The sequence below is a fragment of the Myxine glutinosa genome, chromosome 1, assembly GCF_964187855.1.
Source record: "Myxine glutinosa chromosome 1, kmMyxGlut1.1, whole genome shotgun sequence".
In the NCBI taxonomy this organism is placed as follows: Eukaryota; Metazoa; Chordata; class Myxini; order Myxiniformes; family Myxinidae; genus Myxine; species Myxine glutinosa.
In genome coordinates this window covers 38857745-38929833 of record NC_136261.1, presented here as the reverse complement: position 1 = coordinate 38929833, position 72089 = coordinate 38857745, and positions in this window count along the sequence as shown.

Below are 72089 nucleotides of genomic sequence, written 5' to 3'. Positions count from 1 at the left end.
TTAACAACATTTCACAATGGAGTCCCCACTTTTGACAACATTTCACAATGGAGTGGCCACTTTTGACAAGATTCACAATGGAGTCACCACTTTTGACAACATTTCACAATGGAGTGGCCACTTTTGACAACATTTCACAATGGAGTCACCACTTTTGACAAGATTTCACAATGGAGTCACCACTTTTGACAAGATTTCACAATGGAGTCACCACTTTTGACAACATTTCACAATGGAGTCGCCACTTTTGACAACATTTCACAATGGAGTCGCCACTTTTGACAAGATTTCACAATGGAGTCGCCACTTTTGACAAGATTTCACAATGGAGTCACCACTTTTGACAAGATTTCACAATGGAGTCCCCACTTTTGACAAGATTTCACAATGGAGTGGCCACTTTTGACAAGATTTCACAATGGAGTCACCACTTTTGACAAGATTTCACAATGGAGTGGCCACTTTTGACAAGATTTCACAATGGAGTCACCACTTTTGACAAGATTTCACAATGGAGTCACCACTTTTGACAACATTTCACAATGGAGTGGCCACTTTTGACAACATTTCACAATGGAGTCACCACTTTTGACAAGATTTCACAATGGAGTCACCACTTTTGACAAGATTTCACAATGGAGTCACCACTTTTGACAACATTTCACAATGGAGTCCCCACTTTTGACAAGATTTCACAATGGAGTCACCACTTTTGACAAGATTTCACAATGGAGTCACCACTTTTGACAACATTTCACAATGGAGTGGCCACTTTTGACAAGATTTCACAATGGAGTCACCACTTTTGACAAGATTCCACAATGGAGTCACCACTTTTGACAACATTTCACAATGGAGTCGCCACTTTTGACAACATTTCACAATGGAGTCCCCACTTTTGACATCATTTCACAATGGAGTCGCCACTTTTCACAACATTTCACAATGGAGTGGCCACTTTTGACAAGATTTCACAATGGAGTGGCCACTTTTGACAACATTTCACAATGGAGTCGCCACTTTTGACAAGATTTCACAATGGAGTGGCCACTTTTGACAAGATTTCACAATGTAGTGGCCACTTTTCACAAGATTTCACAATGGAGTCACCACTTTTGACAAGATTTCACAATGGAGTCACCACTTTTGACAAGATTTCACAATGGAGTCACCACTTTTGACAAGATTTCACAATGGAGTCACCACTTTTGACAACATTTCACAATGGAGTGGCCACTTTTGACAACATTTCACAATGGAGTCACCACTTTTGACTACATTTCACAATGGAGTCGCCACTTTTGACAAGATTTCACAATGGAGTCGCCACTTTTGACAAGATTTCACAATGGAGTCACCACTTTTGACAAGATTTCACAATGGAGTCCCCACTTTTGACAAGATTTCACAATGGAGTCACCACTTTTGACAAGATTTCACAATGGAGTCACCACTTTTGACAAGATTTCACAATGGAGTCACCACTTTTGACAAGATTTCACAATGGAGTCACCACTTTTGACAACATTTCACAATGGAGTCGCCACTTTTGACAAGATTTCACAATGGAGTCACCACTTTTGACAAGATTTCACAATGGAGTCCCCACTTTTGACAAGATTTCACAATGGAGTGGCCACTTTTGACAAGATTTCACAATGGAGTCACCACTTTTGACAAGATTTCACAATGGAGTGGCCACTTTTGACAAGATTTCACAATGGAGTCACCACTTTTGACAAGATTTCACAATGGAGTCACCACTTTTGACAACATTTCACAATGGAGTGGCCACTTTTGACAACATTTCACAATGGAGTCACCACTTTTGACAAGATTTCACAATGGAGTCACCACTTTTGACAAGATTTCACAATGGCGTCACCACTTTTGACAACATTTCACAATGGAGTCCCCACTTTTGACAAGATTTCACAATGGAGTCACCACTTTTGACAAGATTTCACAATGGAGTCACCACTTTTGACAACATTTCACAATGGAGTGGCCACTTTTGACAAGATTTCACAATGGAGTCACCACTTTTGACAAGATTCCACAATGGAGTCACCACTTTTAACAACATTTCACAATGGAGTCGCCACTTTTGACAACATTTCACAATGGAGTCCCCACTTTTGACATCATTTCACAATGGAGTCGCCACTTTTGACAACATTTCACAATGGAGTGGCCACTTTTGACAAGATTTCACAATGGAGTGGCCACTTTTGACAACATTTCACAATGGAGTCGCCACTTTTGACAAGATTTCACAATGGAGTGGCCACTTTTGACAAGATTTCACAATGGAGTGGCCACTTTTGACAAGATTTCACAATGGAGTCACCACTTTTGACAAGATTTCACAATGGAGTCACCACTTTTGACAAGATTTCACAATGGAGTCACCACTTTTGACAAGATTTCACAATGGAGTCACCACTTTTGACAACATTTCACAATGGAGTGGCCACTTTTGACAACATTTCACAATGGAGTCACCACTTTTAACTACATTTCACAATGGAGTCGCCACTTTTGACAAGATTTCACAATGGAGTCGCCACTTTTGACAAGATTTCACAATGGAGTCACCACTTTTGACAAGATTTCACAATGGAGTCCCCACTTTTGACAAGATTTCACAATGGAGTGGCCACTTTTGACAAGATTTCACAATGGAGTCACCACTTTTGACAAGATTTCACAATGGAGTCACCACTTTTGACAAGATTTCACAATGGAGTCACCACTTTTGACAAGATTTCACAATGGAGTCACCACTTTTGACAACATTTCACAATGGAGTGGCCACTTTTGACAACATTTCACAATGGAGTCACCACTTTTGACAAGATTTCACAATGGAGTCACCACTTTTGACAAGATTTCACAATGGAGTCACCACTTTTGACAAGATTTCACAATGGAGTCACCACTTTTGACAAGATTTCACAATGGAGTCACCACTTTTGACAAGATTTCACAATGGAGTCGCCACTTTTGACAAGATTTCACAATGGAGTCACCACTTTTGACAAGATTTCACAATGGAGTCACCACTTTTGACAAGATTTCACAATGGAGTCACCACTTTTGACAAGATTTCACAATGGAGTCGCCACTTTTGACAACATTTCACAATGGAGTGGCCACTTTTGACAACATTTCACAATGGAGTCGCCACTTTTGACAAGATTTCACAATGGAGTGGCCACTTTTGACAAGATTTCACAATGGAGTCACCACTTTTGACAACATTTCACAATGGAGTGGCCACTTTTGACAAGATTTCACAATGGAGTCACCACTTTTGACAAGATTTCACAATGGAGTCACCACTTTTGACAAGATTTCACAATGGAGTCACCACTTTTGACAAGATTTCACAATGGAGTCACCACTTTTGACAACATTTCACAATGGAGTCACCACTTTTGACAACATTTCACAATGGAGTGGCCACTTTTGACAACATTTCACAATGGAGTGGCCACTTTTGACAAGATTTCACAATGGAGTTACCACTTTTGACAAGATTTCACAATGGAGTCACCACTTTTGACAACATTTCACAATGGAGTCACCACTTTTGACAAGATTTCACAATGGAGTCACCACTTTTGACAAGATTTCACAATGGAGTGGCCACTTTTGACAACATTTCACAATGGAGTCCCCACTTTTGACAAGATTTCACAATGGAGTCACCACTTTTGACAACATTTCACAATGGAATCACCACTTTTGACAATATTTCACAATGGAGTCACCACTTTTGACAAGATTTCACAATGGAGTCGCCACTTTTGACAACATTTCACAATGGAGTCACCACTTTTGACAAGATTTCACAATGGAGTCACCACTTTTGACAAGATTTCACAATGGAGTCACCACTTTTGACAAGATTTCACAATGGAGTCACCACTTTTGACAACATTTCACAATGGAGTCCCCACTTTTGACAAGATTTCACAATGGAGTCACCACTTTTGACAAGATTTCACAATGGAGTCACCACTTTTGACAACATTTCACAATGGAGTGGCCACTTTTGACAAGATTTCACAATGGAGTCACCACTTTTGACAACATTTCACAATGGAGTGGCCACTTTTGACAACATTTCACAATGCAGTGGCCACTTTTGACAACATTTCACAATGGAGTCACCACTTTTGACAAGATTTCACAATGGAGTGGCCACTTTTGACAACATTTCACAATGGAGTGGCCACTTTTGACAACATTTCACAATGGAGTGGCCACTTTTGACAAGATTTCACAATGGAGTCACCACTTTTGACAACATTTCACAATGGAGTCACCACTTTTGACAACATTTCACAATGGAGTGGCCACTTTTGACAACATTTCACAATGGAGTGGCCACTTTTGACAACATTTCACAATGGAGTGGCCACTTTTGACAACATTTCACAATGGAGTGGCCACTTTTGACAAGATTTCACAATGGAGTCACCACTTTTGACAACATTTCACAATGGAGTCACCACTTTTGACAACATTTCACAATGGAGTCACCACTTTTGACAAGATTTCACAATGGAGTGGCCACTTTTGACAACATTTCACAATGGAGTGGCCACTTTTGACAACATTTCACAATGGAGTGGCCACTTTTGACAAGATTTCACAATGGAGTCACCACTTTTGACAACATTTCACAATGGAGTCACCACTTTTGACAACATTTCACAATGGAGTGGCCACTTTTGACAACATTTCACAATGGAGTCGCCACTTTTGACAAGATTTCACAATGGAGTCACCACTTTTGACAACATTTCACAATGGAGTGGCCACTTTTGACAACATTTCACAATGGAGTCACCACTTTTGACAAGATTTCACAATGGAGTCACCACTTTTGACAAGATTTCACAATGGAGTCGCCACTTTTGACAAGATTTCACAATGGAGTCACCACTTTTGACAAGATTTCACAATGGAGTCACCACTTTTGACAAGATTTCACAATGGAGTCACCACTTTTGACAAGATTTCACAATGGAGTCGCCACTTTTGACAACATTTCACAATGGAGTGGCCACTTTTGACAACATTTCACAATGGAGTCGCCACTTTTGACAAGATTTCACAATGGAGTGGCCACTTTTGACAAGATTTCACAATGGAGTCCCCACTTTTGACAAGATTTCACAATGGAGTCACCACTTTTGACAAGATTTCACAATAGAGTCACCACTTTTGACAACATTTCACAATGGAGTGGCCACTTTTGACAAGATTTCACAATGGAGTCACCACTTTTGACAAGATTTCACAATGGAGTCACCACTTTTGACAACATTTCACAATGGAGTCGCCACTTTTGACAACATTTCACAATGGAGTCCCCACTTTTGACAACATTTCACAATGGAGTGGCCACTTTTGACAAGATTTCACAATGGAGTCACCACTTTTGACAACATTTCACAATGGAGTGGCCACTTTTGACAACATTTCACAATGGAGTCACCACTTTTGACAAGATTTCACAATGGAGTCACCACTTTTGACAACATTTCACAATGGAGTCACCACTTTTGACAAGATTTCACAATGGAGTCACCACTTTTGACAAGATTTCACAATGGAGTGGCCACTTTTGACAACATTTCACAATGGAGTCCCCACTTTTGACAAGATTTCACAATGGAGTCACCACTTTTGACAACATTTCACAATGGAATCACCACTTTTGACAATATTTCACAATGGAGTCACCACTTTTGACAAGATTTCACAATGGAGTCGCCACTTTTGACAACATTTCACAATGGAGTCACCACTTTTGACAAGATTTCACAATGGAGTCACCACTTTTGACAAGATTTCACAATGGAGTCACCACTTTTGACAAGATTTCACAATGGAGTCACCACTTTTGACAACATTTCACAATGGAGTCCCCACTTTTGACAAGATTTCACAATGGAGTCACCACTTTTGACAAGATTTCACAATGGAGTCACCACTTTTGACAACATTTCACAATGGAGTGGCCACTTTTGACAAGATTTCACAATGGAGTCACCACTTTTGACAACATTTCACAATGGAGTGGCCACTTTTGACAACATTTCACAATGCAGTGGCCACTTTTGACAACATTTCACAATGGAGTCACCACTTTTGACAAGATTTCACAATGGAGTGGCCACTTTTGACAACATTTCACAATGGAGTGGCCACTTTTGACAACATTTCACAATGGAGTGGCCACTTTTGACAAGATTTCACAATGGAGTCACCACTTTTGACAACATTTCACAATGGAGTCACCACTTTTGACAACATTTCACAATGGAGTGGCCACTTTTGACAACATTTCACAATGGAGTGGCCACTTTTGACAACATTTCACAATGGAGTGGCCACTTTTGACAACATTTCACAATGGAGTGGCCACTTTTGACAAGATTTCACAATGGAGTCACCACTTTTGACAACATTTCACAATGGAGTCACCACTTTTGACAACATTTCACAATGGAGTCACCACTTTTGACAAGATTTCACAATGGAGTGGCCACTTTTGACAACATTTCACAATGGAGTGGCCACTTTTGACAACATTTCACAATGGAGTGGCCACTTTTGACAAGATTTCACAATGGAGTCACCACTTTTGACAACATTTCACAATGGAGTCACCACTTTTGACAACATTTCACAATGGAGTGGCCACTTTTGACAACATTTCACAATGGAGTCGCCACTTTTGACAAGATTTCACAATGGAGTCACCACTTTTGACAACATTTCACAATGGAGTGGCCACTTTTGACAACATTTCACAATGGAGTCACCACTTTTGACAAGATTTCACAATGGAGTCACCACTTTTGACAAGATTTCACAATGGAGTCGCCACTTTTGACAAGATTTCACAATGGAGTCACCACTTTTGACAAGATTTCACAATGGAGTCACCACTTTTGACAAGATTTCACAATGGAGTCACCACTTTTGACAAGATTTCACAATGGAGTCGCCACTTTTGACAACATTTCACAATGGAGTGGCCACTTTTGACAACATTTCACAATGGAGTCGCCACTTTTGACAAGATTTCACAATGGAGTGGCCACTTTTGACAAGATTTCACAATGGAGTCCCCACTTTTGACAAGATTTCACAATGGAGTCACCACTTTTGACAAGATTTCACAATGGAGTCACCACTTTTGACAACATTTCACAATGGAGTGGCCACTTTTGACAAGATTTCACAATGGAGTCACCACTTTTGACAAGATTTCACAATGGAGTCACCACTTTTGACAACATTTCACAATGGAGTCGCCACTTTTGACAACATTTCACAATGGAGTCCCCACTTTTGACAACATTTCACAATGGAGTGGCCACTTTTGACAAGATTTCACAATGGAGTCACCACTTTTGACAACATTTCACAATGGAGTGGCCACTTTTGACAACATTTCACAATGGAGTCACCACTTTTGACAAGATTTCACAATGGAGTCACCACTTTTGACAAGATTTCACAATGGAGTCACCACTTTTGACAAGATTTCACAATGGAGTCGCCACTTTTGACAACATTTCACAATGGAGTCGCCACTTTTGACAAGATTTCACAATGGAGTCGCCACTTTTGACAAGATTTCACAATGGAGTCACCACTTTTGACAAGATTTCACAATGGAGTCCCCACTTTTGACAAGATTTCACAATGCAGTGGCCACTTTTGACAACATTTCACAATGGAGTCGCCACTTTTGACAAGATTTCACAATGGACTCACCACTTTTGACAACATTTCACAATGGAGTGGCCACTTTTGACAAGATTTCACAATGGAGTCACCACTTTTGACAACATTTCACATTGGAGTGGCCACTTTTGACAACATTTCACAATGGAGTCACCACTTTTGACAAGATTTCACAATGGAGTCACCACTTTTGACAAGATTTCACAATGGAGTCACCACTTTTGACAAGATTTCACAATGGAGTCACCACTTTTGACAAGATTTCACAATGGAGTCGCCACTTTTGACAAGATTTCACAATGGAGTCACCACTTTTGACAAGATTTCACAATGGAGTCACCACTTTTGACAAGATTTCACAATGGAGTCACCACTTTTGACAAGATTTCACAATGGAGTCGCCACTTTTGACAACATTTCACAATGGAGTGGCCACTTTTGACAACATTTCACAATGGAGTCGCCACTTTTGACAAGATTTCACAATGGAGTGGCCACTTTTGACAAGATTTCACAATGGAGTCACCACTTTTGACAACATTTCACAATGGAGTGGCCACTTTTGACAAGATTTCACAATGGAGTCACCACTTTTGACAAGATTTCACAATGGAGTCACCACTTTTGACAAGATTTCACAATGGAGTCACCACTTTTGACAAGATTTCACAATGGAGTCACCACTTTTGACAACATTTCACAATGGAGTCACCACTTTTGACAACATTTCACAATGGAGTGGCCACTTTTGACAACATTTCACAATGGAGTGGCCACTTTTGACAAGATTTCACAATGGAGTTACCACTTTTGACAAGATTTCACAATGGAGTCACCACTTTTGACAACATTTCACAATGGAGTCACCACTTTTGACAACATTTCACAATGGAGTCGCCACTTTTGACAAGATTTCACAATGGAGTCACCACTTTTGACAACATTTCACAATGGAGTGGCCACTTTTGACAACATTTCACAATGGAGTCACCACTTTTGACAAGATTTCACAATGGAGTCACCACTTTTGACAAGATTTCACAATGGAGTCGCCACTTTTGACAAGATTTCACAATGGAGTCACCACTTTTGACAAGATTTCACAATGGAGTCACCACTTTTGACAACATTTCACAATGGAGTGGCCACTTTTGACAAGATTTCACAATGGAGTCACCACTTTTGACAACATTTCACAATGGAGTGGCCACTTTTGACAACATTTCACAATGCAGTGGCCACTTTTGACAACATTTCACAATGGAGTCACCACTTTTGACAAGATTTCACAATGGAGTGGCCACTTTTGACAACATTTCACAATGGAGTGGCCACTTTTGACAACATTTCACAATGGAGTGGCCACTTTTGACAAGATTTCACAATGGAGTCACCACTTTTGACAACATTTCACAATGGAGTCACCACTTTTGACAACATTTCACAATGGAGTGGCCACTTTTGACAACATTTCACAATGGAGTGGCCACTTTTGACAACATTTCACAATGGAGTGGCCACTTTTGACAACATTTCACAATGGAGTGGCCACTTTTGACAAGATTTCACAATGGAGTCACCACTTTTGACAACATTTCACAATGGAGTCACCACTTTTGACAACATTTCACAATGGAGTCACCACTTTTGACAAGATTTCACAATGGAGTGGCCACTTTTGACAACATTTCACAATGGAGTGGCCACTTTTGACAACATTTCACAATGGAGTGGCCACTTTTGACAAGATTTCACAATGGAGTCACCACTTTTGACAACATTTCACAATGGAGTCACCACTTTTGACAACATTTCACAATGGAGTGGCCACTTTTGACAACATTTCACAATGGAGTCGCCACTTTTGACAAGATTTCACAATGGAGTCACCACTTTTGACAACATTTCACAATGGAGTGGCCACTTTTGACAACATTTCACAATGGAGTGGCCACTTTTGACAACATTTCACAATGGAGTCGCCACTTTTGACAAGATTTCACAATGGAGTCACCACTTTTGACAACATTTCACAATGGAGTGGCCACTTTTGACAACATTTCACAATGGAGTCACCACTTTTGACAAGATTTCACAATGGAGTCACCACTTTTGACAAGATTTCACAATGGAGTCGCCACTTTTGACAAGATTTCACAATGGAGTCACCACTTTTGACAAGATTTCACAATGGAGTCACCACTTTTGACAAGATTTCACAATGGAGTCACCACTTTTGACAAGATTTCACAATGGAGTCGCCACTTTTGACAACATTTCACAATGGAGTGGCCACTTTTGACAACATTTCACAATGGAGTCGCCACTTTTGACAAGATTTCACAATGGAGTGGCCACTTTTGACAAGATTTCACAATGGAGTCCCCACTTTTGACAAGATTTCACAATGGAGTCACCACTTTTGACAAGATTTCACAATGGAGTCACCACTTTTGACAACATTTCACAATGGAGTGGCCACTTTTGACAAGATTTCACAATGGAGTCACCACTTTTGACAAGATTTCACAATGGAGTCACCACTTTTGACAACATTTCACAATGGAGTCGCCACTTTTGACAACATTTCACAATGGAGTCCCCACTTTTGACAACATTTCACAATGGAGTGGCCACTTTTGACAAGATTTCACAATGGAGTCACCACTTTTGACAACATTTCACAATGGAGTGGCCACTTTTGACAACATTTCACAATGGAGTCGCCACTTTTGACAAGATTTCACAATGGAGTCACCACTTTTGACAACATTTCACAATGGAGTGGCCACTTTTGACAACATTTCACAATGGAGTCACCACTTTTGACAAGATTTCACAATGGAGTCACCACTTTTGACAAGATTTCACAATGGAGTCGCCACTTTTGACAAGATTTCACAATGGAGTCACCACTTTTGACAAGATTTCACAATGGAGTCACCACTTTTGACAAGATTTCACAATGGAGTCGCCACTTTTGACAACATTTCACAATGGAGTGGCCACTTTTGACAACATTTCACAATGGAGTCGCCACTTTTGACAAGATTTCACAATGGAGTGGCCACTTTTGACAAGATTTCACAATGGAGTCCCCACTTTTGACAAGATTTCACAATGGAGTCACCACTTTTGACAAGATTTCACAATGGAGTCACCACTTTTGACAACATTTCACAATGGAGTGGCCACTTTTGACAAGATTTCACAATGGAGTCACCACTTTTGACAAGATTTCACAATGGAGTCACCACTTTTGACAACATTTCACAATGGAGTCGCCACTTTTGACAACATTTCACAATGGAGTCCCCACTTTTGACAACATTTCACAATGGAGTGGCCACTTTTGACAAGATTTCACAATGGAGTCACCACTTTTGACAACATTTCACAATGGAGTGGCCACTTTTGACAACATTTCACAATGGAGTCACCACTTTTGACAAGATTTCACAATGGAGTCACCACTTTTGACAAGATTTCACAATGGAGTCACCACTTTTGACAAGATTTCACAATGGAGTCGCCACTTTTGACAACATTTCACAATGGAGTCGCCACTTTTGACAAGATTTCACAATGGAGTCGCCACTTTTGACAAGATTTCACAATGGAGTCACCACTTTTGACAAGATTTCACAATGGAGTCCCCACTTTTGACAAGATTTCACAATGCAGTGGCCACTTTTGACAACATTTCACAATGGAGTCGCCACTTTTGACAAGATTTCACAATGGACTCACCACTTTTGACAACATTTCACAATGGAGTGGCCACTTTTGACAAGATTTCACAATGGAGTCACCACTTTTGACAACATTTCACATTGGAGTGGCCACTTTTGACAACATTTCACAATGGAGTCACCACTTTTGACAAGATTTCACAATGGAGTCACCACTTTTGACAAGATTTCACAATGGAGTCACCACTTTTGACAAGATTTCACAATGGAGTCACCACTTTTGACAAGATTTCACAATGGAGTCGCCACTTTTGACAAGATTTCACAATGGAGTCACCACTTTTGACAAGATTTCACAATGGAGTCACCACTTTTGACAAGATTTCACAATGGAGTCACCACTTTTGACAAGATTTCACAATGGAGTCGCCACTTTTGACAACATTTCACAATGGAGTGGCCACTTTTGACAACATTTCACAATGGAGTCGCCACTTTTGACAAGATTTCACAATGGAGTGGCCACTTTTGACAAGATTTCACAATGGAGTCACCACTTTTGACAACATTTCACAATGGAGTGGCCACTTTTGACAAGATTTCACAATGGAGTCACCACTTTTGACAAGATTTCACAATGGAGTCACCACTTTTGACAAGATTTCACAATGGAGTCACCACTTTTGACAAGATTTCACAATGGAGTCACCACTTTTGACAACATTTCACAATGGAGTCACCACTTTTGACAACATTTCACAATGGAGTGGCCACTTTTGACAACATTTCACAATGGAGTGGCCACTTTTGACAAGATTTCACAATGGAGTTACCACTTTTGACAAGATTTCACAATGGAGTCACCACTTTTGACAACATTTCACAATGGAGTCACCACTTTTGACAAGATTTCACAATGGAGTCACCACTTTTGACAAGATTTCACAATGGAGTGGCCACTTTTGACAACATTTCACAATGGAGTCCCCACTTTTGACAAGATTTCACAATGGAGTCACCACTTTTGACAACATTTCACAATGGAATCACCACTTTTGACAATATTTCACAATGGAGTCACCACTTTTGACAAGATTTCACAATGGAGTCGCCACTTTTGACAACATTTCACAATGGAGTCACCACTTTTGACAAGATTTCACAATGGAGTCACCACTTTTGACAAGATTTCACAATGGAGTCACCACTTTTGACAAGATTTCACAATGGAGTCACCACTTTTGACAACATTTCACAATGGAGTCCCCACTTTTGACAAGATTTCACAATGGGGTCACCACTTTTGACAAGATTTCACAATGGAGTCACCACTTTTGACAACATTTCACAATGGAGTGGCCACTTTTGACAAGATTTCACAATGGAGTCACCACTTTTGACAACATTTCACAATGGAGTGGCCACTTTTGACAACATTTCACAATGCAGTGGCCACTTTTGACAACATTTCACAATGGAGTCACCACTTTTGACAAGATTTCACAATGGAGTGGCCACTTTTGACAACATTTCACAATGGAGTGGCCACTTTTGACAACATTTCACAATGGAGTGGCCACTTTTGACAAGATTTCACAATGGAGTCACCACTTTTGACAACATTTCACAATGGAGTCACCACTTTTGACAACATTTCACAATGGAGTGGCCACTTTTGACAACATTTCACAATGGAGTGGCCACTTTTGACAACATTTCACAATGGAGTGGCCACTTTTGACAACATTTCACAATGGAGTGGCCACTTTTGACAAGATTTCACAATGGAGTCACCACTTTTGACAACATTTCACAATGGAGTCACCACTTTTGACAACATTTCACAATGGAGTCACCACTTTTGACAAGATTTCACAATGGAGTGGCCACTTTTGACAACATTTCACAATGGAGTGGCCACTTTTAACAACATTTCACAATGGAGTGGCCACTTTTGACAAGATTTCACAATGGAGTCACCACTTTTGACAACATTTCACAATGGAGTCACCACTTTTGACAACATTTCACAATGGAGTGGCCACTTTTGACAACATTTCACAATGGAGTCGCCACTTTTGACAAGATTTCACAATGGAGTCACCACTTTTGACAACATTTCACAATGGAGTGGCCACTTTTGACAACATTTCACAATGGAGTCACCACTTTTGACAAGATTTCACAATGGAGTCACCACTTTTGACAAGATTTCACAATGGAGTCGCCACTTTTGACAAGATTTCACAATGGAGTCACCACTTTTGACAAGATTTCACAATGGAGTCACCACTTTTGACAAGATTTCACAATGGAGTCACCACTTTTGACAAGATTTCACAATGGAGTCGCCACTTTTGACAACATTTCACAATGGAGTGGCCACTTTTGACAACATTTCACAATGGAGTCGCCACTTTTGACAAGATTTCACAATGGAGTGGCCACTTTTGACAAGATTTCACAATGGAGTCCCCACTTTTGACAAGATTTCACAATGGAGTCACCACTTTTGACAAGATTTCACAATGGAGTCACCACTTTTGACAACATTTCACAATGGAGTGGCCACTTTTGACAAGATTTCACAATGGAGTCACCACTTTTGACAAGATTTCACAATGGAGTCACCACTTTTGACAACATTTCACAATGGAGTCGCCACTTTTGACAACATTTCACAATGGAGTCCCCACTTTTGACAACATTTCACAATGGAGTGGCCACTTTTGACAAGATTTCACAATGGAGTCACCACTTTTGACAACATTTCACAATGGAGTGGCCACTTTTGACAACATTTCACAATGGAGTCACCACTTTTGACAAGATTTCACAATGGAGTCACCACTTTTGACAACATTTCACAATGGAGTCACCACTTTTGACAAGATTTCACAATGGAGTCACCACTTTTGACAAGATTTCACAATGGAGTGGCCACTTTTGACAATTTTTCACAATGGAGTCCCCACTTTTGACAAGATTTCACAATGGAGTCACCACTTTTGACAACATTTCACAATGGAATCACCACTTTTGACAATATTTCACAATGGAGTCACCACTTTTGACAAGATTTCACAATGGAGTCGCCACTTTTGACAACATTTCACAATGGAGTCACCACTTTTGACAAGATTTCACAATGGAGTCACCACTTTTGACAAGATTTCACAATGGAGTCACCACTTTTGACAAGATTTCACAATGGAGTCACCACTTTTGACAACATTTCACAATGGAGTCCCCACTTTTGACAAGATTTCACAATGGAGTCACCACTTTTGACAAGATTTCACAATGGAGTCACCACTTTTGACAACATTTCACAATGGAGTGGCCACTTTTGACAAGATTTCACAATGGAGTCACCACTTTTGACAACATTTCACAATGGAGTGGCCACTTTTGACAACATTTCACAATGCAGTGGCCACTTTTGACAACATTTCACAATGGAGTCACCACTTTTGACAAGATTTCACAATGGAGTGGCCACTTTTGACAACATTTCACAATGGAGTGGCCACTTTTGACAACATTTCACAATGGAGTGGCCACTTTTGACAAGATTTCACAATGGAGTCACCACTTTTGACAACATTTCACAATGGAGTCACCACTTTTGACAACATTTCACAATGGAGTGGCCACTTTTGACAACATTTCACAATGGAGTGGCCACTTTTGACAACATTTCACAATGGAGTGGCCACTTTTGACAACATTTCACAATGGAGTGGCCACTTTTGACAAGATTTCACAATGGAGTCACCACTTTTGACAACATTTCACAATGGAGTCACCACTTTTGACAACATTTCACAATGGAGTCACCACTTTTGACAAGATTTCACAATGGAGTGGCCACTTTTGACAACATTTCACAATGGAGTGGCCACTTTTGACAACATTTCACAATGGAGTGGCCACTTTTGACAAGATTTCACAATGGAGTCACCACTTTTGACAACATTTCACAATGGAGTCACCACTTTTGACAACATTTCACAATGGAGTGGCCACTTTTGACAACATTTCACAATGGAGTCGCCACTTTTGACAAGATTTCACAATGGAGTCACCACTTTTGACAACATTTCACAATGGAGTGGCCACTTTTGACAACATTTCACAATGGAGTCACCACTTTTGACAAGATTTCACAATGGAGTCACCACTTTTGACAAGATTTCACAATGGAGTCGCCACTTTTGACAAGATTTCACAATGGAGTCACCACTTTTGACAAGATTTCACAATGGAGTCACCACTTTTGACAAGATTTCACAATGGAGTCACCACTTTTGACAAGATTTCACAATGGAGTCGCCACTTTTGACAACATTTCACAATGGAGTGGCCACTTTTGACAACATTTCACAATGGAGTCGCCACTTTTGACAAGATTTCACAATGGAGTGGCCACTTTTGACAAGATTTCACAATGGAGTCCCCACTTTTGACAAGATTTCACAATGGAGTCACCACTTTTGACAAGATTTCACAATGGAGTCACCACTTTTGACAACATTTCACAATGGAGTGGCCACTTTTGACAAGATTTCACAATGGAGTCACCACTTTTGACAAGATTTCACAATGGAGTCACCACTTTTGACAACATTTCACAATGGAGTCGCCACTTTTGACAACATTTCACAATGGAGTCCCCACTTTTGACAACATTTCACAATGGAGTGGCCACTTTTGACAAGATTTCACAATGGAGTCACCACTTTTGACAACATTTCACAATGGAGTGGCCACTTTTGACAACATTTCACAATGGAGTCACCACTTTTGACAAGATTTCACAATGGAGTCACCACTTTTGACAAGATTTCACAATGGAGTCACCACTTTTGACAAGATTTCACAATGGAGTCGCCACTTTTGACAACATTTCACAATGGAGTCGCCACTTTTGACAAGATTTCACAATGGAGTCGCCACTTTTGACAAGATTTCACAATGGAGTCACCACTTTTGACAAGATTTCACAATGGAGTCCCCACTTTTGACAAGATTTCACAATGCAGTGGCCACTTTTGACAACATTTCACAATGGAGTCGCCACTTTTGACAAGATTTCACAATGGACTCACCACTTTTGACAACATTTCACAATGGAGTGGCCACTTTTGACAAGATTTCACAATGGAGTCACCACTTTTGACAACATTTCACATTGGAGTGGCCACTTTTGACAACATTTCACAATGGAGTCACCACTTTTGACAAGATTTCACAATGGAGTCACCACTTTTGACAAGATTTCACAATGGAGTCACCACTTTTGACAACATTTCACAATGGAGTGGCCACTTTTGACAACATTTCACAATGGAGTCGCCACTTTTGACAAGATTTCATAATGGAGTCACCACTTTTGACAAGATTTCACAATGGAGTCACCACTTTTGACAAGATTTCACAATGCAGTGGCCACTTTTGACAAGATTTCACAATGGAGTCACCACTTTTGACAACATTTCACAATGGAGTGGCCACTTTTGACAACATTTCACAATGGAGTCGCTACTTTTGACAAGATTTCACAATGGAGTCACCACTTTTGACAACATTTCACAATGGAGTGGCCACTTTTGACAACATTTCACAATGGAGTCACCACTTTTGACAAGATTTCACAATGGAGTCACCACTTTTGACAAGATTTCACAATGGAGTCGCCACTTTTGACAAGATTTCACAATGGAGTCACCACTTTTGACAAGATTTCACAATGGAGTCACCACTTTTGACAAGATTTCACAATGGAGTCACCACTTTTGACAACATTTCACAATGGAGTGGCCACTTTTGACAACATTTCACAATGGAGTCACCACTTTTGACAAGATTTCACAATGGAGTCACCACTTTTGACAAGATTTCACAATGGAGTCACCACTTTTGACAAGATTTCACAATGGAGTCACCACTTTTGACAAGATTTCACAATGGAGTCATCACTTTTGACAAGATTTCACAATGGAGTCGCCACTTTTGACAAGATTTCACAATGGAGTCACCACTTTTGACAAGATTTCACAATGGAGTCACCACTTTTGACAAGATTTCACAATGGAGTCACCACTTTTGACAAGATTTCACAATGGAGTCGCCACTTTTGACAACATTTCACAATGGAGTGGCCACTTTTGACAACATTTCACAACGGAGTCGCCACTTTTGACAAGATTTCACAATGGAGTGGCCACTTTTGACAAGATTTCACAATGGAGTCACCACTTTTGACAACATTTCACAATGGAGTGGCCACTTTTGACAAGATTTCACAATGGAGTCACCACTTTTGACAAGATTTCACAATGGAGTCACCACTTTTGACAAGATTTCACAATGGAGTCACCACTTTTGACAAGATTTCACAATGGAGTCACCACTTTTGACAACATTTCACAATGGAGTCACCACTTTTGACAACATTTCACAATGGAGTGGCCACTTTTGACAACATTTCACAATGGAGTGGCCACTTTTGACAAGATTTCACAATGGAGTTACCACTTTTGACAAGATTTCACAATGGAGTCACCACTTTTGACAACATTTCACAATGGAGTCACCACTTTTGACAAGATTTCACAATGGAGTCACCACTTTTGACAAGATTTCACAATGGAGTGGCCACTTTTGACAACATTTCACAATGGAGTCCCCACTTTTGACAAGATTTCACAATGGAGTCACCACTTTTGACAACATTTCACAATGGAATCACCACTTTTGACAATATTTCACAATGGAGTCACCACTTTTGACAAGATTTCACAATGGAGTCGCCACTTTTGACAACATTTCACAATGGAGTCACCACTTTTGACAAGATTTCACAATGGAGTCACCACTTTTGACAAGATTTCACAATGGAGTCACCACTTTTGACAAGATTTCACAATGGAGTCACCACTTTTGACAACATTTCACAATGGAGTCCCCACTTTTGACAAGATTTCACAATGGAGTCACCACTTTTGACAAGATTTCACAATGGAGTCACCACTTTTGACAACATTTCACAATGGAGTGGCCACTTTTGACAAGATTTCACAATGGAGTCACCACTTTTGACAACATTTCACAATGGAGTCACCACTTTTGACAAGATTTCACAATGGAGTGGCCACTTTTGACAACATTTCACAATGGAGTGGCCACTTTTGACAACATTTCACAATGGAGTGGCCACTTTTGACAACATTTCACAATGGAGTCACCACTTTTGACAACATTTCACAATGGAGTCACCACTTTTGACAACATTTCACAATGGAGTGGCCACTTTTGACAACATTTCACAATGGAGTGGCCACTTTTGACAACATTTCACAATGGAGTGGCCACTTTTGACAACATTTCACAATGGAGTCACCACTTTTGACAAGATTTCACAATGGAGTCACCACTTTTGACAAGATTTCACAATGGAGTCACCACTTTTGACAAGATTTCACAATGGAGTCACCACTTTTGACAACATTTCACAATGGAGTCCCCACTTTTGACAAGATTTCACAATGGAGTCACCACTTTTGACAAGATTTCACAATGGAGTCACCACTTTTGACAACATTTCACAATGGAGTGGCCACTTTTGACAAGATTTCACAATGGAGTCACCACTTTTGACAACATTTCACAATGGAGTGGCCACTTTTGACAACATTTCACAATGCAGTGGCCACTTTTGACAACATTTCACAATGGAGTCACCACTTTTGACAAGATTTCACAATGGAGTGGCCACTTTTGACAACATTTCACAATGGAGTGGCCACTTTTGACAACATTTCACAATGGAGTGGCCACTTTTGACAAGATTTCACAATGGAGTCACCACTTTTGACAACATTTCACAATGGAGTCACCACTTTTGACAACATTTCACAATGGAGTGGCCACTTTTGACAACATTTCACAATGGAGTGGCCACTTTTGACAACATTTCACAATGGAGTGGCCACTTTTGACAACATTTCACAATGGAGTGGCCACTTTTGACAAGATTTCACAATGGAGTCACCACTTTTGACAACATTTCACAATGGAGTCACCACTTTTGACAACATTTCACAATGGAGTCACCACTTTTGACAAGATTTCACAATGGAGTGGCCACTTTTGACAACATTTCACAATGGAGTGGCCACTTTTGACAACATTTCACAATGGAGTGGCCACTTTTGACAAGATTTCACAATGGAGTCACCACTTTTGACAACATTTCACAATGGAGTCACCACTTTTGACAAGATTTCACAATGGAGTCACCACTTTTGACAACATTTGACAATGGAGTCACCACTTTTGACAAGATTTCACAATGGAGTCACCACTTTTGACAACATTTCACAATGGAGTGGCCACTTTTGACAACATTTCACAATGGAGTGGCCACTTTTGACAAGATTTCACAATGGAGTCACCACTTTTGACAACATTTCACAATGGAGTTACCACTTTTGACAAGATTTCACAATGGAGTCACCACTTTTGACAACATTTCACAATGGAGTCACCACTTTTGACAAGATTTCACAATGGAGTCACCACTTTTGACAAGATTTCACAATGGAGTGGCCACTTTTGACAACATTTCACAATGGAGTCCCCACTTTTGACAAGATTTCACAATGGAGTCACCACTTTTGACAACATTTCACAATGGAATCACCACTTTTGACAATATTTCACAATGGAGTCACCACTTTTGACAAGATTTCACAATGGAGTCGCCACTTTTGACAACATTTCACAATGGAGTCACCACTTTTGACAAGATTTCACAATGGAGTCACCACTTTTGACAAGATTTCACAATGGAGTCACCACTTTTGACAAGATTTCACAATGGAGTCACCACTTTTGACAACATTTCACAATGGAGTCCCCACTTTTGACAAGATTTCACAATGGAGTCACCACTTTTGACAAGATTTCACAATGGAGTCACCACTTTTGACAACATTTCACAATGGAGTGGCCACTTTTGACAAGATTTCACAATGGAGTCACCACTTTTGACAACATTTCACAATGGAGTGGCCACTTTTGACAAAATTTCACAATGCAGTGGCCACTTTTGACAACATTTCACAATGGAGTCACCACTTTTGACAAGATTTCACAATGGAGTGGCCACTTTTGACAACATTTCACAATGGAGTGGCCACTTTTGACAACATTTCACAATGGAGTGGCCACTTTTGACAAGATTTCACAATGGAGTCACCACTTTTGACAACATTTCACAATGGAGTCACCACTTTTGACAACATTTCACAATGGAGTGGCCACTTTTGACAACATTTCACAATGGAGTGGCCACTTTTGACAACATTTCACAATGGAGTGGCCACTTTTGACAACATTTCACAATGGAGTGGCCACTTTTGACAAGATTTCACAATGGAGTCACCACTTTTGACAACATTTCACAATGGAGTCACCACTTTTGACAACATTTCACAATGGAGTCACCACTTTTGACAAGATTTCACAATGGAGTGGCCACTTTTGACAACATTTCACAATGGAGTGGCCACTTTTGACAACATTTCACAATGGAGTCACCACTTTTGACAAGATTTCACAATGGAGTCACCACTTTTGACAACATTTCACAATGGAGTGGCCACTTTTGACAAGATTTCACAATGGAGTCACCACTTTTGACAAGATTTCACAATGGAGTCACCACTTTTGACAAGATTTCACAATGGAGTCACCACTTTTGACAACATTTCACAATGGAGTGGCCACTTTTGACAACATTTCACAATGGAGTCACCACTTTTGACAACATTTCACAATGGAGTGTCCACTTTTGACAACATTTCACAATGGAGTCACCACTTTTGACAACATTTCACAATGGAGTCACCACTTTTGACAAGATTTCACAATGGAGTCACCACTTTTGACAAGATTTCACAATGGAGTCACCACTTTTGACAATATTTCACAATGGAGTCACCACTTTTGACAAGATTTCACAATGGAGTCGCCACTTTTGACAAGATTTCACAATGGAGTCACCACTTTTGACAAGATTTCACAATGGAGTCACCACTTTTGACAAGATTTCACAATGGAGTCGCCACTTTTGACAACATTTCACAATGGAGTGGCCACTTTTGACAACATTTCACAATGGAGTCGCCACTTTTGACAAGATTTCACAATGGAGTGGCCACTTTTGACAAGATTTCACAATGGAGTCACCACTTTTGACAACATTTCACAATGGAGTCACCACTTTTGACAACATTTCACAATGGAGTGGCCACTTTTGACAAGATTTCACAATGGAGTCACCACTTTTGACAACATTTCACAATGGAGTAGCCACTTTTGACAACATTTCACAATGGAGTGGCCACTTTTGACAAGATTTCACAATGGAGTCGCCACTTTTGACAACATTTCACAATGGAGTGGCCACTTTTGACAACATTTCACAATGGAGTCCCCACTTTTGACAAGATTTCACAATGGAGTCCCCACTTCTGACAAGATTTCACAATGGAGTCACCACTTTTGACAAGATTTCACAATGGAGTCACCACTTTTGACAAGATTTCACAATGGAGTCACCACTTTTGACAACATTTCACAATGGAGTCGCCACTTTTGACAACATTTCACAATGGAGTGGCCACTTTTGACAACATTTCACAATGGAGTCGCCACTTTTGACAAGATTTCACAATCGAGTCACCACTTTTGACAAGATTTCACAATGGAGTCACCACTTTTGACAACATTTCACAATGGAGTGGCCACTTTTGACAACATTTCACAATGGAGTCCCCACTTTTGACAAGATTTCACAATGGAGTCACCACTTTTGACAAGATTTCACAATGGAGTCACCACTTTTGACAACATTTCACAATGGAGTCACCACTTTTGACAACATTTCACAATGGAGTCGCCACTTTTGACAACATTTCACAATGGAGTGGCCACTTTTGACAAGATTTCACAATGGAGTCCCCACTTTTGACATTTTCACAATGGAGTCACCACTTTTGACAAGATTTCACAATGGAGTCACCACTTTTGACAAGATTTCACAATGGAGTCACCACGTTTGACAACATTTCACAATGGAGTCACCACTTTTGACAACATTTCACAATGGAGTCACCACTTTTGACAACATTTCACAATGGAGTGGCCACTTTTGACAACATTTCACAATGGAGTGGCCACTTTTGACAACATTTCACAATGGAGTCGCCACTTTTGACAAGATTTCACAATGGAGTCACCACTTTTGACAACATTTCACAATGGAGTGGCCACTTTTGACAACATTTCACAATGGAGTCCCCACTTTTGACAACATTTCACAATGGAGTCCCCACTTTTGACAAGATTTCACTATGGAGTGGCCACTTTTGACAAGATTTCACAATGGAGTCACCACTTTTGACAAGATTTCACAATGGAGTCACCACTTTTGACAAGATTTCACAATGGAGTCACCACTTTTGACAACATTTCACAATGGAGTCACCACTTTTGACAAGATTTCACAATGGAGTCACCACTTTTGACAAGATTTCACAATGGAGTCACCACTTTTGACAAGATTTCACAATGGAGTCACCACTTTTGACAACATTTCACAATGGAGTCACCACTTTTGACAAGATTTCACAATGGAGTCCCCACTTTTGACAAGATTTCACAATGGAGTCACCACTTTTGACAAGATTTCACAATGGAGTCACCACTTTTGACAACATTTCACAATGGAGTCACCACTTTTGACAACATTTCACAATGGAGTCACCACTTTTGACAACATTTCACAATGGAGTCACCACTTTTGACAAGATTTCACAATGGAGTCACCACTTTTGACAAGATTTCACAATGGAGTCACCACTTTTGACAACATTTCACAATGGAGTGGCCACTTTTGACAACATTTCACAATGGAGTCGCCACTTTTGACAAGATTTCACAATGGAGTGGCCACTTTTGCCAACATTTCACAATGGAGTGGCCACTTTTGACAACATTTCACAATGGAGTCGCCAATTTTGACAAGATTTCACAATGGAGTCACCACTTTTGACAAGATTTCACAATGGAGTCACCACTTTTGACAACATTTCACCAATGGAGTGGCCACTTTTGACAACATTTCACAATGGAGTCGCCACTTTTGACAAGATTTCACAATGGAGTGGCCACGTTTGCCAACATTTCACAATGGAGTGGCCACTTTTGACAACATTTCACAATGGAGTCGCCACTTTTGACAAGATTTCACAATGGAGTCACCACTTTTGACAACATTTCACAATGGAGTGGCCACTTTTGACAAGATTTCACAATGGAGTCACCACTTTTGACAACATTTCACAATGGAGTGGCCACTTTTGACAACATTTCACAATGGAGTCACCACTTTTGACAAGATTTCACAATGGAGTCACCACTTTTGACAAGATTTCACAATGGAGTCACCACTTTTGACAACATTTCACAATGGAGTGGCCACTTTTGACAACATTTCACAATGGAGTCGCCACTTTTGACAAGATTTCACAATGGAGTCACCACTTTTGACAAGATTTCACAATGGAGTCACCACTTTTGACAAGATTTCACAATGCAGTGGCCACTTTTGACAAGATTTCACAATGGAGTCACCACTTTTGACAACATTTCACAATGGAGTGGCCACTTTTGACAACATTTCACAATGGAGTCGCCACTTTTGACAAGATTTCACAATGGAGTCACCACTTTTGACAACATTTCACAATGGAGTGGCCACTTTTGACAACATTTCACAATGGAGTGGCCACTTTTGACAACATTTCACAATGGAGTCACCACTTTTGACAAGATTTCACAATGGAGTCACCACTTTTGACAAGATTTCACAATGGAGTCGCCACTTTTGACAAGATTTCACAATGGAGTCACCACTTTTGACAAGATTTCACAATGGAGTCACCACTTTTGACAAGATTTCACAATGGAGTCAACACTTTTGACAAGATTTCACAATGGAGTCGCCACTTTTGACAACATTTCACAATGGAGTGGCCACTTTTGACAACATTTCACAATGGAGTCGCCACTTTTGACAAGATTTCACAATGGAGTGGCCACTTTTGACAAGATTTCACAATGGAGTCACCACTTTTGACAACATTTCACAATGGAGTGGCCACTTTTGACAAGATTTCACAATGGAGTCACCACTTTTGACAAGATTTCACAATGGAGTCACCACTTTTGACAAGATTTCACAATGGAGTCACCACTTTTGACAAGATTTCACAATGGAGTCACCACTTTTGACAACATTTCACAATGGAGTCACCACTTTTGACAACATTTCACAATGGAAGTCACCACTTTTGACAACATTTCACAATGGAGTCACCACTTTTGACAACATTTCACAATGGAGTGGCCACTTTTGACAACATTTCACAATGGAGTGGCCACTTTTGACAACATTTCACAATGGAGTCGCCACTTTTGACAAGATTTCACAATGAAGTCACCACTTTTGACAACATTTCACAATGGAGTGGCCACTTTTGACAACATTTCACAATGGAGTCCCCACTTTTGACAATATTTCACAATGGAGTGGCCACTTTTGACAAGATTTCACAATGGAGTCACCACTTTTGACAAGATTTCACAATGGAGTCACCACTTTTGACAAGATTTCACAATGGAGTCACCACTTTTGACAAGATTTCACAATGGAGTCACCACTTTTGACAACATTTCACAATGGAGTGGCCACTTTTGACAACATTTCACAATGGAGTCACCACTTTTGACAAGATTTCACAATGGAGTCACCACTTTTGACAAGATTTCACAATGGAGTCACCACTTTTGACAACATTTCACAATGGAGTCCCCACTTTTGACAAGATTTCACAATGGAGTCACCACTTTTAACAAGATTTCACAATGGAGTCACCACTTTTGACAACATTTCACAATTGAGTGGCCACTTTTGACAACATTTCACAATGGAGTCACCACTTTTGACAACATTTCACAATGGAGTCACCACTTTTGACAACATTTCACAATGGAGTCGCCACTTTTGACAAGATTTCACAATGGAGTCACCACTTTTGACAACATTTCACAATGGAGTGGCCACTTTTGACAACATTTCACAATGGAGTCACCACTTTTGACAAGATTTCACAATGGAGTCCCCACTTTTGACAAGATTTCACAATGGAGTCACCACTTTTGACAAGATTTCACAATGGAGTCACCACTTTTGACAAGATTTCACAATGGAGTCACCACTTTTGACAAGATTTCACAATGGAGTCACCACTTTTGACAAGATTTCACAATGGAGTCACCACTTTTGACAACATTTCACAATGGAGTGGCCACTTTTGACAACATTTCACAATGGAGTCACCACTTTTGACAAGATTTCACAATGGAGTCACCACTTTTGACAAGATTTCACAATGGAGTCACCACTTTTGACAACATTTCACAATGGAGTCGCCACTTTTGTCAACATTTCACAATGGAGTCGCCACTTTTGACAAGATTTCACAATGGAGTCACCACTTTTGACAAGATTTCACAATGGAGTCACCACTTTTGACAAGATTTCACAATGGAGTCCCCACTTTTGACAAGATTTCACAATGGAGTGGCCACTTTTGACAAGATTTCACAATGGAGTCACCACTTTTGACAAGATTTCACAATGGAGTCACCACTTTTGACAAGATTTCACAATGGAGTCACCACTTTTGACAAGATTTCACAATGGAGTCACCACTTTTGACAACATTTCACAATGGAGTGGCCACTTTTGACAACATTTCACAATGGAGTCACCACTTTTGACAAGATTTCACAATGGAGTCACCACTTTTGACAAGATTTCACAATGGAGTCACCACTTTTGACAACGTTTCACAATGGGGTCCCCACTTTTGACAAGATTTCACAATGGAGTCACCATTTTTGACAAGATTTCACAATGGAGTCACCACTTTTGACAACATTTCACAATGGAGTGGCCACTTTTGACAAGATTTCACAATGGAGTCACCACTTTTGACAAGATTTCACAATGGAGTCACCACTTTTGACAACATTTCACAATGGAGTCGCCACTTTTGACAACATTTCACAATGGAGTCCCCACTTTTGACATCATTTCACAATGGAGTCGCCACTTTTGACAACATTTCACAATGGAGTGGCCACTTTTGACAAGATTTCACAATGGAGTGGCCACTTTTGACAACATTTCACAATGGAGTCGCCACTTTTGACAAGATTTCACAATGGAGTGGCCACTTTTGACAAGATTTCACAATGGAGTGGCCACTTTTGACAAGATTTCACAATGGAGTCACCACTTTTGACAAGATTTCACAATGGAGTCACCACTTTTGACAAGATTTCACAATGGAGTCACCACTTTTGACAAGATTTCACAATGGAGTCACCACTTTTGACAAGATTTCACAATGGAGTCACCACTTTTGACAACGTTTCACAATGGGGTCCCCACTTTTGACAAGATTTCACAATGGAGTCACCACTTTTGACAAGATTTCACAATGGAGTCACCACTTTTGACAACATTTCACAATGGAGTCACCACTTTTGACAAGATTTCACAATGGAGTCCCCACTTTTGACAAGATTTCACAATGGAGTCACCACTTTTGACAACATTTCACAATGGAGTCGCCACTTTTGACAACATTTCACAATGGAGTCCCCACTTTTGACATCATTTCACAATGGAGTCGCCACTTTTGACAAGATTTCACAATGGAGTCACCACTTTTGACAACATTTCACAATGGAGTGGCCACTTTTGACAACATTTCACAATGGAGTCACCACTTTTGACAAGATTTCACAATGGAGTCACCACTTTTGACAAGATTTCACAATGGAGTCACCACTTTTGACAAGATTTCACAATGGAGTCACCACTTTTGACAAGATTTCACAATGGAGTCACCACTTTTGACAAGATTTCACAATGGAGTCACCACTTTTGACAAGATTTCACAATGGAGTCACCACTTTTGACAACATTTCACAATGGAGTGGCCACTTTTGACAACATTTCACAATGGAGTCACCACTTTTGACAACATTTCACAATGGAGTCGCCACTTTTGACAAGATTTCACAATGGAGTCGCCACTTTTGACAAGATTTCACAATGGAGTCACCACTTTTGACAAGATTTCACAATGGAGTCCCCACTTTTGACAAGATTTCACAATGGAGTGGCCACTTTTGACAAGATTTCACAATGGAGTCACCAATTTTGACAAGATTTCACAATGGAGTCACCACTTTTGACAAGATTTCACAATGGAGTCACCACTTTTGACAAGATTTCACAATGGAGTCACCACTTTTGACAACATTTCACAATGGAGTCACCACTTTTGACAAGATTTCACAATGGAGTCGCCACTTTTGACAAGATTTCACAATGGAGTCACCACTTTTGACAAGATTTCACAATGGAATCACCACTTTTGACAAGATTTCACAATGGATTCACCACTTTTGACAAGATTTCACAATGGAGTCGCCACTTTTGACAACATTTCACAATGGAGTGGCCACTTTTGACAACATTTCACAATGGAGTCGCCACTTTTGACAAGATTTCACAATGGAGTGGCCACTTTTGACAAGATTTCACAATGGAGTCACCACTTTTGACAACATTTCACAATGGAGTGGCCACTTTTGACAAGATTTCACAATGGAGTCACCACTTTTGACAAGATTTCACAATGGAGTCACCACTTTTGACAAGATTTCACAATGGAGTCACCACTTTTGACAAGATTTCACAATGGAGTCACCACTTTTGACAACATTTCACAATGGAGTCACCACTTTTGACAACATTTCACAATGGAGTCACCACTTTTGACAACATTTCACAATGGAGTGGCCACTTTTGACAACATTTCACAATGGAGTGGCCACTTTTGACAACATTTCACAATGGAGTCGCCACTTTTGACAAGATTTCACAATGGAGTCACCACTTTTGACAACATTTCACAATGGAGTGGCCACTTTTGACAACATTTCACAATGGAGTCCCCACTTTTGACAAGATTTCACAATGGAGTGGCCACTTTTGACAAGATTTCACAATGGAGTCACCACTTTTGACAAGATTTCACAATGGAGTCACCACTTTTGACAAGATTTCACAATGGAGTCACCACTTTTGACAAGATTTCACAATGGAGTCACCACTTTTGACAACATTTCACAATGGAGTGGCCACTTTTGACAACATTTCACAATGGATTCACCACTTTTGACAAGATTTCACAATGGAGTCACCACTTTTGACAAGATTTCACAATGGAGTCACCACTTTTGACAACATTTCACAATGGAGTCCCCACTTTTGACAAGATTTCACAATGGAGTCACCACTTTTGACAAGATTTCACAATGGAGTCACCACTTTTGACAACATTTCACAATGGAGTGGCCACTTTTGACAAGATTTCACAATGGAGTCACCACTTTTGACAAGATTTCACATTGGAGTCACCACTTTTGACAAGATTTCACAATGGAGTCGCCACTTTTGACAACATTTCACAATGGAGTGGCCACTTTTGACAACATTTCACAATGGAGTCACCACTTTTGACAAGATTTCACAATGGAGTCGCCACTTTTGACAAGATTTCACAATGGAGTCACCACTTTTGACAAGATTTCACAATGGAGTCACCACTTTTGACAAGATTTCACAATGGAGTCACCACTTTTGACAAGATTTCACAATGGAGTCGCCACTTTTGACAACATTTCACAATGGAGTGGCCACTTTTGACAACATTTCACAATGGAGTCGCCACTTTTGACAAGATTTCACAATGGAGTGGCCACTTTTGACAAGATTTCACAATGGAGTCACCACTTTTGACAACATTTCACAATGGAGTGGCCACTTTTGACAACATTTCACAATGGAGTCACCACTTTTGACAAGATTTCACAATGGAGTCACCACTTTTGACAAGATTTCACAATGGAGTCACCACTTTTGACAAGATTTCACAATGGAGTCACCACTTTTGACAACATTTCACAATGGAGTCACCACTTTTGACAACATTTCACAATGGAGTCACCACTTTTGACAACATTTCACAATGGAGTGGCCACTTTTGACAACATTTCACAATGGAGTGGCCACTTTTGACAACATTTCACAATGGAGTCGCCACTTTTGACAAGATTTCACAATGGAGTGGCCACTTTTGACAACATTTCACAATGGAGTCACCACTTTTGACAACATTTCACAATGGAGTGGCCACTTTTGACAAGATTTCACAATGGAGTCACCACTTTTGACAAGATTTCACAATGGAGTCACCACTTTTGACAAGATTTCACAATGGAGTCACCACTTTTGACAAGATTTCACAATGGAGTCACCACTTTTGACAACATTTCACAATGGAGTGGCCACTTTTGACAACATTTCACAATGGAGTCACCACTTTTGACAAGATTTCACAATGGAGTCACCACTTTTGACAAGATTTCACAATGGAGTCACCACTTTTGACAACATTTCACAATGGAGTCCCCACTTTTGACAAGATTTCACAATGGAGTCACCACTTTTGACAACATTTCACAATGGAGTCCCCACTTTTGACAAGATTTCACAATGGAGTCACCACTTTTGACAAGATTTCACAATGGAGTCACCACTTTTGACAACATTTCACAATGGAGTGGCCACTTTTGACAAGATTTCACAATGGAGGCACCACTTTTGACAAGATTTCACAATGGAGTCACCACTTTTGACAAGATTTCACAATGGAGTCGCCACTTTTGACAACATTTCACAATGGAGTCCCCACTTTTGACAACATTTCACAATGGAGTGGCCACTTTTGACAACATTTCACAATGGAGTCACCACTTCTGACAACATTTCACAATGGAGTGGCCACTTTTGACAACATTTCACAATGGATTCACCACTTTTGACAAGATTTCACAATGGAGTCACCACTTTTGACAAGATTTCACAATGGAGTCACCACTTTTGACAACATTTCACAATGGAGTCGCCACTTTTGACAACATTTCACAATGGAGTCGCCACTTTTGACAAGATTTCACAATGGAGTCGCCACTTTTGACAAGATTTCACAATGGAGTCACCACTTTTGACAAGATTTCACAATGGAGTCACCACTTTTGACAAGATTTCACAATGGAGTCACCACTTTTGACAAGATTTCACAATGGAGTGGCCACTTTTGACAACATTTCACAATGGAGCCACCACTTTTGACAACATTTCACAATGGAGTCACCACTTTTGACAAGATTTCACAATGGAGTCACCACTTTTGACAAGATTTCACAATGGAGTCACCACTTTTGACAACATTTCACAATGGAGTCACCACTTTTGACAAGATTTCACAATGGAGTCCCCACTTTTGACAAGATTTCACAATGGAGTCACCACTTTTGACAAGATTTCACAATGGAGTCACCACTTTTGACAACATTTCACAATGGAGTCACCACTTTTGACAACATTTCACAATGGAGTCACCACTTTTGACAACATTTCACAATGGAGTCACCACTTTTGACAAGATTTCACAATGGAGTCACCACTTTTGACAAGATTTCACAATGGGGTCACCACTTTTGACAACATTTCACAATGGAGTGGCCACTTTTGACAACATTTCACAATGGAGTCGCCACTTTTGACAAGATTTCACAATGGAGTGGCCACTTTTGCCAACATTTCACAATGGAGTGGCCACTTTTGACAACATTTCACAATGGAGTCGCCAATTTTGACAAGATTTCACAATGGAGTCACCACTTTTGACAAGATTTCACAATGGAGTCACCACTTTTGACAACATTTCACAATGGAGTGGCCACTTTTGACAACATTTCACAATGGAGTCGCCACTTTTGACAAGATTTCACAATGGAGTGGCCACTTTTGCCAACATTTCACAATGGAGTGGCCACTTTTGACAACATTTCACAATGGAGTCGCCACTTTTGACAAGATTTCACAATGGAGTCACCACTTTTGACAACATTTCACAATGGAGTGGCCACTTTTGACAAGATTTCACAATGGAGTCACCACTTTTGACAACATTTCACAATGGAGTGGCCACTTTTGACAACATTTCACAATGGAGTCACCACTTTTGACAAGATTTCACAATGGAGTCACCACTTTTGACAAGATTTCACAATGGAGTCACCACTTTTGACAACATTTCACAATGGAGTGGCCACTTTTGACAACATTTCACAATGGAGTCGCCACTTTTGACAAGATTTCACAATGGAGTCACCACTTTTGACAAGATTTCACAATGGAGTCACCACTTTTGACAAGATTTCACAATGCAGTGGCCACTTTTGACAAGATTTCACAATGGAGTCACCACTTTTGACAACATTTCACAATGGAGTGGCCACTTTTGACAACATTTCACAATGGAGTCACCACTTTTGACAAGATTTCACAATGGAGTCACCACTTTTGACAACATTTCACAATGGAGTGGCCACTTTTGACAACATTTCACAATGGAGTGGCCACTTTTGACAACATTTCACAATGGAGTCACCACTTTTGACAAGATTTCACAATGGAGTCACCACTTTTGACAAGATTTCACAATGGAGTCACCACTTTTGACAAGATTTCACAATGGAGTCACCACTTTTGACAACATTTCACAATGGAGTGGCCACTTTTGACAACATTTCACAATGGAGTCACCACTTTTGACAAGATTTCACAATGGAGTCACCACTTTTGACAAGATTTCACAATGGAGTCACCACTTTTGACAACGTTTCACAATGGGGTCCCCACTTTTGACAAGATTTCACAATGGAGTCACCACTTTTGACAAGATTTCACAATGGAGTCACCACTTTTGACAACATTTCACAATGGAGTGGCCACTTTTGACAAGATTTCACAATGGAGTCACCACTTTTGACAAGATTTCACAATGGAGTCACCACTTTTGACAACATTTCACAATGGAGTCGCCACTTTTGACAACATTTCACAATGGAGTCCCCACTTTTGACATCATTTCACAATGGAGTCGCCACTTTTGACAACATTTCACAATGGAGTGGCCACTTTTGACAAGATTTCACAATGGAGTGGCCACTTTTGACAACATTTCACAATGGAGTCGCCACTTTTGACAAGATTTCACAATGGAGTGGCCACTTTTGACAAGATTTCACAATGGAGTGGCCACTTTTGACAAGATTTCACAATGGAGTCACCACTTTTGACAAGATTTCACAATGGAGTCACCACTTTTGACAAGATTTCACAATGGAGTCACCACTTTTGACAAGATTTCACAATGGAGTCACCACTTTTGACAAGATTTCACAATGGAGTCACCACTTTTGACAACGTTTCACAATGGGGTCCCCACTTTTGACAAGATTTCACAATGGAGTCACCACTTTTGACAAGATTTCACAATGGAGTCACCACTTTTGACAACATTTCACAATGGAGTCACCACTTTTGACAAGATTTCACAATGGAGTCCCCACTTTTGACAAGATTTCACAATGGAGTCACCACTTTTGACAACATTTCACAATGGAGTCGCCACTTTTGACAACATTTCACAATGGAGTCCCCACTTTTGACATCATTTCACAATGGAGTCGCCACTTTTGACAAGATTTCACAATGGAGTCACCACTTTTGACAACATTTCACAATGGAGTGGCCACTTTTGACAACATTTCACAATGGAGTCACCACTTTTGACAAGATTTCACAATGGAGTCACCACTTTTGACAAGATTTCACAATGGAGTCACCACTTTTGACAAGATTTCACAATGGAGTCACCACTTTTGACAAGATTTCACAATGGAGTCACCACTTTTGACAAGATTTCACAATGGAGTCACCACTTTTGACAAGATTTCACAATGGAGTCACCACTTTTGACAACATTTCACAATGGAGTGGCCACTTTTGACAACATTTCACAATGGAGTCACCACTTTTGACAACATTTCACAATGGAGTCGCCACTTTTGACAAGATTTCACAATGGAGTCGCCACTTTTGACAAGATTTCACAATGGAGTCACCACTTTTGACAAGATTTCACAATGGAGTCCCCACTTTTGACAAGATTTCACAATGGAGTGGCCACTTTTGACAAGATTTCACAATGGAGTCACCAATTTTGACAAGATTTCACAATGGAGTCACCACTTTTGACAAGATTTCACAATGGAGTCACCACTTTTGACAAGATTTCACAATGGAGTCACCACTTTTGACAACATTTCACAATGGAGTGGCCACTTTTGACAACATTTCACAATGGAGTCACCACTTTTGACAAGATTTCACAATGGAGTCACCACTTTTGACAAGATTTCACAATGGAGTCACCACTTTTGACAAGATTTCACAATGGAGTCACCACTTTTGACAAGATTTCACAATGGAGTCACCACTTTTGACAAGATTTCACAATGGAGTCGCCACTTTTGACAAGATTTCACAATGGAGTCACCACTTTTGACAAGATTTCACAATGGAATCACCACTTTTGACAAGATTTCACAATGGAGTCACCACTTTTGACAAGATTTCACAATGGAGTCGCCACTTTTGACAACATTTCACAATGGAGTGGCCACTTTTGACAACATTTCACAATGGAGTCGCCACTTTTGACAAGATTTCACAATGGAGTGGCCACTTTTGACAAGATTTCACAATGGAGTCACCACTTTTGACAACATTTCACAATGGAGTGGCCACTTTTGACAAGATTTCACAATGGAGTCACCACTTTTGACAAGATTTCACAATGGAGTCACCACTTTTGACAAGATTTCACAATGGAGTCACCACTTTTGACAAGATTTCACAATGGAGTCACCACTTTTGACAACATTTCACAATGGAGTCACCACTTTTGACAACATTTCACAATGGAGTCACCACTTTTGACAACATTTCACAATGGAGTGGCCACTTTTGACAACATTTCACAATGGAGTGGCCACTTTTGACAACATTTCACAATGGAGTCGCCACTTTTGACAAGATTTCACAATGGAGTCACCACTTTTGACAACATTTCACAATGGAGTGGCCACTTTTGACAACATTTCACAATGGAGTCCCCACTTTTGACAAGATTTCACAATGGAGTGGCCACTTTTGACAAGATTTCACAATGGAGTCACCACTTTTGACAAGATTTCACAATGGAGTCACCACTTTTGACAAGATTTCACAATGGAGTCACCACTTTTGACAAGATTTCACAATGGAGTCACCACTTTTGACAACATTTCACAATGGAGTGGCCACTTTTGACAACATTTCACAATGGATTCACCACTTTTGACAAGATTTCACAATGGAGTCACCACTTTTGACAAGATTTCACAATGGAGTCACCACTTTTGACAACATTTCACAATGGAGTCCCCACTTTTGACAAGATTTCACAATGGAGTCACCACTTTTGACAAGATTTCACAATGGAGTCACCACTTTTGACAACATTTCACAATGGAGTGGCCACTTTTGACAAGATTTCACAATGGAGTCACCACTTTTGACAAGATTTCACAATGGAGTCACCACTTTTGACAACATTTCACAATGGAGTGGCCACTTTTGACAACATTTCACAATGGAGTGGCCACTTTTGACAAGATTTCACAATGGAGTCACCACTTTTGACAAGATTTCACAATGGAGTCACCACTTTTGACAAGATTTCACAATGGAGTCACCACTTTTGACAAGATTTCACAATGGAGTCACCACTTTTGACAACATTTCACAATGGAGTGGCCACTTTTGACAACATTTCACAATGGAGTCACCACTTTTGACAAGATTTCACAATGGAGTCACCACTTTTGACAAGATTTCACAATGGAGTCACCACTTTTGACAAGATTTCACAATGGAGTCACCACTTTTGACAAGATTTCACAATGGAGTCACCACTTTTGACAAGATTTCACAATGGAGTCGCCACTTTTGACAAGATTTCACAATGGAGTCACCACTTTTGACAAGATTTCACAATGGAATCACCACTTTTGACAAGATTTCACAATGGAGTCACCACTTTTGACAAGATTTCACAATGGAGTCGCCACTTTTGACAACATTTCACAATGGAGTGGCCACTTTTGACAACATTTCACAATGGAGTCGCCACTTTTGACAAGATTTCACAATGGAGTGGCCACTTTTGACAAGATTTCACAATGGAGTCACCACTTTTGACAACATTTCACAATGGAGTGGCCACTTTTGACAAGATTTCACAATGGAGTCACCACTTTTGACAAGATTTCACAATGGAGTCACCACTTTTGACAAGATTTCACAATGGAGTCACCACTTTTGACAAGATTTCACAATGGAGTCACCACTTTTGACAACATTTCACAATGGAGTCACCACTTTTGACAACATTTCACAATGGAGTCACCACTTTTGACAACATTTCACAATGGAGTGGCCACTTTTGACAACATTTCACAATGGAGTGGCCACTTTTGACAACATTTCACAATGGAGTCGCCACTTTTGACAAGATTTCACAATGGAGTCACCACTTTTGACAACATTTCACAATGGAGTGGCCACTTTTGACAAGATTTCACAATGGAGTCCCCACTTTTGACAAGATTTCACAATGGAGTGGCCACTTTTGACAAGATTTCACAATGGAGTCACCACTTTTGACAAGATTTCACAATGGAGTCACCACTTTTGACAAGATTTCACAATGGAGTCACCACTTTTGACAAGATTTCACAATGGAGTCACCACTTTTGACAACATTTCACAATGGAGTGGCCACTTTTGACAACATTTCACAATGGATTCACCACTTTTGACAAGATTTCACAATGGAGTCACCACTTTTGACAAGATTTCACAATGGAGTCACCACTTTTGACAACATTTCACAATGGAGTCCCCACTTTTGACAAGATTTCACAATGGAGTCACCACTTTTGACAAGATGTCACAATGGAGTCACCACTTTTGACAACATTTCACAATGGAGTGGCCACTTTTGACAAGATTTCACAATGGAGTCACCACTTTTGACAAGATTTCACAATGGAGGTGCCACTTTTGACAAGATTTCACAATGGAGTCACCACTTTTGACAAGATTTCACAATGGAGTCACCACTTTTGACAAGATTTCACAATGGAGTCACCACTTTTGACAAGATTTCACAATGGAGTCGCCACTTTTGACAAGATTTCACAATGGAGTCACCACTTTTGACAAGATTTCACAATGGAGGTGCCACTTTTGACAAGATTTCACAATGGAGTCACCACTTTTGACAAGATTTCACAATGGAGTCACCACTTTTGACAAGATTTCACAATGGAGTCACCACTTTTGACAAGATTTCACAATGGAGTCGCCACTTTTGACAACATTTCACAATGCAGTGGCCACTTTTGACAAGATTTCACAATGGAGTCACCACTTTTGACAAGATTTCACAATGGAGTCACCACTTTTGACAACATTTCACAATGGAGTCACCACTTTTGACAACATTTCACAATGGAGTCACCACTTTTGACAACATTTCACAATGGAGTGGCCACTTTTGACAACATTTCACAATGGAGTGGCCACTTTTGACAACATTTCACAATGGAGTCACCACTTTTGACAACATTTCACAATGGAGTCACCACTTTTGACAACATTTCACAATGGAGTCACCACTTTTGACAACATTTCACAATGGAGTGGCCACTTTTGACAAGATTTCACAATGGAGTCACCACTTTTGACAACATTTCACAATGGAGTGGCCACTTTTGACAACATTTCACAATGGAGTCACCACTTTTGACAAGATTTCACAATGGAGTCACCACTTTTGACAAGATTTCACAATGGAGTCACCACTTTTGACAACATTTCACAATGGAGTGGCCACTTTTGACAACATTTCACAATGGAGTCACCACTTTTGACAAGATTTCACAATGGAGTCACCACTTTTGACAAGATTTCACAATGGAGGTGCCACTTTTGACAAGATTTCACAATGGAGTCACCACTTTTGACAAGATTTCACAATGGAGTCACCACTTTTGACAAGATTTCACAATGGAGTCACCACTTTTGACAAGATTTCACAATGGAGTCACCACTTTTGACAACATTTCACAATGGAGTGGCCACTTTTGACAAGATTTCACAATGGAGTCACCACTTTTGACAAGATTTCACAATGGAGTGGCCACTTTTGACAAGATTTCACAATGGAGTCACCACTTTTGACAACATTTCACAATGGAGTGGCCACTTTTGACAAGATTTCACAATGGAGTCACCACTTTTGACAAGATTTCACAATGGAGTCACCACTTTTGACAAGATTTCACAATGGAGTCACCACTTTTGACAAGATTTCACAATGGAGTCACCACTTTTGACAACATTTCACAATGGAGTCACCACTTTTGACAACATTTCACAATGGAGTCACCACTTTTGACAACATTTCACAATGGAGTGGCCACTTTTGACAACATTTCACAATGGAGTGGCCACTTTTGACAACATTTCACAATGGAGTCGCCACTTTTGACAAGATTTCACAATGGAGTGGCCACTTTTGACAACATTTCACAATGGAGTCACCACTTTTGACAACATTTCACAATGGAGTGGCCACTTTTGACAAGATTTCACAATGGAGTCACCACTTTTGACAACATTTCACAATGGAGTGGCCACTTTTGACAAGATTTCACAATGGAGTCACCACTTTTGACAAGATTTCACAATGGAGTCACCACTTTTGACAAGATTTCACAATGGAGGTGCCACTTTTGACAAGATTTCACAATGGAGTCACCACTTTTGACAAGATTTCACAATGGAGTCACCACTTTTGACAAGATTTCACAATGGAGTCACCACTTTTGACAAGATTTCACAATGGAGTCGCCACTTTTGACAACATTTCACAATGCAGTGGCCACTTTTGACAACATTTCACAATGGAGTCGCCACTTTTGACAAGATTTCACAATGGAGTGGCCACTTTTGACAAGATTTCACAATGGAGTCACCACTTTTGACAAGATTTCACAATGGAGTCACCACTTTTGACAACATTTCACAATGGAGTCACCACTTTTGACAAGATTTCACAATGGAGTCACCACTTTTGACAAGATTTCACAATGGAGTCACCACTTTTGACAAGATTTCACAATGGAGTCACCACTTTTGACAACATTTCACAATGGAGTCACCACTTTTGACAACATTTCACAATGGAGTCACCACTTTTGACAACATTTCACAATGGAGTGGCCACTTTTGACAACATTTCACAATGGAGTGGCCACTTTTGACAACATTTCACAATGGAGTCGCCACTTTTGACAAGATTTCACAATGGAGTGGCCACTTTTGACAACATTTCACAATGGAGTCACCACTTTTGACAACATTTCACAATGGAGTGGCCACTTTTGACAAGATTTCACAATGGAGTCACCACTTTTGACAACATTTCACAATGGAGTGGCCACTTTTGACAACATTTCACAATGGAGTCACCACTTTTGACAAGATTTCACAATGGAGTCACCACTTTTGACAAGATTTCACAATGGAGGTGCCACTTTTGACAAGATTTCACAATGGAGTCACCACTTTTGACAAGATTTCACAATGGAGTCACCACTTTTGACAAGATTTCACAATGGAGTCACCACTTTTGACAAGATTTCACAATGGAGTCGCCACTTTTGACAACATTTCACAATGCAGTGGCCACTTTTGACAACATTTCACAATGGAGTCGCCACTTTTGACAAGATTTCACAATGGAGTGGCCACTTTTGACAAGATTTCACAATGGAGTCACCACTTTTGACAACATTTCACAATGGAGTGGCCACTTTTGACAAGATTTCACAATGGAGTCACCACTTTTGACAAGATTTCACAATGGAGTCACCACTTTTGACAAGATTTCACAATGGAGTCACCACTTTTGACAAGATTTCACAATGGAGTCACCACTTTTGACAACATTTCACAATGGAGTCACCACTTTTGACAACATTTCACAATGGAGTCACCACTTTTGACAACATTTCACAATGGAGTGGCCACTTTTGACAACATTTCACAATGGAGTGGCCACTTTTGACAACATTTCACAATGGAGTCGCCACTTTTGACAAGATTTCACAATGGAGTGGACACTTTTGACAACATTTCACAATGGAGTCACCACTTTTGACAACATTTCACAATGGAGTGGCCACTTTTGACAAGATTTCACAATGGAGTCACCACTTTTGACAACATTTCACAATGGAGTGGCCACTTTTGACAACATTTCACAATGGAGTCACCACTTTTGACAAGATTTCACAATGGAGTCACCACTTTTGACAAGATTTCACAATGGAGGTGCCACTTTTGACAAGATTTCACAATGGAGTCACCACTTTTGACAAGATTTCACAATGGAGTCACCACTTTTGACAAGATTTCACAATGGAGTCACCACTTTTGACAAGATTTCACAATGGAGTCGCCACTTTTGACAAGATTTCACAATGGAGTCACCACTTTTGACAAGATTTCACAATGGAGGTGCCACTTTTGACAAGATTTCACAATGGAGTCACCACTTTTGACAAGATTTCACAATGGAGTCACCACTTTTGACAAGATTTCACAATGGAGTCACCACTTTTGACAAGATTTCACAATGGAGTCGCCACTTTTGACAACATTTCACAATGCAGTGGCCACTTTTGACAAGATTTCACAATGGAGTCACCACTTTTGACAAGATTTCACAATGGAGTCACCACTTTTGACAACATTTCACAATGGAGTCACCACTTTTGACAACATTTCACAATGGAGTCACCACTTTTGACAACATTTCACAATGGAGTGGCCACTTTTGACAACATTTCACAATGGAGTGGCCACTTTTGACAACATTTCACAATGGAGTCACCACTTTTGACAACATTTCACAATGGAGTCACCACTTTTGACAACATTTCACAATGGAGTCACCACTTTTGACAACATTTCACAATGGAGTGGCCACTTTTGACAAGATTTCACAATGGAGTCACCACTTTTGACAACATTTCACAATGGAGTGGCCACTTTTGACAACATTTCACAATGGAGTCACCACTTTTGACAAGATTTCACAATGGAGTCACCACTTTTGACAAGATTTCACAATGGAGTCACCACTTTTGACAACATTTCACAATGGAGTGGCCACTTTTGACAACATTTCACAATGGAGTCACCACTTTTGACAAGATTTCACAATGGAGTCACCACTTTTGACAAGATTTCACAATGGAGGTGCCACTTTTGACAAGATTTCACAATGGAGTCACCACTTTTGACAAGATTTCACAATGGAGTCACCACTTTTGACAAGATTTCACAATGGAGTCACCACTTTTGACAAGATTTCACAATGGAGTCACCACTTTTGACAACATTTCACAATGGAGTGGCCACTTTTGACAAGATTTCACAATGGAGTCACCACTTTTGACAAGATTTCACAATGGAGTGGCCACTTTTGACAAGATTTCACAATGGAGTCACCACTTTTGACAACATTTCACAATGGAGTGGCCACTTTTGACAAGATTTCACAATGGAGTCACCACTTTTGACAAGATTTCACAATGGAGTCACCACTTTTGACAAGATTTCACAATGGAGTCACCACTTTTGACAAGATTTCACAATGGAGTCACCACTTTTGACAACATTTCACAATGGAGTCACCACTTTTGACAACATTTCACAATGGAGTCACCACTTTTGACAACATTTCACAATGGAGTGGCCACTTTTGACAACATTTCACAATGGAGTGGCCACTTTTGACAACATTTCACAATGGAGTCGCCACTTTTGACAAGATTTCACAATGGAGTGGCCACTTTTGACAACATTTCACAATGGAGTCACCACTTTTGACAACATTTCACAATGGAGTGGCCACTTTTGACAAGATTTCACAATGGAGTCACCACTTTTGACAACATTTCACAATGGAGTGGCCACTTTTGACAAGATTTCACAATGGAGTCACCACTTTTGACAAGATTTCACAATGGAGTCACCACTTTTGACAAGATTTCACAATGGAGGTGCCACTTTTGACAAGATTTCACAATGGAGTCACCACTTTTGACAAGATTTCACAATGGAGTCACCACTTTTGACAAGATTTCACAATGGAGTCACCACTTTTGACAAGATTTCACAATGGAGTCGCCACTTTTGACAACATTTCACAATGCAGTGGCCACTTTTGACAACATTTCACAATGGAGTCGCCACTTTTGACAAGATTTCACAATGGAGTGGCCACTTTTGACAAGATTTCACAATGGAGTCACCACTTTTGACAAGATTTCACAATGGAGTCACCACTTTTGACAACATTTCACAATGGAGTCACCACTTTTGACAAGATTTCACAATGGAGTCACCACTTTTGACAAGATTTCACAATGGAGTCACCACTTTTGACAAGATTTCACAATGGAGTCACCACTTTTGACAACATTTCACAATGGAGTCACCACTTTTGACAACATTTCACAATGGAGTCACCACTTTTGACAACATTTCACAATGGAGTGGCCACTTTTGACAACATTTCACAATGGAGTGGCCACTTTTGACAACATTTCACAATGGAGTCGCCACTTTTGACAAGATTTCACAATGGAGTGGCCACTTTTGACAACATTTCACAATGGAGTCACCACTTTTGACAACATTTCACAATGGAGTGGCCACTTTTGACAAGATTTCACAATGGAGTCACCACTTTTGACAACATTTCACAATGGAGTGGCCACTTTTGACAACATTTCACAATGGAGTCACCACTTTTGACAAGATTTCACAATGGAGTCACCACTTTTGACAAGATTTCACAATGGAGGTGCCACTTTTGACAAGATTTCACAATGGAGTCACCACTTTTGACAAGATTTCACAATGGAGTCACCACTTTTGACAAGATTTCACAATGGAGTCACCACTTTTGACAAGATTTCACAATGGAGTCGCCACTTTTGACAACATTTCACAATGCAGTGGCCACTTTTGACAACATTTCACAATGGAGTCGCCACTTTTGACAAGATTTCACAATGGAGTGGCCACTTTTGACAAGATTTCACAATGGAGTCACCACTTTTGACAACATTTCACAATGGAGTGGCCACTTTTGACAAGATTTCACAATGGAGTCACCACTTTTGACAAGATTTCACAATGGAGTCACCACTTTTGACAAGATTTCACAATGGAGTCACCACTTTTGACAAGATTTCACAATGGAGTCACCACTTTTGACAACATTTCACAATGGAGTCACCACTTTTGACAACATTTCACAATGGAGTCACCACTTTTGACAACATTTCACAATGGAGTGGCCACTTTTGACAACATTTCACAATGGAGTGGCCACTTTTGACAACATTTCACAATGGAGTCGCCACTTTTGACAAGATTTCACAATGGAGTGGACACTTTTGACAACATTTCACAATGGAGTCACCACTTTTGACAACATTTCACAATGGAGTGGCCACTTTTGACAAGATTTCACAATGGAGTCACCACTTTTGACAACATTTCACAATGGAGTGGCCACTTTTGACAACATTTCACAATGGAGTCACCACTTTTGACAAGATTTCACAATGGAGTCACCACTTTTGACAAGATTTCACAATGGAGGTGCCACTTTTGACAAGATTTCACAATGGAGTCACCACTTTTGACAAGATTTCACAATGGAGTCACCACTTTTGACAAGATTTCACAATGGAGTCACCACTTTTGACAAGATTTCACAATGGAGTCGCCACTTTTGACAACATTTCACAATGCAGTGGCCACTTTTGACAACATTTCACAATGGAGTCGCCACTTTTGACAAGATTTCACAATGGAGTGGCCACTTTTGACAAGATTTCACAATGGAGTCACCACTTTTGACAACATTTCACAATGGAGTGGCCACTTTTGACAAGATTTCACAATGGAGTCACCACTTTTGACAAGATTTCACAATGGAGTCACCACTTTTGACAAGATTTCACAATGGAGTCACCACTTTTGACAAGATTTCACAATGGAGTCACCACTTTTGACAACATTTCACAATGGAGTCACCACTTTTGACAAGATTTCACAATGGAGTCACCACTTTTGACAAGATTTCACATTGGAGTCGCCACTTTTGACAAGATTTCACAATGGAGTCACCACTTTTGACAAGATTTCACAATGGAGTCACCACTTTTGACAAGATTTCACAATGGAGTCACCACTTTTGACAAGATTTCACAATGGAGTCGCCACTTTTGACAACATTTCACAATGGAGTGGCCACTTTTGACAACATTTCACAATGGAGTCGCCACTTTTGACAAGATTTCACAATGGAGTGGCCACTTTTGACAAGATTTCACAATGGAGTCACCACTTTTGACAACATTTCACAATGGAGTGGCCACTTTTGACAAGATTTCACAATGGAGTCACCACTTTTGACAAGATTTCACAATGGAGTCACCACTTTTGACAAGATTTCACAATGGAGTCACCACTTTTGACAAGATTTCACAATGGAGTCACCACTTTTGACAACATTTCACAATGGAGTCACCACTTTTGACAACATTTCACAATGGAGTCACCACTTTTGACAACATTTCACAATGGAGTGGCCACTTTTGACAACATTTCACAATGGAGTGGCCACTTTTGACAACATTTCACAATGGAGTCGCCACTTTTGACAAGATTTCACAATGAAGTCACCACTTTTGACAACATTTCACAATGGAGTGGCCACTTTTGACAACATTTCACAATGGAGTCCCCACTTTTGACAATATTTCACAATGGAGTGGCCACTTTTGACAAGATTTCACAATGGAGTCACCACTTTTGACAAGATTTCACAATGGAGTCACCACTTTTGACAAGATTTCACAATGGAGTCACCACTTTTGACAAGATTTCACAATGGAGTAACCACTTTTGACAACATTTCACAATGGAGTGGCCACTTTTGACAACATTTCACAATGGAGTCACCACTTTTGACAAGATTTCACAATGGAGTCACCACTTTTGACAAGATTTCACAATGGAGTCACCACTTTTGACAACATTTCACAATGGAGTCCCCACTTTTGACAAGATTTCACAATGGAGTCACCACTTTTAACAAGATTTCACAATGGAGTCACCACTTTTGACAACATTTCACAATTGAGTGGCCACTTTTGAAAACATTTCACAATGGAGTCACCACTTTTGACAACATTTCACAATGGAGTCACCACTTTTGACAACATTTCACAATGGAGTCGCCACTTTTGACAAGATTTCACAATGGAGTCACCACTTTTGACAACATTTCACAATGGAGTGGCCACTTTTGACAACATTTCACAATGGAGTCACCACTTTTGACAAGATTTCACAATGGAGTCCCCACTTTTGACAAGATTTCACAATGGAGTCACCACTTTTGACAAGATTTCACAATGGAGTCACCACTTTTGACAAGATTTCACAATGGAGTCACCACTTTTGACAAGATTTCACAATGGAGTCACCACTTTTGACAAGATTTCACAATGGAGTCACCACTTTTGACAAGATTTCACAATGGAGTGGCCACTTTTGACAACATTTCACAATGGAGTGGCCACTTTTGACAACATTTCACAATGGAGTGGCCACTTTTGACAACATTTCACAATGGAGTCACCACTTTTGACAAGATTTCACAATGGAGTCACCACTTTTGACAACATTTCACAATGGAGTGGCCACTTTTGACAAGATTTCACAATGGAGTCACCACTTTTGACAACATTTCACAATGGAGTCACCACTTTTGACAAGATTTCACAATGGAGTCACCACTTTTGACAAGATTTCACAATGGAGTCGCCACTTTTGACAACATTTCACAATGGAGTCACCACTTTTGACAAGATTTCACAATGGAGTCACCACTTTTGACAAGATTTCACAATGGAGTCACCACTTTTGACAACATTTCACAATGGAGTGGCCACTTTTGACAAGATTTCACAATGGAGTCACCACTTTTGACAAGATTTCACAATGGAGTGGCCACTTTTGACAACATTTCACAATGGAGTCACAACTTTTGACAACATTTCACAATGGAGTGGCCACTTTTGACAAGATTTCACAATGGAGTCACCACTTTTGACAACATTTCACAATGGAGTCACCACTTTTGACAAGATTTCACAATGGAGTCACCACTTTTGACAAGATTTCACAATGGAGTCACCACTTTTGACAACATTTCACAATGGAGTCACCACTTTTGACAAGATTTCACAATGGAGTCACCACTTTTGACAAGATTTCACAATGGAGTCGCCACTTTTGACAACATTTCACAATGGAGTGGCCACTTTTGACAACATTTCACAATGGAGTCGCCACTTTTGACAAGATTTCACAATGGAGTGGCCACTTTTGACAAGATTTCACAATGGAGTCACCACTTTTGACAACATTTCACAATGGAGTGGCCACTTTTGACAAGATTTCACAATGGAGTCACCACTTTTGACAACATTTCACAATGGAGTGGCCACTTTTGACAACATTTCACAATGGAGTGGCCACTTTTGACAACATTTCACAATGGAGTCGCCACTTTTGACAAGATTTCACAATGGAGTCACCACTTTTGACAACATTTCACAATGGAGTGGCCACTTTTGACAACATTTCACAATGGAGTCGCCACTTTTGACAAGATTTCACAATGGAGTGGCCACTTTTGACAACATTTCACAATGGAGTGGCCACTTTTGACAACATTTCACAATGGAGTCCCCACTTTTGACAAGATTTCACAATGGAGTGGCCACTTTTGACAAGATTTCACAATAGAGTCACCACTTTTAACAAGATTTCACAATGGAGTCACCACTTTTAACAAGATTTCACAATGGAGTCGCCACTTTTGACAACATTTCACAATGGAGTGGCCACTTTTGACAACATTTCACAATGGAGTCGCCACTTTTGACAAGATTTCACAATGGAGTCACCACTTTTGACAAGATTTCACAATGGAGTCACCACTTTTGACAAGATTTCACAATGGAGTCACCACTTTTGACAACATTTCACAATGGAGTGGCCACTTTTGACAAGATTTCACAATGGAGTCACCACTTTTGACAAGATTTCACAATGGAGTCACCACTTTTGACAACATTTCACAATGGAGTCGCCACTTTTGACAACATTTCACAATGGAGTGGCCACTTTTGACAAGATTTCACAATGGAGTCCCCACTTTTGACAAGATTTCACAATGGAGTCACCACTTTTGACAAGATTTCACAATGGAGTCACCACTTTTGACAAGATTTCACAATGGAGTCGCCACTTTTGACAACATTTCACAATGGAGTCACCACTTTTGACAAGATTTCACAATGGAGTCGCCACTTTTGACAAGATTTCACAATGGAGTCGCCACTTTTGACAACATTTCACAATGGAGTCACCACTTTTGACAAGATTTCACAATGGAGTGGCCACTTTTGACAACATTTCACAATGGAGTCGCCACTTTTGACAACATTTCACAATGGAGTGGCCACTTTTGACAACATTTCACAATGGAGTCACCACTTTTGACAAGATTTCACAATGGAGTCACCACTTTTGACAACATTTCACAATGGAGTGGCCACTTTTGACAACATTTCACAATGGAGTCGCCACTTTTGACAAGATTTCACAATGGAGTCACCACTTTTGACAACATTTCACAATGGAGTGGCCACTTTTGACAACATTTCACAATGGAGTCACCACTTTTGACAACATTTCACAATGGAGTCACCACTTTTGACAAGATTTCACAATGGAGTCACCACTTTTGACAACATTTCACAATGGAGTGGCCACTTTTGACAACATTTCACAATGGAGTGGCCACTTTTGACAAGATTTCACAATGGAGTCACCACTTTTGACAAGATTTCACAATGGAGTCACCACTTTTGACAAGATTTCACAATGGAGTCACCACTTTTGACAAGATTTCACAATGGAGTCACCACTTTTGACAAGATTTCACAATGGAGTGGCCACTTTTGACAACATTTCACAATGGAGTCCCCACTTTTGACAAGATTTCACAATGGAGTCACCACTTTTGACAACATTTCACAATGGAGTCACCACTTTTGACAATATTTCACAATGGAGTCACCACTTTTGACAAGATTTCACAATGGAGTCGCCACTTTTGACAACATTTCACAATGGAGTCACCACTTTTGACAAGATTTCACAATGGAGTCACCACTTTTGACAAGATTTCACAATGGAGTCACCACTTTTGACAAGATTTCACAATGGAGTCACCACTTTTGACAACATTTCACAATGGAGTCCCCACTTTTGACAAGATTTCACAATGGAGTCACCACTTTTGACAAGATTTCACAATGGAGTCACCACTTTTGACAACATTTCACAATGGAGTGGCCACTTTTGACAAGATTTCACAATGGAGTCACCACTTTTGACAACATTTCACAATGGAGTGGCCACTTTTGACAACATTTCACAATGGAGTGGCCACTTTTGACAACATTTCACAATGGAGTCACCACTTTTGACAAGATTTCACAATGGAGTGGCCACTTTTGACAACATTTCACAATGGAGTCGCCACTTTTGACAACATTTCACAATGGAGTGGCCACTTTTGACAACATTTCACAATGGAGTGGCCACTTTTGACAACATTTCACAATGGAGTGGCCACTTTTGACAAGATTTCACAATGGAGGCACCACTTTTTTCTTTTTTTTTTTTGTATACTGAATCGAGGCTCGTGAAAGAGCTAACATTTTCTTCACAAACAAATCAACCAGACAAACAAAATATATAAAAAGAGGGAGCGGAAAACAAGATGGGGGGAGAAGGGGAAGCACACAAAAACAACATTTGAGAGCAGGGAGATGTGTGGAAGGGAGAGGGCTTGGGGGGAGGAGGTGTGGGAAGGGGGGAGTGGGGGGGGGGGGGAAACATTTTGACAACATTTCACAATGGAGTGGCCACTTTTGACAACATTTCACAATGGAGTGGCCACTTTTGACAACATTTCACAATGGAGTGGCCACTTTTGACAACATTTCACAATGGAGTCACCACTTTTGACAAGATTTCACAATGGAGTCACCACTTTTGACAACATTTCACAATGGAGTGGCCACTTTTGACAACATTTCACAATGGAGTGGCCACTTTTGACAACATTTCACAATGGAGTGGCCACTTTTGACAAGATTTCACAATGGAGTCACCACTTTTGACAAGATTTCACAATGGAGTCACCACTTTTGACAAGATTTCACAATGGAGTCACCACTTTTGACAACATTTCACAATGGAGTCACCACTTTTGACAAGATTTCACAATGGAGTCACCACTTTTGACAAGATTTCACAATGGAGTGGCCACTTTTGACAACATTTCACAATGGAGTCCCCACTTTTGACAAGATTTCACAATGGAGTCACCACTTTTGACAACATTTCACAATGGAGTCACCACTTTTGACAATATTTCACAATGGAGTCACCACTTTTGACAAGATTTCACAATGGAGTCGCCACTTTTGACAACATTTCACAATGGAGTCACCACTTTTGACAAGATTTCACAATGGAGTCACCACTTTTGACAAGATTTCACAATGGAGTCACCACTTTTGACAAGATTTCACAATGGAGTCACCACTTTTGACAACATTTCACAATGGAGTCCCCACTTTTGACAAGATTTCACAATGGAGTCACCACTTTTGACAAGATTTCACAATGGAGTCACCACTTTTGACAACATTTCACAATGGAGTGGCCACTTTTGACAAGATTTCACAATGGAGTCACCACTTTTGACAACATTTCACAATGGAGTGGCCACTTTTGACAACATTTCACAATGGAGTGGCCACTTTTGACAACATTTCACAATGGAGTCACCACTTTTGACAAGATTTCACAATGGAGTGGCCACTTTTGACAACATTTCACAATGGAGTCGCCACTTTTGACAACATTTCACAATGGAGTGGCCACTTTTGACAACATTTCACAATGGAGTGGCCACTTTTGACAACATTTCACAATGGAGTGGCCACTTTTGACAAGATTTCACAATGGAGTCACCACTTTTGACAACATTTCACAATGGAGTGGCCACTTTTGACAACATTTCACAATGGAGTCGCCACTTTTGACAAGATTTCACAATGGAGTCACCACTTTTGACAACATTTCACAATGGAATGGCCACTTTTGACAACATTTCACAATGGAGTCACCACTTTTGATAAGATTTCACAATGGAGTCACCACTTTTGACAAGATTTCACAATGGAGTCGCCACTTTTGACAAGATTTCACAATGGAGTCACCACTTTTGACAAGATTTCACAATGGAGTCACCACTTTTGACAAGATTTCACAATGGAGTCACCACTTTTGACAAGATTTCACAATGGAGTCGCCACTTTTGACAACATTTCACAATGGAGTGGCCACTTTTGACAACATTTCACAATGGAGTCGCCACTTTTGACAACATTTCACAATGGAGTGGCCACTTTTGACAACATTTCACAATGGAGTCCCCACTTTTGACAAGATTTCACAATGGAGTCACCACTTTTGACAAGATTTCACAATGGAGTCACCACTTTTGACAACATTTCACAATGGAGTGGCCACTTTTGACAAGATTTCACAATGGAGTCACCACTTTTGACAAGATTTCACAATGGAGTCACCACTTTTGACAACATTTCACAATGGAGTCGCCACTTTTGACAACATTTCACAATGGAGTCCCCACTTTTGACAACATTTCACAATGGAGTGGCCACTTTTGACAAGATTTCACAATGGAGTCACCACTTTTGACAACATTTCACAATGGAGTGGCCACTTTTGACAACATTTCACAATGGAGTCACCACTTTTGACAAGATTTCACAATGGAGTCACCACTTTTGACAAGATTTCACAATGGACACCACTTTTGACAACATTTCACAATGGAGTCGCCACTTTTGACAACATTTCACAATGGAGTCGCCACTTTTGACAAGATTTCACAATGGAGTCGCCACTTTTGACAAGATTTCACAATGGAGTCACCACTTTTGACAAGATTTCACAATGGAGTCCCCACTTTTGACAAGATTTCACAATGGAGTGGCCACTTTTGACAAGATTTCACAATGGAGTCACCACTTTTGACAAGATTTCACAATGGAGTCACCACTTTTGACAAGATTTCACAATGGAGTCACCACTTTTGACAACATTTCACAATGGAGTGGCCACTTTTGACAACATTTCACAATGGAGTCACCACTTTTGACAAGATTTCACAATGGAGTCACCACTTTTGACAAGATTTCACAATGGAGTCACCACTTTTGACAACATTTCACAATGGAGTCCCCACTTTTGACAAGATTTCACAATGGAGTCACCACTTTTGACAAGATTTCACAATGGAGTCACCACTTTTGACAACATTTCACAATGGAGTGGCCACTTTTGACAAGATTTCACAATGGAGTCACCACTTTTGACAAGATTTCACAATGGAGTCACCACTTTTGACAACATTTCACAATGGAGTCGCCACTTTTGACAACATTTCACAATGGAGTCCCCACTTTTGACATCATTTCACAATGGAGTCGCCACTTTTGACAACATTTCACAATGGAGTGGCCACTTTTGACAAGATTTCACAATGGAGTCACCACTTTTGACAAGATTTCACAATGGAGTCACCACTTTTGACAACATTTCACAATGGAGTCCCCACTTTTGACATCATTTCACAATGGAGTCGCCACTTTTGACAACATTTCACAATGGAGTCCCCACTTTTGACAAGATTTCACAATGGAGTCACCACTTTTGACAACATTTCACAATGGAGTGGCCACTTTTGACAAGATTTCACAATGGAGTCACCACTTTTGACAAGATTTCACAATGGAGTCACCACTTTTGACAACATTTCACAATGGAGTCGCCACTTTTGACAACATTTCACAATGGAGTACCCACTTTTGACATCATTTCACAATGGAGTCGCCACTTTTGACAACATTTCACAATGGAGTGGCCACTTTTGACAAGATTTCACAATGGAGTGGCCACTTTTGACAACTTTTCACAATGGAGTCGCCACTTTTGACAAGATTTCACAATGGAGTGGCCACTTTTGACAAGATTTCACAATGGAGTGGCCACTTTTGACAAGATTTCACAATGGAGTCACCACTTTTGACAAGATTTCACAATGGAGTCACCACTTTTGACAAGATTTCACAATGGAGTCACCACTTTTGACAAGATTTCACAATGGAGTCACCACTTTTGACAACATTTCACAATGGAGTGGCCACTTTTGACAACATTTCACAATGGAGTCACCACTTTTGACAACATTTCACAATGGAGTCGCCACTTTTGACAAGATTTCACAATGGAGTCACCACTTTTGACAACATTTCACAATGGAGTGGCCACTTTTGACAAGATTTCACAATGGAGTGGCCACTTTTGACAAGATTTCACAATGGAGTCACCACTTTTGACAAGATTTCACAATGGAGTCACCACTTTTGACAAGATTTCACAATGGAGTCACCACTTTTGACAAGATTTCACAATGGAGTCACCACTTTTGACAAGATTTCACAATGGAGTCGCCACTTTTGACAAGATTTCACAATGGAGTCACCACTTTTGACAAGATTTCACAATGGAGTGGCCACTTTTGACAACATTTCACAATGGAGTGGCCACTTTTGACAAGATTTCACAATGGAGTCACCACTTTTGACAAGATTTCACAATGGAGTCACCACTTTTGACAACATTTCACAATGGAGTCACCACTTTTGACAAGATTTCACAATGGAGTCACCACTTTTGACAAGATTTCACAATGGAGTGGCCACTTTTGACAACATTTCACAATGGAGTCCCCACTTTTGACAAGATTTCACAATGGAGTCACCACTTTTGACAAGATTTCACAATGGAGTCACCACTTTTGACAAGATTTCACAATGGAGTCACCACTTTTGACAACATTTCACAATGGAGTCGCCACTTTTGACAACATTTCACAATGGAGTCACCACTTTTGACAAGATTTCACCATGGAGTCACCACTTTTGACAAGATTTCACAATGGAGTGGCCACTTTTGACAACATTTCACAATGGAGTCGCCACTTTTGACAACATTTCACAATGGAGTGGCCACTTTTGACAACATTTCACAATGGAGTGGCCACTTTTGACAACATTTCACAATGGAGTGGCCACTTTTGACAAGATTTCACAATGGAGTCACCACTTTTGACAACATTTCACAATGGAGTGGCCACTTTTGACAACAGTTCACAATGGAGTCGCCACTTTTGACAAGATTTCACAATGGAGTCACCACTTTTGACAAGATTTCACAATGGAGTGGCCACTTTTGACAACATTTCACAATGGAGTCCCCACTTTTGACAAGATTTCACAATGGAGTCACCACTTTTGACAAGATTTCACAATGGAGTCACCACTTTTGACAATATTTCACAATGGAGTCACCACTTTTGACAAGATTTCACAATGGAGTCGCCACTTTTGACAACATTTCACAATGGAGTCACCACTTTTGACAAGATTTCACAATGGAGTCACCACTTTTGACAAGATTTCACAATGGAGTGGCCACTTTTGACAACATTTCACAATGGAGTCGCCACTTTTGACAACATTTCACAATGGAGTGGCCACTTTTGACAACATTTCACAATGGAGTGGCCACTTTTGACAACATTTCACAATGGAGTGGCCACTTTTGACAAGATTTCACAATGGAGTCACCACTTTTGACAACATTTCACAATGGAGTGGCCACTTTTGACAACAGTTCACAATGGAGTCGCCACTTTTGACAAGATTTCACAATGGAGTCACCACTTTTGACAACATTTCACAATGGAGTGGCCACTTTTGACAACATTTCACAATGGAGTCACCACTTTTGACAAGATTTCACAATGGAGTCACCACTTTTGACAAGATTTCACAATGGAGTCGCCACTTTTGACAAGATTTCACAATGGAGTCACCACTTTTGACAAGATTTCACAATGGAGTCACCACTTTTGACAAGATTTCACAATGGAGTCACCACTTTTGACAAGATTTCACAATGGAGTCGCCACTTTTGACAACATTTCACAATGGAGTGGCCACTTTTGACAACATTTCACAATGGAGTCGCCACTTTTGACAAGATTTCACAATGGAGTGGCCACTTTTGACAAGATTTCACAATGGAGTCCCCACTTTTGACAAGATTTCACAATGGAGTCACCACTTTTGACAAGATTTCACAATGGAGTCACCACTTTTGACAACATTTCACAATGGAGTGGCCACTTTTGACAAGATTTCACAATGGAGTCACCACTTTTGAAAAGATTTCACAATGGAGTCACCACTTTTGACAACATTTCACAATGGAGTCGCCACTTTTGACAACATTTCACAATGGAGTCCCCACTTTTGACAACATTTCACAATGGAGTGGCCACTTTTGACAAGATTTCACAATGGAGTCACCACTTTTGACAACATTTCACAATGGAGAGGCCACTTTTGACAACATTTCACAATGGAGTCACCACTTTTGACAAGATTTCACAATGGAGTCACCACTTTTGACAAGATTTCACAATGGAGTCACCACTTTTGACAACATTTCACAATGGAGTCGCCACTTTTGACAACACTTCACAATGGAGTCGCCACTTTTGACAAGATTTCACAATGGAGTCGCCACTTTTGACAAGATTTCACAATGGAGTCACCACTTTTGACAAGATTTCACAATGGAGTCCCCACTTTTGACAAGATTTCACAATGGAGTGGCCACTTTTGACAAGATTTCACAATGGAGTCACCACTTTTGACAAGATTTCACAATGGAGTCACCACTTTTGACAAGATTTCACAATGGAGTCACCACTTTTGACAAGATTTCACAATGGAGTCACCACTTTTGACAACATTTCACAATGGAGTGGCCACTTTTGACAACATTTCACAATGGAGTCACCACTTTTGACAAGATTTCACAATGGAGTCACCACTTTTGACAAGATTTCACAATGGAGTCACCACTTTTGACAACATTTCACAATGGAGTCCCCACTTTTGACAAGATTTCACAATGGAGTCACCACTTTTGACAAGATTTCACAATGGAGTCACCACTTTTGACAACATTTCACAATGGAGTGGCCACTTTTGACAAGATTTCACAATGGAGTCACCACTTTTGACAAGATTTCACAATGGAGTCACCACTTTTGACAACATTTCACAATGGAGTCGCCACTTTTGACAACATTTCACAATGGAGTCCCCACTTTTGACATCATTTCACAATGGAGTCGCCACTTTTGACAACATTTCACAATGGAGTGGCCACTTTTGACAAGATTTCACAATGGAGTGGCCACTTTTGACAACATTTCACAATGGAGTCGCCACTTTTGACAAGATTTCACAATGGAGTGGCCACTTTTGACAAGATTTCACAATGGAGTGGCCACTTTTGACAAGATTTCACAATGGAGTCACCACTTTTGACAAGATTTCACAATGGAGTCACCACTTTTGACAAGATTTCACAATGGAGTCACCACTTTTGACAAGCTTTCACAATGGAGTCACCACTTTTGACAACATTTCACAATGGGGTGGCCACTTTTGACAACATTTCACAATGGAGTCACCACTTTTGACAACATTTCACAATGGAGTCGCCACTTTTGACAAGATTTCACAATGGAGTCGCCACTTTTGACAAGATTTCACAATGGAGTCACCACTTTTGACAAGATTTCACAATGGAGTCCTCACTTTTGACAAGATTTCACAATGGAGTGGCCACTTTTGACAAGATTTCACAATGGAGTCACCACTTTTGACAAGATTTCACAATGGAGTCACCACTTTTGACAAGATTTCACAATGGAGTCACCACTTTTGACAAGATTTCACAATGGAGTCACCACTTTTGACAACATTTCACAATGGAGTGGCCACTTTTGACAACATTTCACAATGGAGTCACCACTTTTGACAACATTTCACAATGGAGTCACCACTTTTGACAAGATTTCACAATGGAGTCACCACTTTTGACAAGATTTCACAATGGAGTCACCACTTTTGACAAGATTTCACAATGGAGTCACCACTTTTGACAAGATTTCACAATGGAGTCGCCACTTTTGACAAGATTTCACAATGGAGTCACCACTTTTGACAAGATTTCACAATGGAGTCACCACTTTTGACAAGATTTCACAATGGAGTCACCACTTTTGACAAGATTTCACAATGGAGTCGCCACTTTTGACAACATTTCACAATGGAGTGGCCACTTTTGACAACATTTCACAATGGAGTCGCCACTTTTGACAAGATTTCACAATGGAGTGGCCACTTTTGACAAGATTTCACAATGGAGTCACCACTTTTGACAACATTTCACAATGGAGTGGCCACTTTTGACAAGATTTCACAATGGAGTCACCACTTTTGACAAGATTTCACAATGGAGTCACCACTTTTGACAAGATTTCACAATGGAGTCACCACTTTTGACAAGATTTCACAATGGAGTCACCACTTTTGACAACATTTCACAATGGAGTCACCACTTTTGACAACATTTCACAATGGAGTCACCACTTTTGACAACATTTCACAATGGAGTGGCCACTTTTGACAACATTTCACAATGGAGTGGCCACTTTTGACAACATTTCACAATGGAGTGGCCACTTTTGACAACATTTCACAATGGAGTGGCCACTTTTGACAACATTTCACAATGGAGTCGCCACTTTTGACAAGATTTCACAATGGAGTCACCACTTTTGACAACATTTCACAATGGAGTGGCCACTTTTGACAACATTTCACAATGGAGTCCCCACTTTTGACAAGATTTCACAATGGAGTGGCCACTTTTGACAAGATTTCACAATGGAGTCCCCACTTTTGACAAGATTTCACAATGGAGTCACCACTTTTGACAAGATTTCACAATGGAGTCACCACTTTTGACAAGATTTCACAATGGAGTCGCCACTTTTGACAACATTTCACAATGGAGTCACCACTTTTGACAAGATTTCACAATGGAGTCGCCACTTTTGACAAGATTTCACAATGGAGTCGCCACTTTTGACAACATTTCACAATGGAGTCACCACTTTTGACAAGATTTCACAATGGAGTGGCCACTTTTGACAACATTTCACAATGGAGTCGCCACTTTTGACAACATTTCACAATGGAGTGGCCACTTTTGACAACATTTCACAATGGAGTGGCCACTTTTGACAACACTTCACAATGGAGTCACCACTTTTGACAAGATTTCACAATGGAGTCACCACTTTTGACAACATTTCACAATGGAGTGGCCACTTTTGACAACATTTCACAATGGAGTCGCCACTTTTGACAAGATTTCACAATGGAGTCACCACTTTTGACAACATTTCACAATGGAGTGGCCACTTTTGACAACATTTCACAATGGAGTCACCACTTTTGACAACATTTCACAATGGAGTCACCACTTTTGACAAGATTTCACAATGGAGTCACCACTTTTGACAACATTTCACAATGGAGTGGCCACTTTTGACAACATTTCACAATGGAGTGGCCACTTTTGACAAGATTTCACAATGGAGTCACCACTTTTGACAAGATTTCACAATGGAGTCACCACTTTTGACAACATTTCACAATGGAGTCACCACTTTTGACAAGATTTCACAATGGAGTCACCACTTTTGACAAGATTTCACAATGGAGTGGCCACTTTTGACAACATTTCACAATGGAGTCCCCACTTTTGACAAGATTTCACAATGGAGTCACCACTTTTGACAACATTTCACAATGGAGTCACCACTTTTGACAATATTTCACAATGGAGTCACCACTTTTGACAAGATTTCACAATGGAGTCGCCACTTTTGACAACATTTCACAATGGAGTCACCACTTTTGACAAGATTTCACAATGGAGTCACCACTTTTGACAAGATTTCACAATGGAGTCACCACTTTTGACAAGATTTCACAATGGAGTCACCACTTTTGACAACATTTCACAATGGAGTCCCCACTTTTGACAAGATTTCACAATGGAGTCACCACTTTTGACAAGATTTCACAATGGAGTCACCACTTTTGACAACATTTCACAATGGAGTGGCCACTTTTGACAAGATTTCACAATGGAGTCACCACTTTTGACAACATTTCACAATGGAGTGGCCACTTTTGACAACATTTCACAATGGAGTGGCCACTTTTGACAACATTTCACAATGGAGTCACCACTTTTGACAAGATTTCACAATGGAGTGGCCACTTTTGACAACATTTCACAATGGAGTCGCCACTTTTGACAACATTTCACAATGGAGTGGCCACTTTTGACAACATTTCACAATGGAGTGGCCACTTTTGACAACATTTCACAATGGAGTGGCCACTTTTGACAAGATTTCACAATTGAGTCACCACTTTTGACAACATTTCACAATGGAGTGGCCACTTTTGACAACATTTCACAATGGAGTCACCACTTTTGACAAGATTTCACAATGGAGTCACCACTTTTGACAAGATTTCACAATGGAGTGGCCACTTTTGACAACATTTCACAATGGAGTGGCCACTTTTGACAACATTTCACAATGGAGTGGCCACTTTTGACAAGATTTCACAATGGAGTCACCACTTTTGACAAGATTTCACAATGGAGTCACCACTTTTGACAACATTTCACAATGGAGTCACCACTTTTGACAAGATTTCACAATGGAGTCACCACTTTTGACAAGATTTCACAATGGAGTGGCCACTTTTGACAACATTTCACAATGGAGTCCCCACTTTTGACAAGATTTCACAATGGAGTCACCACTTTTGACAACATTTCACAATGGAGTCACCACTTTTGACAGTATTTCACAATGGAGTCACCACTTTTGACAAGATTTCACAATGGAGTCGCCACTTTTGACAAGATTTCACAATGGAGTCACCACTTTTGACAAGATTTCACAATGGAGTCACCACTTTTGACAACATTTCACAATGGAGTCCCCACTTTTGACAAGATTTCACAATGGAGTCACCACTTTTGACAAGATTTCACAATGGAGTCACCACTTTTGACAACATTTCACAATGGAGTGGCCACTTTTGACAAGATTTCACAATGGAGTCACCACTTTTGACAACATTTCACAATGGAGTGGCCACTTTTGACAACATTTCACAATGGAGTGGCCACTTTTGACAACATTTCACAATGGAGTCACCACTTTTGACAAGATTTCACAATGGAGTGGCCACTTTTGACAACATTTCACAATGGAGTCGCCACTTTTGACAACATTTCACAATGGAGTGGCCACTTTTGACAACATTTCACAATGGAGTGGCCACTTTTGACAACATTTCACAATGGAGTGGCCACTTTTGACAAGATTTCACAATGGAGTCACCACTTTTGACAACATTTCACAATGGAGTGGCCACTTTTGACAACATTTCACAATGGAGTCGCCACTTTTGACAAGATTTCACAATGGAGTCACCACTTTTGACAACATTTCACAATGGAATGGCCACTTTTGACAACATTTCACAATGGAGTCACCACTTTTGATAAGATTTCACAATGGAGTCACCACTTTTGACAAGATTTCACAATGGAGTCGCCACTTTTGACAAGATTTCACAATGGAGTCACCACTTATGACAAGATTTCACAATGGAGTCACCACTTTTGACAAGATTTCACAATGGAGTCACCACTTTTGACAAGATTTCACAATGGAGTCGCCACTTTTGACAACATTTCACAATGGAGTGGCCACTTTTGACAACATTTCACAATGGAGTCGCCACTTTTGACAAGATTTCACAATGGAGTGGCCACTTTTGACAAGATTTCACAATGGAGTCCCCACTTTTGACAAGATTTCACAATGGAGTCACCACTTTTGACAAGATTTCACAATGGAGTCACCACTTTTGACAACATTTCACAATGGAGTGGCCACTTTTGACAAGATTTCACAATGGAGTCACCACTTTTGACAAGATTTCACAATGGAGTCACCACTTTTGACAACATTTCACAATGGAGTCGCCACTTTTGACAACATTTCACAATGGAGTCCCCACTTTTGACAACATTTCACAATGGAGTGGCCACTTTTGACAAGATTTCACAATGGAGTCACCACTTTTGACAACATTTCACAATGGAGTGGCCACTTTTGACAACATTTCACAATGGAGTCACCACTTTTGACAAGATTTCACAATGGAGTCACCACTTTTGACAACATTTCACAATGGAGTCGCCACTTTTGACAAGATTTCACAATGGAGTCGCCACTTTTGACAAGATTTCACAATGGAGTCACCACTTTTGACAAGATTTCACAATGGAGTCCCCACTTTTGACAAGATTTCACAATGGAGTGGCCACTTTTGACAAGATTTCACAATGGAGTCACCACTTTTGACAAGATTTCACAATGGAGTCACCACTTTTGACAAGATTTCACAATGGAGTCACCACTTTTGACAACATTTCACAATGGAGTGGCCACTTTTGACAACATTTCACAATGGAGTCACCACTTTTGACAACATTTCACAATGGAGTCACCACTTTTGACAAGATTTCACAATGGAGTCACCACTTTTGACAACATTTCACAATGGAGTCCCCACTTTTGACAAGATTTCACAATGGAGTCACCACTTTTGACAAGATTTCACAATGGAGTCACCACTTTTGACAACATTTCACAATGGAGTGGCCACTTTTGACAAGATTTCACAATGGAGTCACCACTTTTGACAAGATTTCACAATGGAGTCACCACTTTTGACAACATTTCACAATGGAGTCGCCACTTTTGACAACATTTCACAATGGAGTCCCCACTTTTGACATCATTTCACAATGGAGTCGCCACTTTTGACAACATTTCACAATGGAGTGGCCACTTTTGACAAGATTTCACAATGGAGTCACCACTTTTGACAAGATTTCACAATGGAGTCACCACTTTTGACAACATTTCACAATGGAGTCCCCACTTTTGACATCATTTCACAATGGAGTCGCCACTTTTGACAACATTTCACAATGGAGTCCCCACTTTTGACAAGATTTCACAATGGAGTCACCACTTTTGACAACATTTCACAATGGAGTGGCCACTTTTGACAAGATTTCACAATGGAGTCACCACTTTTGACAAGATTTCACAATGGAGTCACCACTTTTGACAACATTTCACAATGGAGTCGCCACTTTTGACAACATTTCACAATGGAGTACCCACTTTTGACATCATTTCACAATGGAGTCGCCACTTTTGACAACATTTCACAATGGAGTGGCCACTTTTGACAAGATTTCACAATGGAGTGGCCACTTTTGACAACTTTTCACAATGGAGTCGCCACTTTTGACAAGATTTCACAATGGAGTGGCCACTTTTGACAAGATTTCACAATGGAGTGGCCACTTTTGACAAGATTTCACAATGCAGTCACCACTTTTGACAAGATTTCACAATGGAGTCACCACTTTTGACAAGATTTCACAATGGAGTCACCACTTTTGACAAGATTTCACAATGGAGTCACCACTTTTGACAACATTTCACAATGGAGTGGCCACTTTTGACAACATTTCACAATGGAGTCACCACTTTTGACAACATTTCACAATGGAGTCGCCACTTTTGACAAGATTTCACAATGGAGTCACCACTTTTGACAACATTTCACAATGGAGTGGCCACTTTTGCCAAGATTTCACAATGGAGTCACCACTTTTGACAAGATTTCACAATGGAGTCACCACTTTTGACAAGATTTCACAATGGAGTCACCACTTTTGACAAGATTTCACAATGGAGTCACCACTTTTGACAAGATTTCACAATGGAGTCACCACTTTTGACAAGATTTCACAATGGAGTCGCCACTTTTGACAAGATTTCACAATGGAGTCACCACTTTTGACAAGATTTCACAATGGAGTCACCACTTTTGACAAGATTTCACAATGGAGTCACCACTTTTGACAAGATTTCACAATGGAGTGGCCACTTTTGACAACATTTCACAATGGAGTCGCCACTTTTGACAAGATTTCACAATGGAGTGGCCACTTTTAACAAGATTTCACAATGGAGTCAACACTTTTGACAACATTTCACAATGGAGTCACCACTTTTGACAAGATTTCACAATGGAGTCACCACTTTTGACAAGATTTCACAATGGAGTCACCACTTTTGACAAGATTTCACAATGGAGTGGCCACTTTTGACAACATTTCACAATGGAGTCGCCACTTTTGACAAGATTTCACAATGGAGTGGCCACTTTTGACAAGATTTCACAATGGAGTCACCACTTTTGACAAGATTTCACAATGGAGTCACCACTTTTGACAAGATTTCACAATGGAGTCACCACTTTTGACAAGATTTCACAATGGAGTCACCACTTTTGACAACATTTCACAATGGAGTCACCACTTTTGACAACATTTCACAATGGAGTGGCCACTTTTGACAACATTTCACAATGGAGTGGCCACTTTTGACAAGATTTCACAATGGAGTCACCACTTTTGACAAGATTTCACAATGGAGTCACCACTTTTGACAACATTTCACAATGGAGTCACCACTTTTGACAAGATTTCACAATGGAGTCACCACTTTTGACAAGATTTCACAATGGAGTGGCCACTTTTGACAACATTTCACAATGGAGTCCCCACTTTTGACAAGATTTCACAATGGAGTCGCCACTTTTGACAATATTTCACAATGGAGTCACCACTTTTGACAAGATTTCACAATGGAGTCGCCACTTTTGACAACATTTCACAATGGAGTCACCACTTTTGACAAGATTTCACAATGGAGTCACCACTTTTGACAAGATTTCACAATGGAGTGGCCACTTTTGACAACATTTCACAATGGAGTCGCCACTTTTGACAACATTTCACAATGGAGTGGCCACTTTTGACAACATTTCACAATGGAGTGGCCACTTTTGACAACATTTCACAATGGAGTGGCCACTTTTGACAAGATTTCACAATGGAGTCACCACTTTTGACAACATTTCACAATGGAGTGGCCACTTTTGACAACAGTTCACAATGGAGTCGCCACTTTTGACAAGATTTCACAATGGAGTCACCACTTTTGACAAGATTTCACAATGGAGTGGCCACTTTTGACAACATTTCACAATGGAGTCCCCACTTTTGACAAGATTTCACAATGGAGTCACCACTTTTGACAAGATTTCACAATGGAGTCACCACTTTTGACAATATTTCACAATGGAGTCACCACTTTTGACAAGATTTCACAATGGAGTCGCCACTTTTGACAACATTTCACAATGGAGTCACCACTTTTGACAAGATTTCACAATGGAGTCACCACTTTTGACAAGATTTCACAATGGAGTGGCCACTTTTGACAACATTTCACAATGGAGTCGCCACTTTTGACAACATTTCACAATGGAGTGGCCACTTTTGACAACATTTCACAATGGAGTGGCCACTTTTGACAACATTTCACAATGGAGTGGCCACTTTTGACAAGATTTCACAATGGAGTCACCACTTTTGACAACATTTCACAATGGAGTGGCCACTTTTGACAACAGTTCACAATGGAGTCGCCACTTTTGACAAGATTTCACAATGGAGTCACCACTTTTGACAACATTTCACAATGGAGTGGCCACTTTTGACAACATTTCACAATGGAGTCACCACTTTTGACAAGATTTCACAATGGAGTCACCACTTTTGACAAGATTTCACAATGGAGTCGCCACTTTTGACAAGATTTCACAATGGAGTCACCACTTTTGACAAGATTTCACAATGGAGTCACCACTTTTGACAAGATTTCACAATGGAGTCACCACTTTTGACAAGATTTCACAATGGAGTCGCCACTTTTGACAACATTTCACAATGGAGTGGCCACTTTTGACAACATTTCACAATGGAGTCGCCACTTTTGACAAGATTTCACAATGGAGTGGCCACTTTTGACAAGATTTCACAATGGAGTCCCCACTTTTGACAAGATTTCACAATGGAGTCACCACTTTTGACAAGATTTCACAATGGAGTCACCACTTTTGACAACATTTCACAATGGAGTGGCCACTTTTGACAAGATTTCACAATGGAGTCACCACTTTTGACAAGATTTCACAATGGAGTGGCCACTTTTGACAACATTTCACAATGGAGTCGCCACTTTTGACAAGATTTCACAATGGAGTGGCCACTTTTAACAAGATTTCACAATGGAGTCACCACTTTTGACAAGATTTCACAATGGAGTCACCACTTTTGACAAGATTTCACAATGGAGTGGCCACTTTTGACAACATTTCACAATGGAGTCGCCACTTTTGACAAGATTTCACAATGGAGTGGCCACTTTTGACAAGATTTCACAATGGAGTCACCACTTTTGACAAGATTTCACAATGGAGTCACCACTTTTGACAAGATTTCACAATGGAGTCACCACTTTTGACAAGATTTCACAATGGAGTCACCACTTTTGACAACATTTCACAATGGAGTCACCACTTTTGACAACATTTCACAATGGAGTGGCCACTTTTGACAACATTTCACAATGGAGTGGCCACTTTTGACAAGATTTCACAATGGAGTCACCACTTTTGACAAGATTTCACAATGGAGTCACCACTTTTGACAACATTTCACAATGGAGTCACCACTTTTGACAAGATTTCACAATGGAGTCACCACTTTTGACAAGATTTCACAATGGAGTGGCCACTTTTGACAACATTTCACAATGGAGTCCCCACTTTTGACAAGATTTCACAATGGAGTCGCCACTTTTGACAATATTTCACAATGGAGTCACCACTTTTGACAAGATTTCACAATGGAGTCGCCACTTTTGACAACATTTCACAATGGAGTCACCACTTTTGACAAGATTTCACAATGGAGTCACCACTTTTGACAAGATTTCACAATGGAGTGGCCACTTTTGACAACATTTCACAATGGAGTCGCCACTTTTGACAACATTTCACAATGGAGTGGCCACTTTTGACAACATTTCACAATGGAGTGGCCACTTTTGACAACATTTCACAATGGAGTGGCCACTTTTGACAAGATTTCACAATGGAGTCACCACTTTTGACAACATTTCACAATGGAGTGGCCACTTTTGACAACAGTTCACAATGGAGTCGCCACTTTTGACAAGATTTCACAATGGAGTCACCACTTTTGACAAGATTTCACAATGGAGTGGCCACTTTTGACAACATTTCACAATGGAGTCCCCACTTTTGACAAGATTTCACAATGGAGTCACCACTTTTGACAAGATTTCACAATGGAGTCACCACTTTTGACAATATTTCACAATGGAGTCACCACTTTTGACAAGATTTCACAATGGAGTCGCCACTTTTGACAACATTTCACAATGGAGTCACCACTTTTGACAAGATTTCACAATGGAGTCACCACTTTTGACAAGATTTCACAATGGAGTGGCCACTTTTGACAACATTTCACAATGGAGTCGCCACTTTTGACAACATTTCACAATGGAGTGGCCACTTTTGACAACATTTCACAATGGAGTGGCCACTTTTGACAACATTTCACAATGGAGTGGCCACTTTTGACAAGATTTCACAATGGAGTCACCACTTTTGACAACATTTCACAATGGAGTGGCCACTTTTGACAACAGTTCACAATGGAGTCGCCACTTTTGACAAGATTTCACAATGGAGTCACCACTTTTGACAACATTTCACAATGGAGTGGCCACTTTTGACAACATTTCACAATGGAGTCACCACTTTTGACAAGATTTCACAATGGAGTCACCACTTTTGACAAGATTTCACAATGGAGTCGCCACTTTTGACAAGATTTCACAATGGAGTCACCACTTTTGACAAGATTTCACAATGGAGTCACCACTTTTGACAAGATTTCACAATGGAGTCACCACTTTTGACAAGATTTCACAATGGAGTCGCCACTTTTGACAACATTTCACAATGGAGTGGCCACTTTTGACAACATTTCACAATGGAGTCGCCACTTTTGACAAGATTTCACAATGGAGTGGCCACTTTTGACAAGATTTCACAATGGAGTCCCCACTTTTGACAAGATTTCACAATGGAGTCACCACTTTTGACAAGATTTCACAATGGAGTCACCACTTTTGACAACATTTCACAATGGAGTGGCCACTTTTGACAAGATTTCACAATGGAGTCACCACTTTTGAAAAGATTTCACAATGGAGTCACCACTTTTGACAACATTTCACAATGGAGTCGCCACTTTTGACAACATTTCACAATGGAGTCCCCACTTTTGACAACATTTCACAATGGAGTGGCCACTTTTGACAAGATTTCACAATGGAGTCACCACTTTTGACAACATTTCACAATGGAGAGGCCACTTTTGACAACATTTCACAATGGAGTCACCACTTTTGACAAGATTTCACAATGGAGTCACCACTTTTGACAAGATTTCACAATGGAGTCACCACTTTTGACAACATTTCACAATGTAGTCGCCACTTTTGACAACACTTCACAATGGAGTCGCCACTTTTGACAAGATTTCACAATGGAGTCGCCACTTTTGACAAGATTTCACAATGGAGTCACCACTTTTGACAAGATTTCACAATGGAGTCCCCACTTTTGACAAGATTTCACAATGGAGTGGCCACTTTTGACAAGATTTCACAATGGAGTCACCACTTTTGACAAGATTTCACAATGGAGTCACCACTTTTGACAAGATTTCACAATGGAGTCACCACTTTTGACAAGATTTCACAATGGAGTCACCACTTTTGACAACATTTCACAATGGAGTGGCCACTTTTGACAACATTTCACAATGGAGTCACCACTTTTGACAAGATTTCACAATGGAGTCACCACTTTTGACAAGATTTCACAATGGAGTCACCACTTTTGACAACATTTCACAATGGAGTCCCCACTTTTGACAAGATTTCACAATGGAGTCACCACTTTTGACAAGATTTCACAATGGAGTCACCACTTTTGACAACATTTCACAATGGAGTGGCCACTTTTGACAAGATTTCACAATGGAGTCACCACTTTTGACAAGATTTCACAATGGAGTCACCACTTTTGACAACATTTCACAATGGAGTCGCCACTTTTGACAACATTTCACAATGGAGTCCCCACTTTTGACATCATTTCACAATGGAGTCGCCACTTTTGACAACATTTCACAATGGAGTGGCCACTTTTGACAAGATTTCACAATGGAGTGGCCACTTTTGACAACATTTCACAATGGAGTCGCCACTTTTAACAAGATTTCACAATGGAGTGGCCACTTTTGACAAGATTTCACAATGGAGTGGCCACTTTTGACAAGATTTCACAATGGAGTCACCACTTTTGACAAGATTTCACAATGGAGTCACCACTTTTGACAAGATTTCACAATGGAGTCACCACTTTTGACAAGATTTCACAATGGAGTCACCACTTTTGACAACATTTCACAATGGGGTGGCCACTTTTGACAACATTTCACAATGGAGTCACCACTTTTGACAACATTTCACAATGGAGTCGCCACTTTTGACAAGATTTCACAATGGAGTCGCCACTTTTGACAAGATTTCACAATGGAGTCACCACTTTTGACAAGATTTCACAATGGAGTCCTCACTTTTGACAAGATTTCACAATGGAGTGGCCACTTTTGACAAGATTTCACAATGGAGTCACCACTTTTGACAAGATTTCACAATGGAGTCACCACTTTTGACAAGATTTCACAATGGAGTCACCACTTTTGACAAGATTTCACAATGGAGTCACCACTTTTGACAACATTTCACAATGGAGTGGCCACTTTTGACAACATTTCACAATGGAGTCACCACTTTTGACAAGATTTCACAATGGAGTCACCACTTTTGACAAGATTTCACAATGGAGTCACCACTTTTGACAAGATTTCACAATGGAGTCACCACTTTTGACAAGATTTCACAATGGAGTCACCACTTTTGACAAGATTTCACAATGGAGTCGCCACTTTTGACAAGATTTCACAATGGAGTCACCACTTTTGACAAGATTTCACAATGGAGTCACCACTTTTGACAAGATTTCACAATGGAGTCACCACTTTTGACAAGATTTCACAATGGAGTCGCCACTTTTGACAACATTTCACAATGGAGTGGCCACTTTTGACAACATTTCACAATGGAGTCGCCACTTTTGACAAGATTTCACAATGGAGTGGCCACTTTTGACAAGATTTCACAATGGAGTCACCACTTTTGACAACATTTCACAATGGAGTGGCCACTTTTGACAAGATTTCACAATGGAGTCACCACTTTTGACAAGATTTCACAATGGAGTCACCACTTTTGACAAGATTTCACAATGGAGTCACCACTTTTGACAAGATTTCACAATGGAGTCACCACTTTTGACAACATTTCACAATGGAGTCACCACTTTTGACAACATTTCACAATGGAGTCACCACTTTTGACAACATTTCACAATGGAGTGGCCACTTTTGACAACATTTCACAATGGAGTGGCCACTTTTGACAACATTTCACAATGGAGTCGCCACTTTTGACAAGATTTCACAATGGAGTCACCACTTTTGACAACATTTCACAATGGAGTGGCCACTTTTGACAACATTTCACAATGGAGTCCCCACTTTTGACAAGATTTCACAATGGAGTGGCCACTTTTGACAAGATTTCACAATGGAGTCACCACTTTTGACAAGATTTCACAATGGAGTCACCACTTTTGACAAGATTTCACAATGGAGTCACCACTTTTGACAAGATTTCACAATGGAGTCACCACTTTTGACAACATTTCACAATGGAGTGGCCACTTTTGACAACATTTCACAATGGAGTCACCACTTTTGACAAGATTTCACAATGGAGTCACCACTTTTGACAAGATTTCACAATGGAGTCACCACTTTTGACAAGATTTCACAATGGAGTCACCACTTTTGACAACATTTCACAATGGAGTCCCCACTTTTGACAAGATTTCACAATGGAGTCACCACTTTTGACAAGCTTTCACAATGGAGTCACCACTTTTGACAAGATTTCACAATGGAGTCACCACTTTTGACAAGATTTCACAATGGAGTCGCCACTTTTGACAACATTTCACAATGGAGTGGCCACTTTTGACAACATTTCACAATGGAGTCACCACTTTTTACAACATTTCACAATGGAGTGGCCACTTTTGACAAGATTTCACAATGGAGTCACCACTTTTGACAAGATTTCACAATGGAGTCACCACTTTTGACAAGATTTCACAATGGAGTCACCACTTTTGACAAGATTTCACAATGGAGTCACCACTTTTGACAACATTTCACAATGGAGTCACCACTTTTGACAACATTTCACAATGGAGTGGCCACTTTTGACAACATTTCACAATGGAGTGGCCACTTTTGACAAGATTTCACAATGGAGTCACCACTTTTGACAAGATTTCACAATGGAGTCACCACTTTTGACAACATTTCACAATGGAGTCACCACTTTTGACAAGATTTCACAATGGAGTCACCACTTTTGACAAGATTTCACAATGGAGTGGCCACTTTTGACAACATTTCACAATGGAGTCCCCACTTTTGACAAGATTTCACAATGGAGTCACCACTTTTGACAACATTTCACAATGGAGTCACCACTTTTGACAATATTTCACAATGGAGTCACCACTTTTGACAAGATTTCACAATGGAGTCGCCACTTTTGACAACATTTCACAATGGAGTCACCACTTTTGACAAGATTTCACAATGGAGTCACCACTTTTGACAATATTTCACAATGGAGTGGCCACTTTTGACAACATTTGACAATGGAGTCGCCACTTTTGACAACATTTCACAATGGAGTGGCCACTTTTGACAACATTTCACAATGGAGTGGCCACTTTTGACAACATTTCACAATGGAGTGGCCACTTTTGACAAGATTTCACAATGGAGTCACCACTTTTGACAACATTTCACAATGGAGTGGCCACTTTTGACAACATTTCACAATGGAGTCGCCACTTTTGACAAGATTTCACAATGGAGTCACCACTTTTGACAACATTTCACAATGGAGTGGCCACTTTTGACAACATTTCACAATGGAGTGGCCACTTTTGACAACATTTCACAATGGAGTCACCACTTTTGACAAGATTTCACAATGGAGTCACCACTTTTGACAAGATTTCACAATGGAGTCACCACTTTTGACAACATTTCACAATGGAGTCACCACTTTTGACAACATTTCACAATGGAGTCACCACTTTTGACAACATTTCACAATGGAGTGGCCACTTTTGACAACATTTCACAATGGAGTGGCCACTTTTGACAACATTTCACAATGGAGTCGCCACTTTTGACAAGATTTCACAATGGAGTCACCACTTTTGACAACATTTCACAATGGAGTGGCCACTTTTGACAACATTTCACAATGGAGTCCCCACTTTTGACAAGATTTCACAATGGAGTGGCCACTTTTGACAAGATTTCACAATGGAGTCACCACTTTTGACAAGATTTCACAATGGAGTCACCACTTTTGACAAGATTTCACAATGGAGTCACCACTTTTGACAAGATTTCACAATGGAGTCACCACTTTTGACAACATTTCACAATGGAGTCACCACTTTTGACAAGATTTCACAATGGAGTCACCACTTTTGACAAGATTTCACAATGGAGTCACCACTTTTGACAACATTTCACAATGGAGTCCCCACTTTCGACAAGATTTCACAATGGAGTCACCACTTTTGACAAGATTTCACAATGGAGTCACCACTTTTGACAACATTTCACAATGGAGTGGCCACTTTTGACAAGATTTCACAATGGAGTCACCACTTTTGACAAGATTTCACAATGGAGTCACCACTTTTGACAACATTTCACAATGGAGTCACCACTTTTGACAACATTTCACAATGGAGTGGCCACTTTTGACAACATTTCACAATGGAGTCACCACTTTTGACAACATTTCACAATGGAGTCGCCACTTTTGACAAGATTTCACAATGGAGTCACCACTTTTGACAACATTTCACAATGGAGTGGCCACTTTTGACAAGATTTCACAATGGAGTCACCACTTTTGACAAGATTTCACAATGGAGTCACCACTTTTGACAAGATTTCACAATGGAGTCACCACTTTTGACAAGATTTCACAATGGAGTCACCACTTTTGACAAGATTTCACAATGGAGTCACCACTTTTGACAAGATTACACAATGGAGTCGCCACTTTTGACAAGATTTCACAATGGAGTCACCACTTTTGACAAGATTTCACAATGGAGTCACCACTTTTGACAAGATTTCACAATGGAGTCACCACTTTTGACAAGATTTCACAATGGAGTCGCCACTTTTGACAACATTTCACAATGGAGTGGCCACTTTTGACAACATTTCACAATGGAGTCGCCACTTTTGACAACATTTCACAATGGAGTGGCCACTTTTGACAAGATTTCACAATGGAGTCAACACTTTTGACAACATTTCACAATGGAGTGGCCACTTTTGACAAGATTTCACAATGGAGTCACCACTTTTGACAAGATTTCACAATGGAGTCACCACTTTTGACAAGATTTCACAATGGAGTCACCACTTTTGACAAGATTTCACAATGGAGTCACCACTTTTGACAACATTTCACAATGGAGTCACCACTTTTGACAACATTTCACAATGGAGTGGCCACTTTTGACAACATTTCACAATGGAGTGGCCACTTTTGACAAGATTTCACAATGGAGTCACCACTTTTGACAAGATTTCACAATGGAGTCACCACTTTTGACAACATTTCACAATGGAGTCACCACTTTTGACAAGATTTCACAATGGAGTCACCACTT